The 71226-nt window shown below is 51.7% G+C and overlaps 2 long non-coding RNA genes across 4 annotated transcripts; one reads left to right on the forward strand and one right to left on the reverse strand.

Moving 5' to 3' along the window:
• Positions 1-1109: 1109 nt before the first annotated feature.
• LOC125132221 (uncharacterized) lies at positions 1110-3974 on the forward strand. The gene is made up of 3 exons (XR_007136173.1): positions 1110-1301; positions 3011-3316; positions 3796-3974. It is a non-coding gene; the product is annotated as an uncharacterized LOC125132221 (long non-coding RNA).
• A 118-nt stretch (positions 3975-4092) lies between these two features.
• LOC125132220 (uncharacterized) lies at positions 4093-27870 on the reverse strand. 3 transcript variants are annotated; one of them, XR_007136169.1, is made up of 7 exons: positions 27819-27870; positions 18525-18626; positions 9663-9736; positions 9266-9398; positions 6863-7153; positions 4854-5136; positions 4093-4150 (listed from the first exon to the last, which is right to left on the reverse strand). It is a non-coding gene; the product is annotated as an uncharacterized LOC125132220 (long non-coding RNA). The 3 variants fall into 3 exon arrangements; XR_007136170.1 differs by lacking the exons at positions 18525-18626; positions 27819-27870 and adding an exon at positions 11014-11494; XR_007136172.1 differs by lacking the exons at positions 18525-18626; positions 27819-27870 and adding an exon at positions 9909-10687.
• Positions 27871-71226: the final 43356 nt, after the last annotated feature.

Below are 71226 nucleotides of genomic sequence, written 5' to 3' on the forward strand. Positions count from 1 at the left end.
CAGCAGTTTAGGAAGACTCTACGGGGCTAGAAACAAGACTTTGGGCTTGACCCAGGGCCGTGCCAGGAGCGATGGGGAGACGTGGGTGGATGCGAGAGACACTGAGGCGATACAGCAAGACTCCTCATAAAGCATGTACTTTCTAGAGGAGAAAAGACAGATGGAGACGGAGTGGACATGGAAAGCAGCAGACACTTTAGATGATTTTAAACCTGATTGACTAAAGCACGAACAGCCCCCTTTAACGCAAAGGACTGTAGCTGAGGGGTTTTCAGCAGAGAAGAGTACTCAGAACAGAGGGGGCTTTGCCAGGCCCGGCCCCTCCCCGCCAGCTGCTGCCCCCACCACAAAGGCCTCACCACATCCCATCCCCATAAGCCTGCCCACCCTCCTCTCCACCCCAGGGAGGAAGGCAAGGCCACTCCAGGCAAGGAGGCCCAGGGGACAGGATGGAGGCGAACCCCCAGCCCCCGTGGCAGGGAGGGGGAGACAAATCATACGGCAGGGGCCCCACTTTCCTCCAATTTTATCTCCTTCTCCCTTTCTTCCTGTCTGCCCTGGCTCCATGCCCAGGGCTGCCCCCAGCCTCTTTACCACGGGCCTTGGAGCCAGTCCCTCCCCTCTCTGACCCACAGTCTCCTCCTCTAGAAAAGGGGGGGTCATAGCGCTTAGCAAGCAAGGCTGCTGAAATTGCTGGCAGGTGCCAGGCCCAAAGGGGCTGCTCCAAGGGCCTCAGCTCCTTCCTCAACAAACGATTCCATTTCTTTCCCACGCGCCCTTTCCAGTCTACAAACGTCTTGTATTCGTTTCAGCGCAACACCACGGGGAGAGGAGGGTTATGGGGCACAAGGCGCACCCACTGACCGGCCGGGGCAATCGAGATGTCAGCCCGGGCCCCCAGGACTCGCCAGCCTACCTCTCCCGGAATCGGCCTCCTTCTGCCGCAGCCCGCCGCCGCTGCCTCCGCCTTCCCGGGCTTCCGCCCGGCCCCCAGCCCCACGGGCCCGTCCCCCCCCCCACCCCCACCCCCCCGTCCCTCCACCGCCTCCCCCTCCCCTCCCCTCCCCTCCCTCCTCGGCGCCGCCCCCTCCTCCTCGTCGTCCTCGGAGCCCAAATACGCGACACCTGGAGCAGTCGCGGCCGCCCCGCGGCCTGGGCCTCATTACGGGGCCGGCCCTTATCGCGGCGTGCATCACATTATTTCATTTCAAAGAATCCGCAGAGAAGCCCGGCCCGGCCGACAACAGAAAGTAAAAACACAGCTGACTCCCATTAGGGCCCTCTCACAGGCTCCGCGTGAGGTAATGAAATATGGAAGCGGTGAGATATGTAATGCTTTATTAAGCGGTCTCAGCTACAACGGCGTGCATGCCAATTACGCCTGCAGGCTACCGCCCGCCCCCGGCCGCCGGACCACCCAGCGCGCGCCCGGCCCGCGCCCCGGCCGCCCGCTCGCGGGGAGGGAGGGAGGGAGGGAGGGATGGAGGGAGGGGGGGAAACGAGGGGGGGGAGGGGAGAAGAGAAGAGGGCTACCCGGGCAGGGGAGGCCCAGCGGCCGGTGCCCTGCGCCATCCCTGGGCAGCGGCGAGGAGCAGAGCATCGGTGGGGCCCCTGAGAGAGCCAGGCCTCTGCCCACCACCGGACCAGCCCGGCCCTGGGAATCTCGCGGGCACCTCCGCAAAGGGCCGGGACTCAGATGCCTAGACGCCTGGAAAAGGAAGGGCCAAAACGAAAGCTGCCAGCGGGAAAGACCCTCCAGGGGGTCACCGAGATGAATCCGGGGCAAGCAAGATGGGAAGGCAGCCAGCCCTCCTGTTTCCTAAACCAGATAGGTTCCATGTCTACCAAACTGCTTTTTCTTTCCCTCTAATGAGGTCTAAATGGCAAAGTTCCGGCATCTTTGTCTGGATGAGAAACATGTTCTTTTTTTTACCTCTGACTCTAACATCCCTGAAATCCTCTGCCCTTTCTAATTGGCCCCATATTTACCAACCTTTGCACCGTGGTCTGACCCTGCCACTACTGTAAATAGGCTCTCTAGCCTCCCTGAGACTCAGTTTCCTCATCTGTGTAATGGGGACAACAGTCCCCATCCCCTTAGGCTGTGGCACAGATGAAACAAGAAAATGCACAGTGTCTGTCGCCCAGTCTGCAGTGACACCTGCAGTACCCAGGACTGCAATGAATGTGGCCTGTCAGTCATCCAGCAGATGGTTCCCGGGGACGCACCTAGTGCCGGGGAATGTATGCACTGAAGTGCTTGCATGGAAAAGGCAAGCAAGGTGATGGGACCCCCTTCGGGAAGCCCTGGTAAAGGTTCAGCTGCAGAGACGGAAGTGAAAATTACGGGGTCATAGGGAATTGGGGATTATCTGGGGATTTGCATTATCCATTCCAGGAGTTCTCAGCTTTTTTCTACCTCAGTACAAACAAAGCAATGGTTCACCGCCTCAGGAGGGTCCAGAGTGAGGGGCTACAGCAGGTATAACCCAGGCTGCAGGGCGTGGTGCACACTGGGGGCCCCACGTCTGTTCCTGAAGCCCAAGCAATTATTGCAAAAGGCATGGAGCTGCAGAGCAGTATTTTGGAGAGGTGACCTGGAATTCCTCCTGAGTTTCTTAAAAAGGAATATCATTGGCAAACATAGGTTCTCTCATTGGTTCTTAGCAGCAAATTCCCTGTGAATCCAGCAAGCAGATTCCCAAGTTAAGATCTGATGGACGGAGTTTGCTCTCATTTGGCCCCACCCTCTGCAAAACCGCCCCCCCCATCTTAGCTGCCTGGTGCTCCCCTGCCACCTGTCTTGCAGGAGAGAGAGAAGGGGGGGGAGACACAGATGGGGAGAGGGAGAGAGAGAACACTGACAAATGTGTATGCAGGATTACCTCATGCCAGACACTAGCCTAAGTTTTTTGTATACACATAGTATAATGCATACTGTAGATTTATAGATAATAGTGAAATCTTAGAAATATGATAAAATAAAATAATGTTTATTTAATCTTTACAGAAACTCCTTAAGGTCAGCATTAGCATTTTTCAGATGAGAAAACTGCACCCCAGAGACGTGAACCCATTTGTTGAGAAGGTCAACAGCTAGGAAGTGGCACCAGGCAACCTGGACTCCACAGGGAGACGGCGGAGATGCGGGCACCTTACAGGGTGTGATTAATGGCGCTAATATTTCTACAAAAGCCTAGGCGCTGCTGTTGCACACTCACTTCTTTCACCACTATTGTAAGGTTTCGTTGCCTCATTTTACAGCTGAGGAACCTGAACCCAGAGGCAAAGGCTCTTGTCCACGTCTACTCAGCAGGTCAGTACAGTACAGAGCTGTAGTTAGAACCTGGGGCTAACCACCAACTCGGTGTTCCCTCACTGTTCCAAACCACCTCCTAGACTCCTCACCCCCAGAAAAGAGCATTTTAAGATGACCAAAAGAAGGGGAGTTCCCCTTGTGGCTCGGCAGGTTAAGGACCCGACGCTGTCTCTGTGAGGATGCGGGTTCGATCCCTGGCCTCGCTCAGTAGGTTAAGGATCTGACGTTGCCTCAAGCTGCAGCACAGGTCACAGACGCAGCTCGGATTCTGTGATGCTGTGGCTGTGGCGGAGGCCCGCAGCTGCAGCTTCCTTTCAACCCCTAGCCTGGGAACTTCCATATGCCGCAAGGTCGGCCCTACAAAGAAAAAAAAAATCAAAAGAAGGTATAATAATGCCTAAATGGCAAAGCTCAGACATTACTGTGCAGATGAGAAACGTTCTCTTGTTTACGTCTGACTTTCTAACATCCCTTAGGTGTACCCCGACAACTGACCCCGCAGAGGTAAGGGAATATAAGCGGATGCGGAGGAAACGCAAGTAAAATACTCATGGTCCCTGCCCTGGAAGCGCTCACGGTCTGGCAGGAAAAGGGCACCTGAACCAATAATAAGAGTGTAGAGCCGCGATGGACGTGCCTGGTACCCACAGAGAATCACGGAGACCTGCCCAGAGAGTCAGGATGGATCTCACCCAACCTGATGTTTGCGCAGTCTTCGAGGTGAGGAAAAGGAGGTACGTTGGCGAGAAAGAACAGAGAATCCTGCCCACGAACAGCAGGGAGCACTGGGCAGCCAGAGCTTCAGGGCCCACGGAGCAGGACAGGCGTTCCCTAGAGTGATAGGAGAGCAGCGGAAGTCTTGGTAAGCTAAATTATCTAAATTGGTGGGAAGGCAGGGTACTCCTTCATCCCTTGGTAACTGTTTTTCTTTTAAATCTTGTTCCCAATCCAGTTTCTCCCCGTTATTTATACTCTCAGAACAGAAAGGTCCAGACCTCTGTTTTCATCTTACGTCACCCCCCCCCCCCCCCCGTATAGCTGAGGCTCTGAGAAATCCTTTATATCAGATGGAAAAAAATAGGACTTGTATTTATTGAGCACTTAGTACGTGCCAGGTCCTGTACTAAGCACTTCATGTACTTTTGTCGTGCTTGAGCCTCAGAAATGTCCCACAAGGAGTTCCTGTCGTGGCTCAATGGTTAATGAACCTGACTAGCATCCATGAGGACGCGGGTTCAATCCCTGGCCTTCCTCAGGGGGTTAAGGATCCTGCATTGCTGTGAGCTGTCGTGTAGTTCACTGATGTGGCTCAGATTCCGAGTTGCTGTGGCTGTGGTAGAGGCCAGCAGCTGCAGCTCTAATTCAACCCCTAACCTGGGAAGCTCCATATGCCATGGGTGTGGCCCTAAAAAAAAAAAAAAAAGAAAAAAAAAATGCCCCAAGAAATAATTTCCTAAAACGTTCTGAGTTCTTTCACATTTCATGTTTTTGGATATGCTGTTTCTTCTGTCCCGTAATAGTCCTCTGTTTTTACCTGATGCTCTCTGTAGGCTTCAGACTAAATCAAAGGCTCTAGGGAAGACAGCCCACAAGACAGTGGTTCAAACAGAACAGAAGTTCGTGTCTCTTCGGGCAATGGTTTGGAGATAGGCATGTGACCCCGGGTGAACGGGACAGCTGTGCTCTCCAAGGTCATCCAGGGACCCGGGTTCCTTCTGTTTTGTTGCTCCGCCATCCCTCCACGGCCAGAACTCGTCTGCGCATACCACGTCCTCATCCCAGCCATGGGAAGCGACTTCCCTGGGAGGGGTACGTCTCTTATTAAAAGGAAGAGGGGGAAAAACAGAATTGGGAAAACAAGCAACACACTCTGCAGTCCCTCCTTGCCCTTTATCATCCAGCTTGTGTGTTGCCTCCTCTGTGAAGCCTTCCTGGATCCGTTCCCAAGAAGAATTAATTGCCCCCCAACCCTGATGCTTCTACAGCCCCTTCTTCTTTGCTTTTTTTTTTTTTTTGGTCTTTTTGCCTTTTCTTGAGCCACTCCCGCAGCATATGGAGGTTCCCAGGCCAGGGGTCCAACCGGAGCTGTAGCCACCGGCCTACACCAGAGTCACAGCAACTTGAGATCCGAGCCACGTCTGCAACCTACACCACAGTTCACGGCAATGCCAGATCTTTAACCCACTGAGCAAGGCCAGGGATCGAACCCGCAACCACATGTTTCCAAGTCTGATTTGTTAACCACTGCGCCACGACGGGAACTCCTTCTTTGCTGTTTTATACTTCTCAGTTCACAGGCCTGACCCCTTCCCCATAAATAATAAGCACTGTGAACACAGCCCTTGCTATGTCCTAGGCACTGTGCCAGCAAGTTTTAAGCATTAAGTCATTTAATCTTCCCACAGCCCTGGGGATTCCCTCCTCTGTGGAATGGGCACAATAATGCTACTGACCACACGGGGGTTGCTGTGAGGATGAAAAGAACTTGCTTTGAGATGGGTACTGAGTACATGCTCAATAAACAGTAGCCTCGACTGCTGTGTAAGTCCAGATTGATACCTGCGCCAAGGTAAGGGCTTAGCCCAGGTATCAGTTACGCTCCCTGCCCTGGGCAGCTCACAGCTGAGCTGTGAACATTAACCACATGGCAGGGTGTGTGGGCAGCTGGAGGTACACGGTCCGAGGGGTCTTGGTAAGTTGAGAAGCGTTCTAAAAAATAAAATGCCTAAAAGTCCTGAAAGACACTACTTTATCCCCTTCCCCTCAAGTGAGAAAGCTAACTTGCCCAAGGCCACACAGCTACTAAGTGCCAGAACCAGGATTCAAACCAGATTTATTTTATTGGGTGAGGGAGGCAGGGATGGACCAGTTAAGTGCATGAACCATTGACACTTGATAGACCCCATGGGGAAAGTTCAGATACTCAGGCCGTTCAAGACACTACCGCTCCCTGGTGGCAGAAGTGAGTATTGCAGGCATAGCATCTCATTCCTTCAAATGAGGCAAAAGCATCCCAAGCAGCAATTTTGAATTGTTTTAATATACTAGATATAACCAGGACTTTTTAAAGACATTCTTTTTTTCTCTCTTATCAATAAGTGATCTCAGGTCATTTCCATTGTTCTTATCCACCAGCATTTCCTAGATTTGTTCTTCTTTACACTTTATAATTTCTGAAATCAGAATGTGTGTTATCATCGTGGGTCCACTTCCAAGAGGAGGAGCACGTTGTCAGGTCATTGTCATGTTTATGCGGTGTCACTTCAGTGTGTGATTTACAATGACAAAAACAGCGTTATTATAAACTAAATGTGGATCCCTAGTTACTGCTTTAAATGTCTTCAAAACAATTTCATGGTGATACGGAAAAAAAAAAGTTACTGTTTATGCAAGAAATGGCCTGCCACCCACCAGCCAGTGAAGTTACTGGCAGCAAAAAATTGCCCAGTCTTCACAAATAAATCAGAGAATTTTCTGAGTGGTGTGAGGTGGGTCTGACAAATTGATCCATCAAGGCTCATAATGGAGACACTAAACACCTACCTGTCAAAAGCTTCCAGCGAACTTTCAAGAAAAGCTGTTTAACTTCCAGCAATATGCAGTGCAGTTCACGGAGAGCGGAGGGGCACTGCGTGTTTATCCAAAGCAGAAATCCACCTAAAACACCGTTAGTCTTCAGTATGTCTTGAGATCACACTGTCAGTCTTAAAAAACTTAAGTTCACTGACATGAGATGTGTAAAAGCAGCATCACCACGACGTTCTGATCAGTTGATGACCTACAGCATATCATGTAGACGGTTGTCCACTGTGCACTCAAACACTGACTGTGATCCTAAAAAACAAAGAGAGCAGTTGCAGGAGCAATTGTGTGCTCTGAGTTATTTCTCTTGATTATGTATCTGTGATACAGCCACTCTCCCCCACCCCGAGTAGACTAATCGGGCATCTTACATGGAACAGTGCCTTGGTATCAAGACGCTCCTTACAGAAGAGGCATGAAGCATCTCGCCTGTTCCGACATTCTCTTCCAGCATTACCTTCTCCCACCATGACTCAAGAGTAATACTGTCAGCACTAGCAATGACACATGCTTTAGCATTTCCAGAGTCCTCCGTGTATTTGCTCAAGTCATCCTCATGCCTGCTCCATAAGGCAGTTCTTCTTTATTGATGGGCGATGGAGCTCAGAGAGCCCACCTGCCCTAGCGAGGGCACACAGCACAACTAACCTCTCCTCCCGCCTCCTTCAGCCACCGCTCTGCCCGCTTCCTGCCTCTCTCCCTTCAGCCCTTCTCTGTCTCATCTCTCTCCAAGCTTCTCTGTCTCCCTGTCTCTGTTTCTCTCCACCCCCGTCTTAGTTGATTTTCCCATCGGTCCCTCTCTTTTTTCTCTTTATTCCCATCTCCCTCTGTCTTACGCCTCAATATCTCTCCAATTGTCTTTTTATCATTTTCCTTCTATTTTTACCTTACTGCCTCTCTCTTCTCCCTCCTCTCTTTCCCCTTCCTTCTCTTTCCTCACCTCCCCTGGTTTCTTAGAGCCTGCAGATGACAGCTCTCTCCCGATGGCCAGCATCTCCCTCCTCTAAGGAAGAAGGGGACGGAGCAGAGGGTAGCAATGAGAAGGCACCTTGGCCTTTGTCGCCCCCTAGAGTCTGTTCATTTTGCCCAAACTTCCTGCCCCAGACACACAGACTGATTCCCTCCAGCCCCAACCAGCGGTCCCAGAACAGGGGTGCCTGGGGAGAACCCAGCCAGGACCCGTCTCCACATATTCTGCCTGTGTGTGTGTCTGAAAAGACCGAGGTAAATGGAAAGTTCTGGGCATCTTGACAGCAAAAGTAAAACCAATGCCAAGCTTGGAATTCCTCAACCTGGGCTGGATCCTGGCCCTACCAGTTACCGGCTTTATGACTCAGGCCACCACCTTGTCTTTCTGAACCTGCATTCCTCGCCCACAAGGCCATGGTGGTGAAAACACCTGCCCCATCACGGGCGCTCAGTGGCTGTTGGCAAAGATGATGCAAGCAGAGGCTTACAAAGCACTTACACATTGGGGCTTGGCCCATCTTGCTGCACTGGGAAGCCTGAGACGGCCCCCATATGAAGACTCCCAGGCCGTCAGCCAGCCCCCCACCCACCATCTCCGCCACATGATCAAATGAGTGGTTCCGTTATTCACTGCTGCATAACAAGCTACCCCCAAAGAAGCTTAAAGTCATCTTATCTTGCTCCACTTCTGAGGGTCAGGAGCCTGGGGGCAGCACCGCTGGAATGGGAATCTGGGGGCTGGCAAGCAGGGAAACCGAGTCAACACCAGCCACACCCTGCCTCCTGCAGAGCCCCGTGGTGCAGCTCCAGCTCCATGGGCACACAGGTGAGCCTGCTTCCCTTCAGAAAACCGAGCATCAGAAACCAGAGAGTCCTCAGCCATGACTAAACAGGTGGGGAAGATGACCCAACGTCACACCACAAACCTGCAGCAGCCACAGATTTCAAGCTGCCCCTCCTGCTCCCTGCCCTGGGCTTGTTTTGTTACAATCTATAACGTGCACATTGGTGACACTTCTGTTCCAAACTGAATGTATTTTAAAATACTGCCCTTTGGGGACTCTGAGATCAGCCCAGGGCAATAAGAAAAAACCAGCAAGAAGAGGAACAAGAGAGGTGACTTTATTAAGCTGATTACTTCTCCCTAGCGCCCTCCCCTCCGGCCCCTTGTCCCCACCCTGCGCAACCCAGGATTCCTGCCTCCCCAGTGACCAGAACTCACTGAGGCGCCCCAACGCTGCTCCCAAGAGGCATGCATCGGTCAGAGAAAATCCAAATCGGAACCTAGACTCTTAGCATCTCAGGACTGGAAGGAAACTTCCCCTGGACTGCGCTCTGTCCTGTATAAGTGGCTGTTCAACCTCTGCTTCCCTGCTTTCAGAAACCGGAACTTACCGCGTCCTGAACTGGTTGGAAAGAATTGGTTGAAAAGCGCTTTGGAGACAGGTCTGCCTCTACTCAAGTCTCTGCGATAGACAGCTCCGCCACCTTTGATAAGTCATTGGACTTCTCTCCTCCTTGAACTTCTCTGCCAAATGAGAATAAAGCCTCCTGAGCAGGGTTGTTGTGAGAAGTGAGTTTACCCAGAAAATAATGAGTTCATGACAATTTTTATTACAGGCAGCAGGTGAGAACGGGATGGAACCTGGGGGTCCTGCCTCCGACAGTCACTGCTTCCCTCCTGAGCCCCTCCTATCCCCACACCCCCAACAGTCAGGGATGCAAGCGGTTAGGGTCTCCTGAGGTTCCCCCCACCCCACCCCCGCCAACCAAGGAAGTCAGATTCCCTCACCTCAGGGATGCAGGAAGGCACCGGGCCACGGGGTGTCAGAAAGTGAGGGGGACTCTCCGATGGATGTGCGGGGCCTGAAATACCCAAGGATGAAGGAAGAAAAAAGAGGATGAGGAGTGCAAAGGGGAGGAGAGGAGAGAGAGAGCAGATGTGCGCGTGGAGGTGATGGGGAAGGGTCCGCACGGAGTCGGTCCTGTTGGCGTGGCTGAGACGCCCCGGTGCAGGGGAAGGGGAGTGAGGAGCTACCTCCTCTACTCTGGGGGTTCTTTCTCCAGCATCCAGTTACGCTGCATCTCTGGAGGGTGGAGGACGGACAGGCGGGCGGCAGAAGCTGGCAAGGCTGAGCTTGTGAAAGCAGACCAGGAGGCAGGGGAGCCCTGCTCCTCCTGCTCATCACCTGCCACGAAGCAAAACCAATTTGCAAGCAAATCCCTGAGGGAGACGAGTGGCCAGGGAGCAAGGGACAGGAAATGGGACCCCATTCCACCCTCCCCCGTCGTGGATGTCCTACAATATACATACAAATGGCCATAAGAGCGTTTTGACTGGGTCGCTGCTTCTGCAGTTTCTTTTAGTGTCTTTCTAAACAGCTTGGACCTTGCCCTGGGCTTTCTAGAAGCTCACAGTCTCCCAGTGGTCCTCCACACCCTCCCTCCGGGCCCATCCTGAGCCCCGCGGGAGCCCCCCAGCCTTGGCCTCGAGGAGAGGGAACCTTGGCTGGAGTTATCAGCCCCAGGCCACTGCTGGTGGCTTTTCCCAATCCCTACACACACCTTTGTAAACAGTCCCTTTGAAGAACTCACTTTCTAACCGAGGATAGGCAAATGCATAGAGACCGAAACTGGACCGGGAGTTGCCAGGGGCTGGGGGAGGGGGGATGGACGGGGCTTCCGTGTTTACCGGGTGCAGAGATGCAGTTGGGAAGATGAAAAAGTTCTGGAGATGGATGGATGGTGAGGGGTGCACAACAGTGTGAATTTACTAAATGTCATTGAACTGGATGCTTTAAAATGGTGCAAATGCTAAATTTTATATATATTTTAGCACAGTTTAAAAAAAAAATCCCTCGCCCCCGTACACCAGCCCGAGGGGGCACCTCTTGCCTCTGAACACCTGCCCGCACCCAGCGCTGTTTTCTCCAGCGGGTCCAAAGCTCCGGACCCTGGACTTCTCCTCCCACAGGGGTTCCTGGAGGCCGACCCTCAAGGTGGCGCAGGGGGCTGAGTCCCCCGTGAGGCCCTCACTGCATGCCGTCCGAGACCACTTTAACTGAGCCGAGGAACACGGAGGGTGCGTGCTTCTGGGGGCCCCCACACCCGGCCAAGGCTCCGCCCGGACCCCAGCTGCACACCTGCTGCTGAACCAGTGTCTCTTGTTCTCAGCTGTTTCACAGACTGGCTCCGGCTCCTCACACAATCAGCAGCCAAGCGACAGGTCCTCACTCTGCAAACTGTGTGACCTTAGGCCAGTCTGGCCCCTCTCTGGGCCGCGGTCTCCCTTGCAGACAAGAAGGGAGATAACCAGTCGTGTTCGGATTTTCCTGTTAACCCTCAGAATCCTGTCTTCAAATAAAACCTTAGAAAGGAGCCCAACATAAAAGTAAAATAAGATCAGGGCTGACTGGGCTGAGGGGGGCGTGAGAGCCCATCCTGCTCGCCCATATTCTGAGGAACCCCGGGGTTCCACGGAGCACAGTTTGACGACCACCGTTCTAGCTGGTCCTCTGGCCGTGCATGCGGGGGCAGGGCTGGTGGGGGGGACTGCCAAAAGAATGACAGGATCACCGGGGACAATACACACCCCCTTCTCTCTCCCCCTTGGCCTCGGTTCTCTTCCCCCCCCCCCCACCCCAAGGAGTAGAGGGAGCCCAGACCCAGGCCTGCAGGTCCCAACTGTGCAAGACTCACCCCCTCCTCACGGTGCCAGAAATGCTCTAAAGGGCAAGAAATTGCTGAGCCTTTGTGCCCCACAGCCCCTTGATGGGAAGCTTGCTGTTCCCTGGCCAGCCAGCCTGTTGCCTCTGAGCACAAGCAGAGGGCCTGAGCTGGAGCCAAGAATAATATTGTGTCAGTGAGTCTATTATGAAAATAATGGAATAAAAGAAGCCACCCTCCATAAGGGATGTGCAGCTTCCCTCGGATCTGCCACGGCCTGACAGGGGCTGAGGTGGCCCTTCCAGGACCGGCATTCAGCCAAGAGCTTTCACTAGTCATTAGAAACAGGCTTTATCACTGGGCATCGGTTGGCACAGCCTGGCTTCTCCTCCGCCCACCCCACTCAGCTCAGGCATGTGGGGCGATGGCCACGGCCCCCCTTGCTCCTCCTGTGGCCCCTGAGCTGAGGGCAAACGCAAATCCTGGTCTCAGCGAATGTTTTCTGGGTGTCTAAGAGTATCGCCTCGTTTGACCCTCTTGGCGACACAGTGAGCTAGGTACCCGAGGGTTGTGCCCATTTTAACAACCGAGGTGCAGAGACACACTGGCTCGCCATGAGGAGCAGGGAGTGGACATTTGTGCGCTTGGCTCCCAAGTGTCTGAACCGGTACGGGGTCAGCTCCCGGAAACGGGGAGCAGGTCCTCCCCCTGCCTCTGTCTTTGCCTCGAGATTCCCGTCACCACCCTCCTTGGTGCCCTGTCTCGTCCATTCAAAGGGAACCCCTTTAAGCCTCCCTCAGCCCCCATCCCATTTATCATGTACCCCCTGCGTGGGGGACACATCAGCGACCCCACTTAGCCCAGATCTCGGGCACGAGACCTCACCTGAGGACTCCTGCCTGGGTCTCTGCTGAGGCAGGGGCCAGAGCAAGTCCTTAGGCCTCCGAAGAGTGGAGGATCGAGCTAAGGACCACTGACGCCAGTGTCCCTGATGCCATGGGGCTCTCCAAGCAGCTGGAGGTGACCATGCGTTTCTGCTTGGCCCTGGGTCCCCTCCCACGGGTACAGGGCAAAGAGGCCTGGCTGGGAGTCAGGACAAGGGAGTTCTGGTCCCAGCTCTGCCCTGGGCATGCTCGTGCCCATGACCTTGGCAAGTCACTCCCCGTCCCTTGGCCTCAGTTCCACCTTCTGACAAATGATTGTAAAAATCCCGTTTTACCCTCCAAGGCTTTTAAGGAGGCTGGAGTCAAGCAGTGTCATGGGTGGGCCCTTCTGTTTGCTCCTGTACCTCCTGGTGCAGATGGACAGACAGTCCTGTGTCCCCCAGACACTGACCTGCTCCCTCGGAGGTTGGAGGGAAGATGTGAGGCTTGAGTGGGTGATGCCTGGTCCAGCAGCCCCTCTCATCCAGAAGCTCATTCTATGTCTTCATTATCCAATGTCAAGGGGACTTCCCGTGTGACTCACAACGTTATCCAATGCCAAGGGCTTTGCTTGTATTATCTCAATAAATCCTCAAAACTAGCTGTGAGGTCTGTATCGCTAATACCCCATTCTATAGCTGGAGAAACTAGGGTTAGAGAGGATTAACTAACTTGGCCAGTCATTCCTCCTCTGTTCGGTCGACCATCCATTCACCCACCTACCGTCCTACTCATCTCCGTCATTCATTCATAATCTCACGTATCCATTGAGTTGGTCAGCAGACATTCTCGGGTGCATGATTCTGTGCGGGGCCCCCCGAGTTGGGTCAGCAAGCCTCCAGTCTCAGGGAGCTCACAGTCCAGTGAAACACGCACTTAAACTTGAAACCCCAGCTCTGAGCCGCAGAGTCCCGTGGTCAAAGCCCTGGGTCACCGTCCCGACTCCACCCTTAGATACCGTCTCTGGGTGCCCCCATCCCCTTTTCTCATTTCCTCCGTACAGGCCAGTTTCTGCCGCCAGGTCCAGAGACTCTAAAGGACACGGGGACTGAGGCTGCTTCTCCTCCCGCTCCATCATCACCACCATCACCTCCTTCCTTCTTCATCACTGTCACATCCGAAGCCACGAAGCCCAGACTCCACGGGAGCTCTTGTGAAGTACTGTCCACGCTCGGCTACCCACTTAACGTGGCGCAGTGGACTGAACTGTGTCGCCCCCACCCCCACCCTCCAGCCCCGCCACCAAACTCGTATGTTGAAGCCCTAACTCCCAGTGCGATTATATTTGGAGATGGGACTTTGAAGGAGGCAATGAAGGGTACATGATGTCGGAAGGGCAGCGCTCGAATCTGATAAAACTGATGCTCTAAGGAAAGGCCGTGGGAGGACGCAGCAAGCAGAGGCCCATCTTCAAGCCAAGGGAAGAGGTCTCACCACACACCAACCCTGTTGACCCCTTGCTCTCAGACCTCCAGCCTCTAGAGCTGCGAAAACACATTTCTGGTGTTTAAGTCACCCGGTATGTGGCATTTTATTATAACCCAAGCAGACTAGCACATGGATTATCCCCATTCATCTTCACAGCCATCCCTTTTTACGGAGGCGGAATGTAAAGGTCAGAGAGGGTAGACCAGTTGCCGAGGCTACAGTTAGAAAGTGGCAGAATCAGGACTCATACTGTGGCCAGACAAACACCAAAACTGCTACTATGAGCTATGGTGTCCCATCTCCCTCAGTGTTCTAGCACCAGCAAAGGGCCTGGCAGCGTAGGAGCTTCATGGATGGGTGGATGGATGGATGGATGGATGGACTGATTAATGCATGGATGGATGGTTGGCCATCATCCTGACACTTGAAAATGTCCTTTCTGGGAGTTGACCTTTTTTTTTTTTTTGCTTTTTAGGGCCACACCCATGACATATGGAAGTTCGCAGGCTAGGAGTCGAATTGGAGCTACAGATGCTGGCCCCGCCCATGCCACAGCCACAGCCACATCAGATCTGAGCTGTGTCAGCCACCTACACCACAGCTCATGACAACAATGGATCCTTAACCCACTGATCGAGGCTAGGGATCAAACCCATGTCCTCATGGATACCAGTCAGGTTCGTTACTGCTGAGCCACAATGGGAACTCCCTCTGGGAGGTCTCTTGTGGTGCAGCAGGTTAAGGATCCAGCACTGTCACTGCAGCAGCTCCGGTCACTGCTGTGGCATGGGTTCAGTCCCTAGCCCAGGAACATTCACATGCCTGGGCACAGCCAAAAAAACAAAGCTGTCTTTTCTCTCCCAGGCCCTTTAAAGATATTGGCCCAATACCCACCATGTAGTCTTGGGGAAGGGCCATAGTGCTCAGCCCTTCAGGACCTCAGGAGGTAACAGCCAAACCAAAAAGAGAAGTTAGGGGAAGCTGAGTGGAGAGGGAGGGGAGGGTGTTCCAGGCAGAGCGTGAGTGGGAGCAAGGCTGGGAGGCAAGAGAGGAAGGAGAGCCCCCAGCCAGGGGCAGAGATGGGAGGAGCTGGCAGAGGGTGGAGAGGAAATCAGGGACCTGCAAAACTGGAGTCACGGAGCCAGAGACTCGAACAACTTTGAGAGCTGGCCCAGGCTGCTGGTCCCAAATTCTGACCGGAAGGCAGCTGACAGCCCATCTGTGGCTCTGGAGAGATGAGAGGCACATGGGCTGTAATGAGAACTGTAAAAGGACCTATAATCCCGGTGGACAGACAGGTACCTAAGGATGGGATGAGGAAGAGGTAGCCTCACAGAAATGGCCACCATCTTCCAACCACTCCTGTGGGCCAACTATTCCACACCCCTGAGAAACAGGGGACTTCGTGCCTACTTTACACACAGGGAAATTGGAAACTGAGGTTTGGAGGGATTAACCCACATATAAAACACCTGGCTGGTAGGTGGTGAGCCTGAGAGTTGGCCCCAACCCACGTGACCTCAAAGCTTGGGCTCTTATGCATACGTCATGCACATTTGAATGAGCTTGGAAACTGTAACTCAGCTTCCCACTATTGGTCAGAAGACAGGGCAACTGGGGACCCATGCCCACTACACATGGTGCCCCGTTGGTCGGCACTGGAGGAAGAAATGGCCTCTCGATGGCATCCCTGGCCCTGCCACAACTCCCGTCTATTCCTGTCATCTCCAGAGGCCTCTACCTTGGGAATTCTTCCAGGAGACACCACAGGATCCTCCTCCAGAGAGGTGGCGAGGGCTCGTCCCTGAAAGCAGAGGCAAGTGCCTTGGCAGAAGCTTGGAGACACGACTAGTGGAGTTTCTTCCTGAGCTGCCCTGGGAATCTCATTCACTCTGCCACCCAGGGACCCACCCCCAATGCCCAGCCTCCCTTGCCAGCTGTGGCTTATGGCTTTTCCAGCTGTGGCCCATAGCCCCCAATTTTTAGCATCCAGGGCCTCCACTCCAGCTGGAGAGGCCTCTCTATGGCTCCTGTAGGGTCCCTCCTCCCACCTGGCGCTGCCTCTGACTTCTCCTCTTAACCCATTTTCAAGGGAGAGCCAAACCATCTCTCAGGAAGCTGTCCTGATGGATCAGAAACAAGAGACCAGAAACACCCTGGACGCTCAACATATGAGCCCATCAGATGTTGGGATCCTTGAATTATTCTATCTTAATGGCCTCAAATTATTCTCCCTTAGTGGCCTCATAGTCCCTCAATTAACCCAACTTTCCCTGGGCGCTTTCTTTGGGGGACAGCTCAGGAAAAAGGGCAGGAGTCTTGCCTTTGAACAGCGGCCAGACAGTTGGGGCAGAGGTAGAGGTCAAAAACTAAAAGGCAGCGTGAGCAATAGCCAGGTCTTTGAAGGTGAGTGACCTTTAGGAAACAGTATCAGTGTGGGTGGTGACGTCAGTCAGACGCAGGTGTAAATCTCTTCTCTAGAACCTTCTGGGTACGTGACCTCAGGCTAACTTTACCTCGCAGCGCAGCGTCTCAATTTCCTTATCTATCCAAAAGGAATATTGTGAGAATGAAGTAAGAGACTGCTGGTGTGTAGTGTGGTGATTACAATTAATAATACTATGTTGTATATTGGAAAGTGGCTGAGAGAACAGATCTTAAAAAGTTCTCATCACCGAAAAAAGAAAGTTTATAACTGTGTGTGTGTCACTGCGTGGTGATCCTGGTTATCTAGACTCATTATGGGGATGATTTTGCAATATATACATTTATCAAATAATTATGTTGTACACACAAAATTACTATAAAGGCATACATCAATTATATCTCAGTAAAAAAAGGGAAAAAAGGAAATTAGCAGTGAAAGGAATTATAGTTAACTATGATGTAAACATTAAAAGATAAGAGGATATTATGACACATTTTTAGACAAAAAGATAAAGATGTGGATGAAAGGAGCAAATCACCGTTTGCCAAACTGGACTCAGAAAAACCTGTCGAGGTAACTCTATAGTCATGACATGTTTTAAATCTGTAATTTCAAAATTCTCTTTCGCGAGAAGAACATCCAGACCCAGAGTTTTTAACTGAAAGAAAAAGTAATTCCAGTCTTACCCAGCTGTTTCAAAATAGAGAGAAAGAGAGACTCTTCCCAGCTTATCCCATGAGGCTCTCTTTATAAACCTGATATCGAAACCTGAAAAGAACAGCATGAGAAAAAGGATAATTACAGGCCAATGTAACACACAGGCAAAAATTCTAAACAATATTTAAAAGTGGAATGCAGAAAATGCATAAAAAGGATAATCCATTATGAGCAAGTTGGATCTATCTTAGTTATGCCAAGATGACCTGACATACAAAAATACTTAATGTAATTTGCCATATGAACTGATTAAAGGAGGAAAATGGCAAGCTCATCTCATTAGCTGCAGCAAAGGTATCTGATAAAAGTTAACATCCATTCCTGATTGAAAAGCGCAAAGCTTGTTAGCACATTAGGAACAAAAGAGAACTTCCTCAACCTGAAAAAGATGACCTGTCATTCTCTTAAGACTGTGAGCCGTTCTATTCATAAGCGCTAATTGGTTTACTTTTTCTCCCTCAACTGATATACTTAACTAGAACCTCCTGGAAGCAGTGACTTAATCCAGAGGAGTGAGGCTAACCGTAGGAACGTCTAGGACTACTGTCTTGAGGCAGATGAAATATTTTTGGCAAGCCTTGCAGCGCTCTTCAAATCTCCTTAATATGCATAGGCTATTGCTTATGAATTTTATTCATCCAGTGAATACTTATTAAATACAAAAATGTCAAAGACATTGTACACGGGTGCCTGATCTACGATGCTCAAAATAATGATAAATTGTTTATCCTTGCATTAGGAAAAAAAAAAATCTAAAGGGTGAATGCTAAGTGATAGGATTATAGGCAAATTTTATTTTCTTATTACACCTGCTCCTTCATTTAATAAATATGTATTGAACCACATACCTATTAGGTACGAGACAATGTGCCAGGTCCTGGGATGAAAAGGAAATACAGAAAATGGTTAGGAGTGTGGGCGATGGCCCCAGACTGCTTTTGTAGCTAGGCTCTGCTACCCATTAGCTGTGCAACCTTGAGTAGGTTGCTTAACTTCTCTGCTCCTCAGGTTGCCCATCGGCAAAATAAGAATTTTTAAAAAAAGAAAGAAAAAAAAAGAAAGAAAAGGAGTTGCCATTGTGGTTCAGTGGGTCAAGAATCTGACGTAGTGTCCATGAGGATGCAAGTTTGATCTCTGGTCTTGCTCAGTAGGTTAAGGATCCAGCGTTGCTGCAAAAAAAGAGAAGGAAAGGAAAGAAAAGAAGGAAGGGAAGGAAATAAGATGCATGTAAATTTCCTGGACTATATATCTGAAGAAAATAGCAACTACTATGTTGGGAAAAGGGACGTGTAGCAAAAAGGTGGCGGGGGGGGCAGCTAAAATGCTCTCAGTGCTCAGAAAAGGGGGTGAGAGGACATCTGAGAAGGATGAAGGAAGGCTTCCTGGAGGAGGCAGGTTCAGAGCCATGCCTTGAAAGCTAAGTATTTCAGCAGGCAAAGAAGAGGGGGAAGACATCCCAGGAAGAGTGCAGAGCACGGGTTAAAGGCTTTACCTGGTCTGGTGTAGCCGAAGCACGGGGTCCATCGCAGAGGCTTTGCTGCGCTCCACGCGAAACGTTGTGTGGCCACTGCTCCCTTCCCCTCGGTTTCACCATCTGTACAATGAAGCGGCTGGAGTCAGCCCCCAGCGCCTCCAGGACGTTTCATCCTACAGGGTCCCAGACTCCTAAACGCTTCCACATGTCAACCCTGACCTGGCTCCTTATCTCTGCCTGCAGAACGCAGCCAGCCAGCCCCGCTTCCGGGCCTTGGACGGCCTCCCAGGGTCCCGGAGCAGACAGCTATTCTCGGGCCACCAGTCATGTGGCCCCGGCTCCAAGAGAAACACAACGCCCAGGGTGGTGGGCCCTAGACAAACATTTGCCTCCCTTCCCTCCCTGGGCCTCGGCAGTGCCCGAGGAAGATGTGGGCTTCTTTGGGGTCTGCGGGATGCAGAGAATGTTAGCATTCTCAGGGAACTCCGAGTCCCGTTCCAGCTGCTTGTTCTGGCCCTTGTCCGTGGATGCTGCAGGCACCATCCGCTGTCCGGCAAGGGGGTCTCCCTGCGGCTCTCTTACCACCCAAGGCTCCACGTTCCAAGAGAGGTTTCAGGTTTCAGAGAAATAAGCAAGTGCCTAAGGGGCAGGAGTGTCATTCATTGCTGCAGCAGAGGGCTCAGTGGGGCTGAAGGTCCAAGCTGTGTCATCCCCCCGACGGCCCCCACTCTCAGCCCCCGCCCCCTCGCAGATGCCAGGCATCTGCTTTTTCAACCTGAGATCTGAGAATTCTAAGATCTTCACGCTAGTGGAATTTAGGGCTACCGGGACTTTAAGAGTTGTGGAATTTTAGTCGTCCTAGAACAGTGAAATTTTATAATCTCAGAGTCAGAATCTTTGGGTCCAGGGAAAAGATAGGTTCCACCAGTTGCTGGCTGTGTGACTTCGGGCAAGTGACTTCACATCTCTGTGCCTCCGTGTCCTCATCTATAAGGTGGAGTCATAATGGTGTCTACTTCCCAGGGCTATTGTGTTGAATTTACATGTTCATATGTCTAAAGCATCACAGATGCGATGGCCCCCGTTCTAGGATCACACGGCAGGGCAGCTGTTAGTGCCACGGTCCAGATCCCTGGGCTTCCCGTCTAGAATTTTCCCCATTCAGCCACACCACCTTCTCGCGATAACCAGGAGAAGACCAACCTTGAAACCAGATACATCTGCTCATGATGGCACCGCCACCCACACAATCGACACTCTGCCGTGGCCTGTCTCCACACAATGTCCACCCGAGAGCCAACCTTCCCATAAGCCAACGATGTCAGGGGCAGAAGCCTGTTTCCTCCCACAAGAAGGAGGATTTGGCAGGTGGCATCGGTGAGCGCCTCCAGCTTGACTGGGCTCTGCGGCTTGACTGGGCTCTGCGGGGAGGGTCTCCTGCCCCACATGATGTGTCCGCGGGCGCTCAGGGGGCTGGAGCATCTGCTTGTAAGTCTGGCGTTCTGGCAAGGGTGGCTGGAAGGCTGCACTCAGCTGGGACTCTAGGGCATCCGGGCCTCTCCCTCCCTCTGTGGCTTCAGGCCCTCTCCCTCCCCAGGCAGCTTCCCCATACAGGGTCTCTCTCAGGGTAGCCAGACTTCTTCCATCACAGCTCAGGGTTCTCAAAAGCACGAGACTGGACGTTGTCAAGCCTTCTTGAAGCTCAGTCCCATGGGGGGGGGGGGATTGTAACATGGCCCCTGAGATTCCCACCCACGCTGGGTGACCTTCTTCCTCTGAGGGGGAGTGGGGCCTGAAAATACAGGGGGAAAGTCGCCGCCATGATCAGGTTACAAGACATGGCACGTCCTCCTATGGACGATGCTGCCATGCAAACTGAAGAGGGAGTCTCCTGCTGGCTCAGAAGCAGGAAGCTGCCCCGTTGAGAGAGGCCCGTGCTGCTAGCACTTGAGAGAAGCCTCCAGGAGCTCAGACAGACCCCTGGCCAAGAGCCAGCGAGAAAACGAGCATCTCAGTCCGACAGCCATGAAGACCCAAAGGCTGGCGAGAGAACCCAGGCAGAGGGCTGGCCCTAAGCCTCGGGATGAGATCACAGCCCCAACCAGCACCCCGATCTCAGCCAGGTGAGACCCTGCGCAGCGACCCCGGCCATGCCATGCCTGGACCTATACGCAGAACGAGGAGCTGGTGAATGTGTGTTATCTCGAGCCTCCAAGTTTGCGGGAGCATCACCCAGAAATAGAAGACCTTCCAGCCAGCACTGGTGTGGCATCACTTCTGGCACATTCTACCGGTTAAAGGTGTCACGGGGCCAGCCCCGCTCATTGTGAACACCAGGCAGCGTGGCTCACAGGGCCCATCTTTGGATATAAATGATTACAGGTGTAATCAATTCCCTGAGGCCTAGATCTGCCCCCGCCCCCCGGGTGGAGACAGACCCCCGTGGCCACCAGGTTTTAGAAGGCAAAGTGTCCTCCCGTGGTAAGTAAACCATTTTCAGTGGAAGTTGCCTTTTCTGTCTTACCTGCCTCCCTCTTGCCAAAATTCGGCCTATTTCGCATCAAAGCAAATCGAGCACGCCCTAACGAGAAGTGTTCGTACAAGCCAGCCGGTTTAAACCCCTCTGTTTACAGTGAGGGTCTCAAGAGAGGAGAAGGGATTTTCCCAGGTTGCACAGCAAACCGGGGACTAAGGTGAGAGAACAGGTGTCTTATCTCCCAGCCTCCCTTCGGCTCTCGTGCTGAGGCCGAGCACATCACTCTCGCCTCTCTCCCCAAAGGAAAGGCACGTGGTTTGCCTTGGCCCTCCCCGCTTCTAGGCCGCACCCTGTCCTGGCCCCCTGGGGGTTCGGAGACTCATCTTTTTTCTAAATTTTTTTTAGGGAGTTCCCGTCGTGGCTCAGTGTGTTAACGAATCTGACTAGGAACCATGAGGTTGCCAGTTCGAGCCCTGGCCTTGCTCAGTGGGTTAGGGATCCGGCGTTGCCGTGTGCTGTGGTGTAGTTCGCAGATGCGGCTCGGATCCCGCGTTGCTGTGGCTGTGGTGTAGGCGGCGGCGACCCCTAGCCTGGGAACCTCCATATGCCATGGGAGCAGCTCAAGAAAAGACAAAAAAAATTAAAAATAAAATAATTTTTTTAGTCAAAGTATAGTTGATTTACATGAAATACTGTGTCAATTTCTGCTGTACAGCAAAGTGACCCAGTCTCATATCTCATACACACACACACACACACACATATATATACACACATTCTTTTTCTTATATTATCTTCCATCATGGTCTATCCCAAGAGACTGGATATATTTCCCTGTGCTGTACAGCAGGACCCCATTGTTTATCCATTCAAAATGTAAACGTTTGCATCTACTAACCCCCAACTCCCCAACCATCCCCCACCCTCCCCTCCCTCTCGGCAACCACCAGTCTGTCGTCTGTGTCTATGAGGGAGACGCATCTTGTTTTCTCCCCTGGATCTGAGACTTTCCAGCATCTCCAGGAAGTGGCCCCCACCATGCCCTCGCCTCCAGAAGGGGACCAATGGGGGAGGGGGCCTCCCCACAGAGCCCACCCCAAACTCTGCGCTTTAGAGGGCGGGCTGTGCCCTTTGAGGATCTAAAAGGGATAACTTCCTGGGCAGAGCTTTCCCAACGGAAAACTCAACCCTGCTGCTTTTTCTTTTTACTTTTTTGGCCACACGTGAGGTGCACTGAAGTTCCCAGGCCAGGGCTCGAACCTGAGCCACGCTTGCGACCTACACCCACAGCGAAGGCAACGCTGGATCCTTAACCCACTGCACTGGGCTGGGACTGAACCCACGCCACCTCCGAGACAAGGCCAGATTCTTAACCTGCGGTGCCACAGCAGGAACCCCTAGCTCTGCTTCTTGATGAACCATCCTTCTTTCTCCAGCTAGAAGCCCAAACCTCCCATGATTCCCATCCTCAGCCCACATCCTTGAGTTTCTCCAGTGGAAACAGGAAGCCAAGGGCCAGGGCCTCCATCCTTAGGAATCCCCAAGAATTCCTATCCTTACCCAAATGCTACCTCCTCAGAGAAGTCTTCCCAATCTTCCTGTCTAAAATAGCATCTTTGGAGTTCCCCTCATGGCTCAGTGGTAATGAACCCAAATAGTATCCATGAGGATACAGGTTCAATCCCTGGCCTTGCTCAGTGGGTTAAGGATCCAATGTTGCTGTGAGCTGCAGACAAGGCTCAGATCTGGCATTGCTGTGGCTGTGGTTTAGGCTGGCAGCTGTACCTCCCAATCGACCCCTAGCCTAGGAATTTCCAAATGCTGCAGGTGCTGCCTCCCCCCCCCAAAAAAAAGCAAAAAAATAAAATAAAATAGCATCTTCCTTCCTGTTCTGTCCTCTTCCCCTACTCTTTTTTTAATGGCACTTATTACTATCTGAAATTGTATTAGGCATTTATTTGTTTATCATCTGTTTCCTACAATAAATGATAGACAAGGTTCTATTATTCAGCACCATATCTGAAGAGATACACAGATAAAAATCCTTGAAAATTCTTGAACCAATGAATGAATGGAATTCATTCAGTGTTGGTTCAGTGGGAGGGTCAAGTCTGAGAAACCAGTTCGTAAAGTGAAGAAGATAATATACAGAAAGCCTAATCTGGCACAGTGGTTAACGAATCTGACTAGGAACCATGAGGTTGCGGGTTTGATCCCTGGCCTTGCTCAGTGGGTTAAGGATCTGGCATTGCCGTGAGCTGTGGTGTGGGTCGCAGACGCAGCTCAGATCCTGAGTTGCTGTGGTGGTGGCGTAGGCCGGCAGCAACAGCTCTGATTGGAGCCCTAGCCTGGGACCCTCCATAACCCTGGTTTCATTTAGAGCCTGACCACCTTGCCCAGCACCCATGCGCAAACTGCTGCACCAGTGCCTACATTGTTGATGTCTTGAAATGAGTAAACTTTATAGATATGTCTAATCTCTCTCTCGAGCTTATTGAGAGTGAATTCATCTCTGTGTCCCTTCCCAGAGCACCATTTGGCCGACTCTCCCTCAATGAATGAATGAATGAATGAATGAATGCATGAATAAGTGAATGAGTAGAGTAAATGGGTGGATGAATGGATGAGTTATGGATGGCTATTAGAGTGGTGGTGGATGGATGGACAGATGAAGACATAGAAAAAAAGGAGGGAAGAGTGGATGTTCTGACGGATGATGAGTGGAAAGTGGGTAAATGAATAGATGGATGATGAAGAAATAGATGGATGGAAGGTTGTATGATTAACGGATGACGGGGGGATGAAAGGATGGATAAATAGACAATGTGACTTACTGTGTCTCAAAATCTCCAAAGTCATGGAGCAGAGGAAGCAAATTTGCTTGTGGCCCTATAAAACAGAGTTAGGATCCCAAAGCAAAAGCCGCAGGAAAACAGGTTTCAGCTCATTCTGCGGTAGAAGCTTCCTGTCCTAGAGAAACACAAATAGAAAAGAGGCACCCCAGCCCCATCTAGATCCTAGTTGGAAGGTTGGGCTAGCGACTCTTCCCTTCAGATGCAAAAACTATATGATTGTAGAGAAATGAGAAGTGAACGCCTCCATCATCTGGATTTGGTGAAGGCTGGGCCTCCTCCACCCTGAATCCTGGGGATTCTGTACCTTGATGCCTCTCCTAGGGCGGAGGACAGAGTCCATGACAACCGAGCTAAGGCCAGGGGCATTTGTAAGGCACACTCCTAATAACCTCTGAGGTTGGAATCGCTGCTCACCCCGTATCTGTCTGCTCTTCCCACGTGTTTTGACAGCCCTATAGGGAGGAATACCAAAATCCCAGGATCTCAGAAAACAGGGACCACCTGTGCAGCCTCAAACACGTTATTATCCTCTCTGATCTTCAATGGTATCTTGTGGAAAATGGAGACAACCATGCCTTCCTATAGAGCTGCCGGGGAAAGCAAATGAAAGAATTATGTAACGTGCCTAGTGCAGTGCTGGGCACATCGAAAGCCCTTGATAAATGATAACATTGGAACTGGTATTGGTCTTAGCATCGGTGTTGGTATTCAAATGCACCCTGACACTCGTATTCACATCTATGAGAACTTTCAGCATCGTGTACCACAGTATTACATGTATCACTTCTTATTGCCATAGACTCATAACTCTAGGACCACAGACTGAACTAACCGATTATTAGAAACGGACCATCTCAGAAGGTTAGAACTTTAGAATTACCTAACCTCAGAGCCACGGACCATTCATTTCAGCAACTCTCAGAAGAGGCAGGACCTCTGAGGTCACGAGTCCGGCCACCCCATCTAGTCTCTACTCAGAGCAGACGCCTCTGTCTGGCGGTCTCCACCCCACATCTCCAAGCCACACCTTCTGAGCCCACCTTGGGGTGTCTGGCTGGACCCTGCGGCCCTGGACTCCTATTCTCAGACAACTCAGCATCCCAGGAATTTGCAGCTACGGTGAGCAGGGGCCCGGGATTGGACCCGGGGGATGATGAAATATGGAAGCTCCCAGCTTTGGGCCTGGCGGGGAAGGCCACATTTCTGTGTCATGTTCTATTGCACGCCAATCAATTACAGTGTGCCCTATATAAACACATCATGAGGGCTTTGACAGGGGGCCGGGGTGAAGTTGGGTGTCAGGGTAAAACAGGGGATAATAAAATCACTGGAGATTTATTTCTCTAAATTGGAAACTTCATGCTTACACCTGACTAAATCATCAGGCTGAAATTGGAGCCGACTCCCACGGAAAACACATGTAACCTTATCCCATCTTTGTTTAACGGCGACCCATCAAGCCGCCTGATGGATTCTGCAGATGCGGCCAGCGTCCTCCTCTGGCTCCTTGAGTTCTGGGGTCCCAATCAGACCTATCTTCTCTGTGCCCACCCTGCTCTCTCTGCTTGCTCTTCCGGAGCTGGCCGAGGTAGCCTCGCCTACAGGCAGGTGTCCACGTGGGACTTCTTTGCTCCCATGAGTCCCCACTGGGTCCCAAAGATCCCTCCACCCAAGCTGCTCCTTTTCCCTGAAGCCATCCTCCCGAAGGAGAGAAGCAATGTTGAATAATAGGAGAGGCAGCTGTGACATCAAGGAAAGAGCTCTAGGCTAGAAGTTGCGCGCCCAGGGTTCAAATTATGGTCCTCTGATCAAATCCCTTTATCTGTCTGGGTCAAATGACTTTGCAACTTCCTTTTCTCCTGTCTCTCCTCTCACAGAACTTTTATGAGGATCTGATGAGCTAATGGGTTAAAAGTGTTTCACGCATTATAAATGGTCTGTTGTATGTAATTTCTTCCCGTGAATCACGCAGCACAGCACACAGCACTGGGAGGCGTGTGAGTCACCCCCCCCGCTGTGTTAAGGAGTTTCCCCTTTACCAGGAGTGATCAGCCAGGGCTGGGAGGAAGAATTCAGGAAGGAATCGAATCACAGAGCCCCCACCCTGGGCTGGACACTAAGTTAGCGCTGCTCATGCAATACTTCACGGGATCCCCACATCCTGGGTCAGAGTTAAACCCACCCCAAAGATGATGAATCAGGGATCAGAGAGGTTAGCTAACTTGACCAAATCACACAGCAGGGATAATAACCAGGATGTCAGTTTGTCTGACTCCAGAGTTCAGCCAAATGAACTTGTCATAGCAAGTGCTCTGTGAGGCCTGAGGGGGAATAGGTGGGCAGTTATGTTTCAGGGCTCAGTGTGGGCCCTCCCTTCCCAGCCCCTCCCTTCCAGTCCATAAATTCTTACACACACACACTGGCCCGAGTGCACACTGCAGGTGGTCAGTGGCTGGGAGGCTGAGGGCTGGGGCTCCCTGCTCAGAACAGGACTCCAGGCTCACACCTCCAGCATGGCCCTTTTGGTGGCGGAGGGGCGGGGAGCAGGAGGAGCCCCTGTGTGTCATTTTCAGCAGCAGTCAGCAGAGCCTTGCAAAGTGCAAGATGGCTTTTTTAGCCTAGCATAAGGATCTAGTTAAAAACCAATAAATCAGCAGTGAAATGTGCATAGCAGCCTTCTCCGTAAAATCAACATGGCTTGCTCCTCTGCAGGGAGCCCTCTGACCGCCAGGGCTGAAGCCGCTGGCTCAGGCAGGGCCCTCCTCCTCCGTCCCACGGGGCTCTTTGGGGAGAGGGGTCTCCACCGTCCCCTGAGAAGCTGGGAGCGGGCAACCTGGACCCTGTCTGGGGGGCGCCTCCAGTGGAGACACCCGCTTTCTGGGTGCAGAGACCTCGAAAGCGTGGGCAGGACCCAGACGGCCCTGCGCCGCCTCCGCACGGCTCTGGCCCTGACACAGAAAATCGAATTACGAGATGAATGGGCTGGGGAGTGGATGAGCAGGGAGAGCCCCAGGCGTCTCCCCAGCACAAAGCACAGAAAGCCATCTGCAGAGGGGGGCTCAGGACGCCTCGGGAAGCCACCCCGGTGACCTCTGCCAGGACGCCCAGGCCAGCCCCCGGGCGGGACGTGGGGATGGCGGGAGGCCCCAGATCTGTAAAACTGCCACTCGGGCAGCCAAGGTAAACAGCGTCCCTGGCAGTTCAAAGGTGAGCGAGTTTAAATGTTTCCCCTTCGCCTGAAAGGAATCTGTGCCCGGCCTGCGTCAGGGGCGCCCCCGCCCCGGGGGGCCCGGCCCCCCGCGCCGCCAGCCCGCGGCATCTGCGCGCACAGAGGCGCGTCTCCCACGCAAATACTCAAAATTTCTCATTAAAACTTACGACTGTGTCAACAGCACGGACTGGGCCCCTAATCTGGAAAAGACATTTCGCCACCCGGCCGCTCCGCCGGCCGCCGCCCGCTCGGCTCCGTCTCCCTGCGCCCAGGGAGGACACCCTGGCGCGGCTTCCGACTCGGGGCCCAGTGCGGGCCCCGCGCTTCTGCTCGCCTGGGTCTCCGAATGTGCTGCCTCCCCCTGGACCTTCGCTTCTTCCTCTGAGTTGGTGAAGGAACCCCGCCCCCAGCTGCCCCCTCCACCCCATCCCTCAAGCCAACCCGTTCCCAGGGCCTGGGACCGCGGCAGAGCTGGCACACCTGAGACGCGAACACGGGGACCTCGAGGCCCTTGGCCAGGAAGGTGGGAAGCACGTGACCAGGGGTGCAGGATGGATGAACTCACTCCCGGGCCATTCTAGACGTGCACACTCCAGGCGAAGAGGGAAATCAGAGAAACACTTGCCAGTAGAAGACGTCCACCCTGGGTTCAAATCCCAGCTCTGACACTTAGGATACTTCCAGCCCCTCCTCTGTAAAATGCCCTCAGGAATAGAAAGTTAATACCTGTACCCACCTGTACACAGTAGTCGTTCATTCAGGCAACTTACCTTTGTCAAGGGCCTCCTATGAGCAGTCACGAACAAAACAGCTGGCAGCCTGGGAAAACGGACAAGCAGTTAGGACAAAGGAGTCTCGCGCATTAGGAAAGGGGACAGAGATGGTGCCAAGTGGGTGCTTGAGGCAGGGGTCCCAGAGGAAGGGATAGATAACACTGTGGCCGAAAGGTGAGAAGAGGCGAAGGCCGCGGTGGAAGATATTCCAGAAGAAACAGCCTGTGCAAAGGCCGGGAGGCAAAGGAGAGCATGTGATCCCTGGTCAAGGCACAGAGACCCAGGCATTCTGCTTGCTCCACTTTGGGGAAACAAAAAAAGAAAACCACGGCAAGATTTTCCTCCAGAAAACTGACAGTCAGGCACCCACCTCCAACCCCACAGTCCTACAAGTCAGGCTCGTGCAGACATTGCTGTGTGGAGAGCAGGAATAACTCAGCACCGAGAGTGGGAACCGTTGCCCCAAGCCATCTCGGCTGCTGAGCTGATGCGCTGTGTGACCTGGGACAAGTCACTTTGCCTCTCTGAGCTAGTGAAAATGAAGACCATGCTTCCTGACTCCTTCTTAGGCTGAACACAAACAGGAATGTAGCAAAATGATGACCATCCCTCCAAATTTTTCACTGGACTGAGATAGCCACCAAGAAAGGAAGGAAAGAAGGAAAAAAGGACGGGAGGGAGGGCGCAGTCATCAGAGAAAAACCTCATGAAGTCCAAAGGGTCCAATGCACAATTTGCTTCCAGAAAATGTCGCCTCTGCATTCACCTCCTGGAACAGTACCTGGCACATAGTGGGCACTTACCACATGTTTGCTGAATTGATCATCATTGAGCTATTTGCTTAGTCATTCATTCAGCAAAGAATTCCTAGCCCTTGTTCCATAGCAGGACTTACCTGTCCCCAAACAAAGCAGGAACTCTCCTGCACAGGCTTCACTAAAATTCCAGGAAATCCACTTTAAATCCATCTCCATCAAGCCACCTAGGCCCTGCTCCTTCTGCTCCCACAATGGCTGTTCGAATCGTCCCCTTTCTTCCCAGAACCTCCAAACTTTCTCTTCCATCCCTGCCCTTTTGACAGGTGACCTTCCCGGAGAAAACAAGAACCATCAACTTTCAACCACAAAACCGCCTATGTACCTGTGCCTCTTCCAAGTCTCACCTCCTTCCCTCCTACTGAAGTGACAGATGGAGTCCCTCCCCAGGGAACGCCACCAGAGAGATCGCCTCTCCCCTCTGCTCTGTCCACAGCTCCCACCTCAGCGTTTCTCAAACTGACCACGGCGGACCGTTCGAGGGTCACACGTTCAATGGCAGGTGCTGTGACCAGCAGTTTTAAAAAGTGAAATAGGAGCAGAAATATCAGCCTGTCACACCCAGCAAGGGTGAGCACCTGTTGTGAATCTGTTTCTGGGGTGTGTCTGTGTGCAGGTGTCCCAAGTCTGAAAGGTGATGCTGTCTCACAGTTGGGAAAGACTGAAAGGTGTCCTTCTGCCCCCCTTTTCCTACTGCCTCCTTTCCAACAGCAGTTAAACATCCTCAAGACTTTTGCAGGTGATCCCACCGTGGCGCAGAGGAAACAAATCCGACTAGGAACCATGAGGCTGCAGATTCGATCCCCAGCATCACTCAGTGGGTTAAGGATCCAGCGTTGCTACAGACATGGCTTGGATCCTGCATTGCTGTGGCTGTGGCATAGGCCAGCAGCTGCAGCTCCAATTCAACCCCTAACCTGGCAACCTCCATATGCTGCGAGTGTGGCCCTAAAAAGCAAAAAAAAAAAAAAAAAGAGGGAGAATTTTGCAAAGTCTCCCCTTGAAGGTCCCATTCTCCTCCACTGCCCACCCCTTTTCTGCCTGACCACACCCCACACCCCCAACCTCTTCACAGCCTGCTCTACACTCAGTAGCTCCATTTCCGCCCCCCAACTCCTTGGCACATCGACCCCCGCTCCAAGACCAACGTGAGCTGCTGCTCAGTCCGAGGAAGGCTCTGCCTGGGGGACCCTCAGAGTGAGGTTTTCTCAGCTCCCACGACCTCGCCTCCTCTGGCTTTCCTCCTACCTGTGTGGCCCGCCGTCTCCTCTGTGGACTCCTCTGCCCCTACCCAGCTCTTCCTGTTGGCGTTCCTGGGGGCTCCCACCTAGACCTCTTTTCTCATCGCCCTCCCCTCAGTCACAGTTTCAAGGCCCGTAGGCTGACGATGCCCATCTTGGTCTCCGTATCCCAGCTCTCTTCGCAGATCCCTGGCTCACAGCCACCTTCCAGCATCTCTGCCGGGTGCCGCCCAGGCCCCTCCTACTCAGCACACCCACAGCCCCGCTTTTTTCCTGCACCCTGATGGTCTCATCCTTGCATCAGCCCCTCCACCCACCGCATCACCCAAACCAGAAAGCTGACCTCCTTCTGGACCCTGCCATGACCCAGCTGTCCCATCACTACCTCCTGGCAGCTCAGTGGTATCCTCTCACTCCTCGCCACCCGGCCACCCCTCTCAGAGTCAGCGCAGTCATCATTCTGTCTGAATTGCTTCCAGAGTCTTCTAACGAAGGGGTCTCCAGCCCATCTTTCTATTAGAACCATGTTGCTCTCTTTTGAAAACCCTCAGTGTCTCCTCTCAGCTGCTGGACTGAAGCCCAGACTCCTCATGCACAGAACATGGGATCACTCTGACCCTCCATCTCCAGCGCTCTTGTTTTCTGTTCTCACTCGTACTGCTGCTCCTTGGGCTGGGGGCCCACGACGGGCTGGCCCCTCAACGTGCCCGGCCTCCCTAGATGCCCTCACTCTCAGGTTCCTCCGGCCGAGGCTGGGCTGACCCAGGGCACCCCAAGCTCACGTTCAAAGACTCGGGCCGGGCCCAGCTGCTCGGCCCCATAAATGGGGATTAGGTGGCCCCCTTTGAGGCGGGCGGGTGGGCTGTGAGAAGAGGTGGTTTTGTATAGATTTTATGGCAGGATCACATTTCGTCATCAGACCGCCCTCTGAAGCTGGCCAAGGGCAGGTCAGGGGCAGGGGAGTGGGAACCCGAGCTGCTCCATCAGCCCAGAGCACCGAGCTGCTAGCACAGGAGGGGGCCGTGGCTGGAATCAGGGGCCCTGAGTTCTAGCCTCCCCTACCCGCTACCCCCCACTGCACCTCCTCCCGTTCTCCGGGCAGTAGATGGGCTCTCAGGCCACTTCCGTTTCCAGGCCCCCAGGCCCCCTCTCAGTCTAAGCCATAACAAAAGCAGTACCTCTCCCAGAAGGTTTCAGAACGAGTATATGCTTACAAACGCATGGAGTAGGGTTGCCAGATAAAATAAGATATCCAGTTAAACTTGAGTTTCAGAAAAACAACAAATAATTTTCTATATAAGGATGTCCCAAATACTGCATGGCCATATATTAAAAACTATTCATTGTTTACCTGCAACGTAATTTGACTGGGTCTCCTGTATTCTCATTTGCTGAATCTGGCACCCCCTACCTTTAAGGGCCATGACCTCCCAGTCCATCTAACCAAAACAGGTTGGGTTTTGACAGGTTCAGTGGTCTTGGGGAAATCATCAAAGTTGGGCAGAGATCTGTGGTCAAGAGCCTGTAGGGATTTCACGAAAGAGTGCTCCAGGCCAGGGAACGGCATAGGCAGAGACCTAGAGTGGGATGGTATTGGGTATGTTCCAGAAAAGGCCGATAGGAACTGTGGTGTGGGATGTAGGCGGTAGGCGGCAGAGATGCACGGAAAGATCCGCCAGAGTCGCATCACATGGTAGCCAATCTGCACTCCCGCGGATATTAGGGGAGGGGCCCCACGGGAGGCCTGAGCTGAAGCAGGATCACGGCCAGACATTGAGGTACAGCGAGCAGGATCCATCTGCGCAGAGATTGGGGGAAGGAAAACTGGCCTAGGAGGAGGGACCTCCAGGGTACAGTCAGGGAATTTCAAATCCGTTCAAATCTGTTCTCTGTACAAAATAAGTCATAAATAGCAGCCAGTAAACGGTAGCTGTTGAGTTGTCATTATTACCATATTATCATACTATGTGTCATATTATGCGTTTTGGTACCAGCTGGCCTCGCCCCCCAGACTGTCCCCATGGAACCAGGACCATTTTTTACCCACTGGGAGCCCAGATGATGGGACAGTGGCAGCTAGAAGATTCCTGCCCTCTCCCCTATACCATCCCTCCCTCTCTCCTTTGTCCAATCGGTGAGAGGTAAGCCATCAGGGAGAATACTATGGATGCAAGGATGTTTCGGGGACCCAATGAAAGTTATCTAAAGAAAGGGGCTGCTTTGTTAGAGACCCCACAAGATCCACTTACACAATCTCTCATGACATTTTCACAGCAACGCTAAGAAGCGAGTACTAAGCCCCCTTTTAAAGATGAAAACCAAGATCCAGAAATGGAAAGTCTCTTCCCCGAGATCTTTAACTAAAAGTAGGGAGAGGCCAGGTTTAAAATGCAAAAGCTCTTTTCTTTACATAAGACAGATCCTGTGGGTCAAAGCCACAGAATCTGAGACCAGTGGCCATGGAGCCTGTGTAGACACCGTCACCCCTGATGGGCGCATTCAGCTCAAGAGACACCAAACCTCCCACCCCCTGGACAATGAGGCCTTGGAACCCGTCCGTCTTGCCTCCATGTCACATGTGGGCTTCTTTCCTTGGTGCTGTGAGCAGCCTGAGGAATTCAGAAACCTCGAATCCAGTCTCAGACTCCCCAGTTCTGAGCTACCTGGTTTCAACGTTCTGAGTTTCCACTTCCTCATCTGGAAAGGGGGTCACAGTTCCTCCCAGGGAGGGAGTAAAGAGCCAGTGTGATAACACAGAGGAAAGTGCTTTCAGAACTGGAAAGGATGGGGCAGACTTGTTTCAGTGCCCCAGTCACAGACAAACAACATCACCCTGCAAACTGAAAAGCTCTTCTAGCTCAGATCTCCAGATTCAGGAGGAGGTTTTTGCTCTAACAAGTAAATCTAGCTCAGAGTTGATCTGCAAGGCAGGGGTGGCTGATGACACCTCCTTTATTACCTTTCTAACATTTGCTCTCCTCCTCTGTCGCAGGCCCTGTACGGGGCACTGATGAATAGAGACATGGTACTGGCTCTTGGGACAGGTGGGCAGTGGGAGAGAGAGCGACAAACAATAATGCTACGATCAAAACCAGTGACAAAGCGGAGTTCCCATCGTGGCACAGTGGTTAACGAATCCGACTAGGAACCATGGGGTTGCGGGTTCGATCCCTGGCCTTGCTCAGTGGGTTAAGGATCCGGCATTGCCATGAGCTATGGCGTAGGTCACAGACGCGGCTCAGATCCCGTGTGGCTGTGGCTGTGGCTGTGGCATAGGCCAGCGGCTACAGCTCCAATTAGACCCCTAGCCTGGGAACCTCCATATGCCTATGCCATGGGGAAAGACCTAGGAAAGACAAAAAAAAACAGTGACAAAATATAAGCAAGTATAAAAACATTATAAGCAAGTGAGGTAAACTGTCTGAGAATTGGAGAAGGCTGTGCAGTAAGACTTCTGGAATGGAGCTATTTGCACAAGGTCCTAAATAATGTATTTACTCTTTCATTTAACAGATAATTTTTAAGTCTCCTTTAAAGGGTTGGGCTATATCAGTGAATAAATAGTGCCTGCCTTGAAGGAGCTTAGTAGAGAAGCCAGGTCATTAAAGTAGGAATAAATAAATTATTAAACCATATCATATATTGTATGTCTGTGTAATAGAACATGTAGATATACTGTAATATGCCAGGTGTTATTAAAAAATAATGCAGGGTAAGGAATAAAGATTGGTAGGGGTGAAGGGCTATTTTATATGGACTGATCATGAAAAGACTCTGAGAAACTGACCTGAATGGAGAGAGAGCATGAACACTGAATGATAGTAAAAATACAACATAAAAATTACAGAATGTAGTTAAAGCAGGGCTCAGAGAAAAATAACTTTAAGCATCATTTTAAAAGAAGAATGATTGAAAATTGATGATCTAAGTTTCTATCTTGAGACTCTAGAAAAAAAAAAAGAACAAAGTAAACAGAGGAAAGAAATATTAAAGATGAGAATGGAATACACTGAAATAGAAAACAAACAAGACAGAAAAACCAGTGACATCAAATCTGGCTCTTTGAAGGATTAATAAAATTAATGAGCCTCTAGATAGAGAGACAGGAAGAGAAGAAGACACAAACTCACAACTAAAAGACATCACAACAGATCCTATAGACATGAAAATGATATGAGGGACTATTAGGAACAACTTAATGCTAATGAATCCAACAGTTTAGATGAAATGAACAAATTCCTTAAAAGTCACAAACTTCCAAGAGTGACAAGAGAAAAAATAGAAAATCTTAATAGCCTTATAGCTTTAAAGAAACTGAACCCATAATTTTTAAAAATGCACACAAATAAAGCTTCGGATGTCTCCAATGGTGAATTCTCCTAAACATTTAATGAATGACTATACGAAACACTTCTAGCAAACACAGGAGGGAACTGCTCCAACTCATCATATGAAATTAATGTTATTCTGATACCAAAACCAGACAAGGCCATTATAAGAAAAGAAAATTACAGAGCAATATCCTTCACAAAAATCCTCAACAAATTATTGTCTAATTAAATTCATCAATCTATCTATCAGTATGTATGTTGGTTTATAGGATTCTCTGCATTAAGGCAATAAAGCAGAAAATCATCTCAATAAATGCTAGAAAACCATTTGATGAAATCCCATTCCCACTCATAATAAAAATTCTCAGAAATCTAGGAACAGAAGAAAACTCTCTCAATCAGGTAAAAAGACATCTGTGAAAAACCTACAACTCACAATATTCTTAATACTAAAATAGTGTCTTTTTCCCCCTGAGATCAAGAACAAGACGAGGATGCCACTGTCAGCACTTCTCTTCAACATCGTACAGGTGGTCTTAGCGCAGTAAAGCAGGAAAAAGAAACAAAAGACATAAATATTGTGAAGGCGGAAGTATGATTGTCTTTATTCAGACATAACAGTATTTCTACACATCGAAAATCCTAAAGACTCTACTAAAATGCATTAGAACTAATAAATGACTTTAGTAAGAATGCAAAATACAAGATAAAGATTAAAAATCGATTATACATGGTAAGAATCCAACCAGTATCCATGAGGATGTGAGTTCAGTCCCTAGCCTCACTCAGTAGGTTAAAGGATCCGGCGTTGCCACAAGCAGCAGTGTAGATCACAGATGAGGCGCAGCGGCTTGGATCCCACATTGCTGTGGCTGTGGTGTAGCCCTCAGCTGCAGCTCCAATTTGACCCCTAGCCCAGGAATGTCCATGTGCCTCATGTGCAGCTGTTAAAAAAAAAAAAAAAAAAAAAACGATAAAATGAAAAAAGACTGATAATTGCAAATGTTGACAAGAATATGGAGCAACCGTAGCATCACTAATTATTAGAGAAATGCAAATCAACACTACAATGAGGTATCACCTCACACCAGTCAGAATGGCCATCATCAAAAAGCATACAAGTGATAGGAGTTGCTGTTGTGGCTTACTGTGTTACGAACCTGAGTAGTATCCACAAAGATGCAGGTTCGATCCCTGGCCTCACGCAGTGGGTTAAGGCTCCAGCATTGCCGTGAGCTGTGGCGTGGGTCACAGAAGTAGCTGGGATCCCGAGTCGCTGTGGCTGCAGCTTCAATTCGACCCCTAGCCTGGGAACTTCCATATGCCACAGATTCAGCCTCAAAAATCAAAAAAAAAAAAAAAAGTACACAAATAACAAAGGCTGGAGAGGGTGTGGAGAAAAGGGAACCCTCCCACACTGTTTCGTAGGAATGTAAATTGGTGCAGCCACAATGAAAACAATACGAAATTAGAGCTGCCATGAGATCCAGCAATCCCGCTCCTGGGCATAAATCCAGACAACACTGTAATTCAAAATGATACATCCACCTCTATGTTCACAGCAGCACTATTTACAATAGCCAAGACACGGAAACAGTAATTTCCATCAACAGATGAATGGATAAAGATGTGGTATATATGTGCAGTGGAATACTACTCAGCCATCAAAAGAATGAAACGATGCCTTTTGCGGCAACATGGACGGACCTAGAGATTATCACGCTGAGTGAAGTTAAGTCAGAAAAAGAAAGACATGTACCGCATGCTATCACTTATATGTGAAATCTAAAATAGGACACACATGAATTTATCTGTGAAACACATTCTCAGACATAGAGAATAGACTTGGTTGCCAGGGAGGAGCGAGGAGGAGGGCGAGATGGAGTGGAGGTTTGGGATGAGCAGATGCCAACTATTATACAGAGAATGGATAAACAGCGAGGTCCCACTGTATAACACAGGGAATTATCTTCTATATCCTATAAGAAGCCATAATGGAAAAGGAAGACAAAGATGCCCATACATCGCTGAAAGGGCTATAAAATGGTACAAACACATGGCAAAACTCTTTGGCAGGTTCATACACAGTTAAAAAGGTATCTACTTGATGACCAACAATTTCCCTCTTAGGGATGTCCCCCCGGAGAAGTGAAGACATGTGCCCATTTCTCTTATACAAGAGATGTTTATGGCAATTTTATTTAAAAGGGCCCCAAACCATAACATATGCAAATAAATGAACAAACAAAAAGTGGTATCTCCATACAATGGAATACAACTCAGCAGGCACAAAGAACAGACCTCTAACCCACCAAGGACATGGAGAGAGCTCACAAACACGCTGAGCAAGAGAAACCGGACGTATAAGAAATACATACGGTTTGGAGTTCCCGTTGTAGCTCAGTGGTTAACGAATCCGACTAGGAACCATGAGGTTGCAGGTTTGATCCCTGGCCTCGCTCAGTGGGTTAAGGACCTGGTGTTGCCGTGAGCTGTGGTGTAGGTCAAAGACGTGGCTCAGATCCCTCGTTGCCATGGCTGTGGTGTAGGCCGGCAGCTACAGCCCCAATTAGACCCCTAGTCTGGGACCCTCCATATGCTGCGGGTGCGGCCCTAGAAAATACAAAAAAAAAAAAAAAAGAACCAAAAAAAAAAAGAAAGAAATACATACGGTTTGACTCCATTTATATGACATTCAGGGAAAAACTTAACAAGAGTGTTAGAAATTCAGAACATCCTTTGCGCCTGGAGAGTGGATTGGTTGGGAAGAGGCATGAGGGAGCTTTCTAGGGGGATGGAAATATTCTATGTCTGGATCTGAGTGGTGGTCACAGAGCTATATACATACTCATCCCATCACGCTTAAGATCTGCACCTTTCGGAGTTCCCATCGTGGCGCAGCGGAAACGAGTCCGTCTAGGAACCATGAGGTTGCAGGTTCGAACCCAGTCTCGCCCAGTGGGTTGGGGATCCTACATTGCTGTGACTGTGGTGTAGGCCAGCAGCCATAGCTCTGATTCAAGCCCTAGCCTGGGAACCTCCATATGCCAAGGGTGCCAGCCCTGAAAAGCAAAAAAAAAAAAAGATCTTTCACTGTATGTAAAATAAGCTTCAATTTTAAAACTCGCGATGAGATCTTTGAAAAAGAGGCCAAAGGAACACCACAGAGGTCTAAGGAAAGGTGTGACCAGGGGAGGCTTTAAGGAAGAGTTAGCATTTGCACTGAATCTTGAACACTCTGGAGAGAGGTGTTGTGAGAACCAGACGAGATGCCAGATGCAAACGAACACATCTTTAGGGAATTTAGGGAATTGCTAAATGCGAGGGATTCCTCTGCTCAACCACTGATGCCTCCTCGAAGCAAAAGAAGAAAGACCAGAATAAGCATCTTGCGGGGGAGGGGGGCCGTGGCGACCACAAATCCTGGAGACGGGGTAAGTGTATCCGGGGTGGGGGGTGTCCAGCCATGTGCCGGGGCAGACTCGGCACCTGGTCCATGGCTGGACCCGCGGAAAGTCCTCAAAAAATGCTTTTCAAATGAATGAAAAGTACATAAAGGCTCTGCTGATAGATCTGAGCTCGAACAATAGCTGGGAGCCCCAGAGAGGACCAGGGGCTGGCTCGGGTTCACCCTGCAGGGAAGGCAGGCACCGTCCTGGAGCGCTGAACTTGGACACATTCTATCACGCAGCTCAAGCCGCCCTGGGGGCGCCGTATAACTTTATTGTAAGCTCGTGCAATAACACAGGCAAATAGAATAACAATGTAAAGTTGGCTTTAATTAAAACGAAGGGTGTTTGCCTCTCCCTCCTTTTCGTACTAAGCCAGGGCAGCCTGCTGAGCTGTGCAGAGCAATCAGAGGAATGTCTCCAAAGCGGGAGGCAGCCCCCCACACCCCCCTTTCGAGGTTCACCCACATTCAAGGGGGCCCTTCCCCCTCCCCCAAGCCCCCCCCCCAACTCCCTTCTTATATGATCCACATGGCGAAAGAGCACGAAGGAAAACAGGAGTGGTGATGCTTTTCGAAGGGCGATGCCTCTCCAGGAAGGGAGAGAGAATGCTGTCAAGCAACGTGGGGAAGAGAATCCCGTCCACGTAGCCGTCCCACAAGGGTCTCCTGCACCACCTCGTGCCAGACCTTGTGCTGGGTGCTAGAGCCATCTTCAGAGGGCTCACTGTCTGGCAGGAGCTCGTCAGTACAGAAGAGGCGTCCACCCAGAGACACATGAGAAAGCCATGAACCCGGGGCTCATCTACGTGTCCCAACGTCTGGAAAATCAAGCTGATGCAAAGAATCTGCTAAGCAGGGAGAAGAACCACACGCAGAAGGACCAGCAGAGACAGCACCATGCTGGGCACTCCGAGTGTCCTAGCCTGCACTGGGCTGATGAACATTAACCACGAGAAGCTGCTCTTTCTAGGGAAAAGGGAATCCTGATTTGCAGCCTTGGCCAATATCGGTGGTGTAAATTCTCCCACACCGGTGGATTTTGAGCTACTAGCTCATCAAATTCCTAAAAAGTTAACAATCAGCTAGTCCAGTTGGATTCCAGCATCCTGCTGGTCCTACCTGTTCAAAGGACTCTGGGATGCTGAGAGGAATTCTAAATCGCATTCAGCCCAGGTTTGCATTCTACGGACTTTTTTTTTCAAGTAATAGGTTTTGTTTTGATTTGGTTTGGGGCCATGGCATGAAGTGGGATCTCAGTTCCCAGACAAGGGACTGAACCCAGGCCACAGCAATGAAAGCGCTGAGTCGTAACTACCAGACCACCAAGGAACTCCCCCTCAACAGACGTCTAAAGAGTATCTTCTCCTTGCTAGGCTTTGTGCCAAGAGGTCTCAAACCACTAATAATAACGTAATAATAATTCCAGCCAGTACCCATTAAGAGTTTACTATATGCAAAGTTCTCCTCTAAGAGCTTTTTCACAAATAAGTGCATTTAATCCTCGCAACAACCCTATGGCATTGATATGACTATTATCCCCCTTTTGCAGATGACCAAACTGAGTCTCAGAGAGAACAGGGGACTTGCCTGAGATCACGTAGCTAGTAAGACGCAGGAGCAAACAGCTGCTGTCACTGAGAGCCCGTCCTACATGTTGGTTATTTCCTGCATGCTGAGCCCAACATCGCTGGGGTAGGAGCCAGGAAGGCCTCATCCGCAGCCCCCGCTGTGGCTCAGATGCAGACATGTGACCCATGAATTCATGTGAAACCTGAAGTCAGAAGAAGGCGGCCATCTGAAAGACTCAATCTCATAGCCAGGCCAGGGGCAGGGGCAACCAGTTCTTTGGGGACAGCAGGGATGGCGCCTCTGGCATCCAGCCCAGAATGCCACAGGGACTGAGTGACAGGGAAGGGATGTTTTCACTAAAAATGCCCCTGTGGTTTAGTCGGGCCCCATTCCTGGGGCCCTCCTGAGATTCTGCAAGCTGGCCAATACACTATAACACATTTCTCTCTGCTTAAACTAGCTCTAATGAACTCTGTTGTTTGTAGTTAGGCACCCAATAAGATGGTGGAGCCAGGGTTCAAAGTTGGCTCCAGAACTCAAGCTTTTACCCACGATGTCACGCTTCACTTTCTCCTCGGCCTACTCTATGAAGAAGGCTCTACACCCATTTCACAGATGAAGAAACTAAGTCTAAAAGCGATCAGACCGACGGCCTGAGCATACATCTTAAATTGGACCACATGAAACTGTTGCTATTCAATAGTTAAGGGCCACGAAATGGCCACAGCATGTGGTTTAACCTGGCAGAAATCGGATTTTAGTCTAGATGTATCTGCCTCCCAAACCTTTGCTCTTTTCACTGCCTGTGCTTCCTCACAGACTCGCTCATCCGAACTCGCAAGTGAGAAGCTACCCCTAGGTGGTATGAGCAGAGCTGGTGGGGGCTGGGGTGTCTCCCAGGAGAAGCTGAAAGACCAGGAGAGATGGAAGCGTCTGGTTGGGGCTTCATCTGGCTCGATCCACCTCTGCGGGCATCTCTTGTGCCCAACCCTGAGCGGATCACTTCTGGGGAGAGCCCTGAAAAAGAAGACAGGTCGCTTCCTGCATGAAGTCGAGGGCAAGGATTCTCACGCGGGTACTCTTGGAGGTGCTCCCATGAATAGCAAGAAAAAGGACCGCTCTGCCACCTGTTAGCGTGCAGAAGGAAACCCTCCTGGCAACTCGACGGGAGCCCCGAGGGACTGCCAGGCTGTGAGGAGAAGCGGGGGGGCATCTGGCTGGAGGAGCAGCAAGAGCAGAGGCACAGAGGCTGCAGAGTGTGGCTACGTGAAGGGGAAGAAGGGAGGCAGCTGAGGTGAAGCCCGACTCGTGCCCAGGGGAACAACGAGGGACAACTTGGAAACGAAGGTCGAGAATGTCATTCGCTTGTTCTCAGCATTTACCGTGTCAGACGCTGTGCTGGGGATACAGCTGGGAACCATGCAGGCCCCGGGCCTTCTGAGTGGGAAACCACATGCTCAGCAAGTAAGGACTCTAATCGCAGTTCTATCTGGATGTTGTCAGCATGCAGGTCAAGGTGCCGTGAGAGCATCTAACAGTGTGACAGGACCCGATAAAGAACTCAGAGAAAGGAGTTCCCATCGTGGCGCAGCAGAAATGGATCCGACTAGGAACCATGAGGTTTCGGGTTCAATCCCTGGCCTCCCTCAGTGGGTTAAGGGTCTGGCATTGCCGTGAGCTATGGTGTAGGTCACAGAAGCGGCTCTGATCCTATGTGGCTGTGGCTGTGGTGGAGGCCAGCAGCTATAGCTCTGATTAGACCCCTATCCTGGGAACCTCCGTATGTTGAGGGTGCGGCCCTAAAAAGACAAAAAAAAAAAAAAGACATCAAAGAAGGCCTCCTGTTGCAGCAGACATTGAACCGAAACCTGAAGACAGGAAGCCCACAATGAGAGAGCACACGAGTGAAGGACCCTGAGTGGGAAGAGGGGTCACATTTAAGGAATGAGGAGCAAACTGTGGGGCTGGTGTGAGGGGCGTAAGCACTGGAGGACAGGTCGGGGGGGTAGCCAGGAACCGTGTAGGATGTGGTCTGGCAGGTACCGGGAGGCGTTTGGGTTTTCTCCAAGAACGGTGGAAAGGGACATCATCAGCTCTGTATTTTCTTGATCATCGCTCAGGCTGCCCTGGGGAGAAAGGGAGGGAGAGAAGGACAGTGGGGACCAGTGAGGATACAGTTGGTATGACCGGTACAAGCAGGGATGGGGCCACAGCCTGGACAGGGTCAGAGCAGGGGAGACGGAGGAGTGTGGAGGCCCCAGGTGGGTTCTGGATGTGGAGTTGACTTCGTAAAGTAGTTTAGCATGAGTGTCGTGTGATGTAAACTTCCCCTCCCTCAGTTCTCTCGTCTGTGAAATGGGGCTGTAACTGGACCTGTTGAACGTACGTAAGGGAGTGGATACACCGTGAAGTAGGTGGAATAGTGAAAGGCAGCTGTGGTTGACGAGTAGATTTGGGGGAAGATGGGGGTCCCTTTGGGGGCGTTCAGTTCAAGAGGTTTATGGGACATCCTGGTGGGGACGTCAGGCCAACGGCTGGCCATCAGGAGAGCAGCCTGCAGGAAACTGGGGAACTGCTGGAGCGCAGGTGGCATCCACAGCCATGGAGAAGGAGGGATGGTGCCAGGGAAGGAGCAGGGCGAGCCAGAGAGCACCCAGCTGAGCCCCGAGGCCAGGCTATGGCATCAGGCTGCTCCTGGATCCTGGCAAGAACATTGCAAGGGACAGTGGCTTCGGCAATGCCCCTTGAAGACCCCAAATGATTCCTCTGACTCTGCCCCAGGGGGTCTCTGCTGGTGGCCTTTCCTTGATTCCTGGGTATGGGGGTGGGGGGCAGCGCCTGAGTCAGCTCCTCCAGGCCCTGAAGCTGTCTGAGCCTTCAGACCCGCGGCTTAGGCCGCTAAGCCCCAGCTCGTGCTGACAAATCCTTCCTAATGGGGAGATCAACCTTTCAATACGGCTGCTGCTCAAGAGACACATCCCCGGGCAGCGGGTGAGCGGGCATCCCAGCACTGCCTCTCTACCCACCCGCCCCAGCCGCTGCAGGGGCTCCCGCTGCCCTGGTGTAAAGACACATGCTGGGAGCCCCGAGCAGAGATGGAGAGAGCAGAGGAACAAAGAATCCTGTCCCCGCAGGGCTGAGAAGACCAGGCTCACATCACAGGGCCTCTAGAGGCCCTGGAAGCAGGGGGGCTCCAGCGCACTCGCACCGCCGAGCGTTTGCTCTTCCCTCTGCCTGGACCGTTCTTCCTCCAGAAATCTGCACGGCTGGCTCCATCGCCTCCCTCAGGTCTTTAGACAGAAGTCGCCTCCAAAGGGAGACCGTCTCTAACCACTCCACTCCCCACTGCGAACACAACGCCCCCAGTGCCCCTGTCCCCCTCCCCTCCTCAGCTTTAGTTTGTCCAGAAGACTCTTCACCTTCTGCACAATATGTTGTCCTGTGGCCGTGATACACTACCCGCTCTATTTGTAATTGCCTGTCTCCCCCCATTAAAGAGAAAGCTCCACGAGGGCAGAGACTCATCTCTGCTGGTCACTGATGCACCCCCCAAGCTTAGACCAGAGCCTGGCACACAATAGACAGTGACTAAGTATTCGCGGATTGATTGACTAAAAGGCCTTCGGCAAGTCACTGGGCCCAGGAGTCTGAGTTATGTTCTTGGTCAAACACTCCCTCTCTCAAAGCTTTCATCTTGGCCTCCACGTCCATGAAACGGGGCTTAGGATGCCTGCTCAGCTCCCATATAAAAAGAGGCTTTGAAAGCCTCGTTCATATATTAAATGATCATTATGTTATTATATATTACATTATGATTTAAATAACGTTAGTAAATATATAAAAGTGGAACAGAGAGGGAGCGAAGGTGGCAGGAGCTGGGGGGCCAGAGGATGTGGGGTCAGAGTGCAAAGGTGATGGGTACTCAGTGGCCAGCACTGTCAGCTCAGGAAGTCAACTGGCCTGAGGCTAAATTGGGGAGGGCTTGGCAGGAACTCCCAGAGGACCACCAGCTTCATCCCTGAGGCCCCAGCGTTCGGGCCCAGTCCCATAGCTGGTGATGTGATGGTCTGATTGGTCAGCGCTTATGCCCACTGCCAAGTATTTTTAATGTCACTCACTCGTGCACCTAGAATCACATCTAGGCCATAGAAAGCGCTGAACCGGTACTTGTGGATGGAAGAAATAGAGGAAGAAATTCTGGCTCTCACACCATTTATCTATGCGTATTTGGAGTGACTCATTCTTATGACTCTTACTCCAGGGTGGTCCATGGATCTACAGCATGGGTGTCACCTGAGGGTTAGAAATGCAGGATCTCAGGCCAACCCCGGAGTGATTGCATTAGAAGCTGCATCTTAACCAATCCCCCCGGGGATCCCTGTGCACGTTAATGTTTGGAAAAAAAGCGGTTCTAAGCTACAGGAAGGTAAGGTCAGCCCTGTTGACCTCCCAGAAGAGCTGAGTGTCAAATGGGATGACTAAATGTGAAAATGTCTTGAATATTGGAACATGCTGAGCAAACGAAATAGACTGCTATGATTATTCTTATGATTAATAATAGTCCTTGCAGAAAAACCACTTTATAGCTCTGTCTTAAAACCTCATTAAATTCTGTTCAAATGTGCTATTAAAAGTTATGTTCTAGTCCACTTAGTTTTGTAAACCCCAAACCTTTTAAAACAGAATGGAGTCTGGGCTCCAGGACAGCAACGCGCGGGCCCTGCTTCTGATGGTTGCCATGGGCATGATTGAATGCAAATTTACTTCCCACAACACCCTGCCAACTGATTGATCCCGGGGAAGGAGAAGATGTTGGGAACCCAGTCCCTCAGAGAAAGGAAAAACTAAGTAGAGGCAGAGGGTGGAAAAAGACAACCACGGGGTTTCACGCTGGTTTGTGGGGATGCAGTGCATGCCTATAATCTTCTGCCTTTCAGCCTCTGCCAAACCACGTGGAAGGAAAAGAAGGTTGCCGAGGAGAAGGGAGCGGACTCTGGTGGGGAGTTAGCTCCGCCGCAGGCTGGGGCATCCAGTTCCCCGGAGAGACCCCTTCAGGCTGATCCGGCCAGGGCCGCAGCTGCAAGTCGCTACAGGGGCTTTTGATGCGAGACTGGCCAAGGCCCAAGGCCCTGTCAACAGCCAGGAAGACAGCCCTGGCCCCGAGACAAAGGCTACCTGCCGAAGATGCATCTCAGACTAAGGTTTGGGTGGGGGCACAAGAGAACCGTAATTATGCTGGATGGAGATTGATAACCAGTCGGGCCGGTGAGCAAAGCAATAACGACCGGTCAGCCCTCTGCCTGCTCCCAGTCACCACGCCACGCTCTGCCTTGGCTGGCCACCCCAGGCCCGGCCCCTCCTTTGGGAGAAAGCCCCAAAGTAGCGGGAATTTTCCAACTGGGTCTCATGGCTCTGCCTGTGAGCTCTGATCTAGCTCGACCGTCTCCTTCCGGCCTTCTCTCCTCTCTTCCCAGTTATAAACCTCCCCACCCTCTGCCAGGCACACACTCTGCCCCCTGCCAGCGTGACCTCTCCACCCTTCAGAACCACCACCCTGATTCTCTCCATCGGCCATCAAACATGCCCAGGAATTTTTTTTCTTCTTCTTCTTCTTCTTTTTGTCTTTTTAGGGCCATACCTGCAGCATATGGAGGGAGGTTCCCAGGCTAGGGGTCGAGTCGGAGCTGGGGCCGCCGGCCTGTGCCAGAGCCACAGCAACGCAGGATCCGAACCACATCTGCGACCTACACCACAGCTCACAGCAATGCCGGATTCTTAACCCAGTGAGTGAGGCCGGGGAGTGAACCCACCACCTCATGATTCCTCGTCGGATGTGTTTCCGCTGTGCCACGACAGGAGCTCCGATTCCCAGGAACTTTCATCGGACCAAGCCCTGTTCCAAACACCAGAGACGAGGAAACAAATTAGAGCTGGAGGTGATCCCCAGGGACTACACAGTCTGGTGGGGGAGACGGATAATTACCACGCATCAGGACAAGTTCTACTGCAGTGAGCGGAGGTGGGGAGCTTTAAGGAAACAAAGGAGAAGCAGGAAATGTAGTCAGGTGGGTGCCGTCAAGGAAGGCTTCCCAGAGGGGTGCACTTGCCCTGAGACCGGAAGGGCCCGCCGGACTTGGCCCAGGTAAAGGAGTGGGGGGAATAGCCAAGGGCGGCTGGTGTGAGGGTGACCTAATCAGAGGGATGCAAATCGAAACTGTGAGATACATTTTACACCCATCGATTGTAACTGTGACAGCTGGGTGATAGCCAATGCTTGGGCCCTAAGACAATCCGGCAAAACTTGGGGAAACTAAATCCAGGTCTGAGCCCTGGAGCAGCGCTCCTCCTGGGTGCTCACCACAAAGAAACTGGCCCTGTCCCTGCAGGGAAAGGAACATTCATCAGAGTACTGTTGGTGGTGCCCAGGAGCAAGGGGCCACAGGGTCTAAGTAAGAAGGATGCAGCGCAGGCGCACAGCACAGAGGCCGTTAGATGCAGTGAACTAGGCTCTAGGGGGACATGCAGGGATGTGGACAGATCTTCAAAACATTGTTAAGTCGAAAAAAATAAGAAACAGAAGGCTCTCTAAAGCAAAATACCATTTATATAAATGAAAAACATACACAAAGAAAATAACACCATATATTTTTTCAAAGAAACGTGCATTTCCAAGCTCATGCACCAAACACATGAGAGTGGGGACCTCTCAGGAAGAGGGAAGTGGAAGAAGAATTGGGGATGAAGGAGCAGGAAAACCATGAATACACCAAACAAGAACAGGGCCTTGCAGCACATATGAGAATGATGCTTTGCCGCACGGAGAGGGATCATCAACTAAACGTGCGGTACCTACCTGAAATTTTAAAAAGAAAAAAAGAAAGGGGGGGTTCTCGTCGTGGCTCAGCAGTTAGTGAACCTGACTAGCATCCACGAGGACGCTGGTTTGATCCCTGGCCTCCATCAGTGGGTTAAGGATCCAGTGTTGCTGTGAGCTGCGGTGTGGGTCTAAGACATGGCTCGATTCCAAGTTGCTGTGGCTGTAGTGTAGGCGGGCAGCTGCAGCTCCAATTCTTCGACCCCTAGCCTGGGAACCTCCATGTGCTGCAGGTGTGGCCCTGAAAAAAAAAGACGAAAAAGACCCAAAAAAAAATAATAATAAAGAAAGAAAAAGAACAAAAAGAAACGGCTGGAAGAAATTGGAGTTGGGCAGAGAGAACCACCGTGCAGAGACCCAGAGACGGAAGAAAAGGCCTGAGGAAGGACCCACAGGAGAGTAAGAGGCAGGGCCTGGGGAGGTCGGGGGTTGCGGGGGAGCTTCGGTGGGTGGGGGGTAGAAGGCGAGGACCTTGAACTTTGTCTCACAGCCACTGGGCATCCCTGGAAAGTTTTTAAACTTTGGAGGGACCTGCTCAGATTTGGGTCTTGGCTACTCACAGAAGGACAGATTTGTGGATGTCATAAAGAGAAGGGACCTGAGTGGCTCACGCATCTCCAGGGTCAGGAAGGTCAGCCTCGCACTTGATGGTCTGCAAAACACTTTCACACTCACAACCTCATTCATCCCACGGTACCGACAGAAGAGGCAAGGCAGATGTTACTGTCCCCTTTAGCAGATGAGACCACGGAGGCTTAGAAAAATTAGGAGACTCTTATACTCTTCAGATTCTAGAATTGCAGCCTGCTTTTCCAGAGGTTGCAAGGTCCAAAAAGGTCCTGTCAACATCCAACTGAATTAAAGAGCCCTGAATTTAATATGCTAATTAGAGGGTTCCTGCTGTTGTGGCTCAGTGGAAACGAACTGTCTAGTATCCATGAGGATGCAGGTTGGATCCCTGGCCTCGCTCGGTGGGTAGGAGATCTGGTGTGGCCATGGACTGCAGTGTAGGTTGCAGGTGCGTCTCAGATCATAGCTGTGGCTGTGGTGTAGGCCTACAGCTGTAGCTCTGATTCCACCCCTAGCCTGGGAAATTCCAAATGCCAAGGGTGCAGCCCTAAAAAGCAAAAACAAACAAACAAAAATTAACTCATGCTAATTAGGATTGAATCAATTTACACCACGCTCGGTCGAATCCATTCATTGACCATTTTGTTTTTCACGTTGGCACGTGTGCCACAGAAGCAGAGAAGGCGGCCACGTGCCAGACAGTCCCAATCCTCTCAAAGCTAACAGACTAGCCGGAGAGGAGGCCCTTGGATCTCCCACTGCTCTGGCTCTACTGGCCTTCCTGTCCCTTGAACAAACCTAGCTCATTTCTGCCGCAGGGCCTTTGCACTTCCTACATCCTGTTCCTGGAAACCACTTGCCCCAGATAACCAAAGAGCTCGCTCTTGTGTTCAGGTCTCTGGTCAAACATCACCTCCCAGAGAAGTGTCCTATGACCACCGTGTTTCTTCATAGCATAATGACTGCTGCCCCACCCCCACACCTGCACCCCTGTACCCCAGCACCCCCACGCTGCTCCAGCCCTTTTTCCTCGGCCGTATTTGTCTTCACTAGGTAACATGATACCATACACATACCCATGCATGCGTGTTCATGTATTTTTATTTTATTCTTGTCACCCACACCCCAATATAAGCTCAAGGAAAGACTTTGTCAGCCTTTTTACGACAATACTCACAGCCCTGGAACCCTTCCCGGCACGTTACTGAACACATAAATGAAATTTTTACAAGTTAGATAGTTGATATAAAGGGCAGTAGAATCCCATTCAAATTACAACTGAAAAGTGGCGGTAAATGGAGTTGGTTTATGTTGGGCCAGGAAGGGTTCCTGCAGCGGTTCACTTTACAAAGATTTATTGAGCATTTACTATGTATAAGGCCCTATTCTAGGCCTTTGGGATTCCTGAGTGACCAAAGCATATAAAACCTCTGCCCTCAGAGGTCAGGTTCTAAGGCGTTCCTGAAGGGGGGAGAGAAACGAAATCAAATCTAGAAAACTTTCACTGCTCCTAATTGAATCGGATCGGATTGATTCCAGTTGGACTGAGTTGTTTGGGACTGGCTTGGGATAACAAGTCAGTGAAGGCTGGTCTTGGCCCGGCTGACTTGGACTGGGCTGGATAAAACCGAGCCAGCTGGGCTAAGGGAAACTGAGTAAGTCAGGCTGAGCTGAGGGGAGAAGGCGTGAGTCGAGTCTCTTCTCTCTGCATCCCCAACCCGCACACATCCTCAGGCCCCGCTCAGATGTCACCTTCCCCCAAACGCGCAACGCGTTCCCTGACTCTCCTCCACCATCCCTTGTCGTCTCAGAGCACTCCTCTCCTCTGCGCATTTGTCACCGTTCTAACTACCTATTGGGGTACCTCTCCCATTGGAATGTAGCTTCTCCAAGGCCTGGTTCCTTGTCTTCATTGCCCACCACCCAGCGCACAGGGGGTGCTCAGCTGATATTGACCAATTAGTAAATGAATCCAATACATACACAAACATGCACACCCAACGTGCAGATGAGGAAAGCCCTCTGGGAGCCAGGGTAGGCAGTCGAGCCAGGACTAGAACTCAGACCCCCCAGCTGCTGAGCCAGGGGACCCATTTCCCCCCACCCCCACCCCCACCCCCACCCCGCATCTGGACAAGCTGGCGTGACCTCCAAGCACAGGGTGGGATAAACGCCAAGCAGAGGCTGACGCAAATTAGGGCCCCCCGCCTCCCCGCTCCCACCCTCAGCTCTGAAAATCTCTTCTCCCCACAGTCACTGCCAAGGGCTGGGTCTGGAAACGCCTCCCAGCCCTAATCCATGCATCCACCATCAACGCCCCACTTGACTACCCACCGCAGAACAGCAGGCTTGCGGGGGAAAGCCGAGAGCCCTCCGTGTATCAGAAACAACTGTTCTGACAATTAGTTCCTGGGCCTCAACCTGCTGGGTAGGGGTTCAGTATCCCCCCTCCCTGCTCTCCTCACTCCACTAGGAGGCACCCACCTCGTCTGTGCCAGGCCCACAAGGCCATTAACTGCAGAGTTAGAGCCTGTTATTATTATCGCATTATACAGGTGAGGAAGCCAAGGGTTCAGGAGGTTAAGAAACTTGCCCAGGACCACAGAACCACAGAGCCAGAAGGAAACTGGGTAGAGACTGGAAGGCAGACCTGCATGACTCCAAAGCCAGTGGCTACACCACCTGCAATCCCTCCTCCCTGGCCAAGCACCAGGCTCAATACACAGTAAATCTCATGGATGTTGGTGGGATTTAGAGTCTTTGGATCAGTGGGGCCCCCAGGACTTTAAGAAAATTTCGGGGGCGGGGGGGGGGGACTCTGGAGCAGAGAAGAAAACCGAGTGGCTGGAGCTTCAGATCCCAAACCCAAGAACACAGTTTTGCGTGCACACAGGCACGTACACACCAATGAGCATATATACACGTCTCCTGCGGTAGGAGCAGGGCCAGCGCTTTTCCACGTATCATGTGTCTGAACGGAAGATTCTGCTGCTAAAAACCACATCGGGAGGAAACCCTCACCTCCTGAGCCTCTCCAGGGGCAGGGCCCCGATTCCCTCCTGTCTTCCCAGTGGGCAGGGCAGCGTGGCTGCTTCCCACCCTCCCACTCCAGTTCCTCGGTGCCAGGGCAGGTCTTCTCGCTGACCTGGCAGGTGGGGCTGGGGTTGGGGCTGGGCAGGGGTGGAGAAGCACTGGCAAGATTTGGCGAGGAGGAGGTCGAGGGCAAGGCCAGGGGCAGCAGCGTGGGTGGGGTGATCCAGAGGGAGAGAGAGAAAGAGACGGGGGATGGGAGCGGAGTCCTCCCGCCAAGAACGGTTAACCTCAGACGAACCCAAGTCAGGAGATGTTTCGCTCAACAGCAGATCTGGACGCCTCAAAAATGTCAGTGTCATGAAAGATGACCCAAAAGGCTGGGAAACGACTCCGGATTCAGGAGGCTGAAGAGACATGACAAGGAAAATAAACTGTGCCAGAGGACATCATTTAGAAAAAATGGGAAAACGCGAACATGCGAGAAAATCAGAGAGTATCAAAGGTAAACCCTTGGGGCAAGAGTTGTACTGCAGTTATAGAGGAGAATGTCCTTTTTAAGGGGTACATACTAAAGTTTGAGGGGTGAGATCACTTATTCGCTCACAAATGGCGGGAGAGAAAGGGAGGGGGACGCAGGGTCAGGGAGGGAGGAGGGGACAATGTGTCACACAGGTGAATCTAGGGAAAGGGTACGGCAGTATTCGTTGTATGATTCTGAAAATGCCTCTGTTCCTCAAATGTTTGCAAAATAAAAAGAGAGGTGGCTAGGTTGAGAAAGAGCAGAAGGCGTCCCAAGAGCAGAGGTGGGCGGGAGACACCCCCCCCCAGCGCCCCCCCCCCAGAGCCCCCCCCACTCACCTTCATTCAGAGAGAAGGGGAGTGAGTGGGGGTGGCTTTGTGAGCCCCATGCCCTGGGGCTTTGCTCTTCCCCAGGAGGGAATCCAGTCCTGGGCCCATGGAGCTCCGGGTGAAGAGAGGAGGGAGGCGTAGGTCTAAGGGCGATGCACTGGGCAGCGGGTAGGGTGGACAGAGAAACAGACAGACAGACACAGAGACAGAGGGAGAGGCGGAAGCAGGAGGAGCTGAAAGAAGGGCCTGGCCAAGCGCCATGGGGCAGATAGACCAAGATGAATGTGAGAGCTGGTGACAGGGCCGTCCTGGTGACAGGTGGGAGGTGAGGGGTAGTGGAGGCTCCCCCACCACTGGCCTCCCATGGCACACGCCAGCACTCAGGGTGGGTGCAGCCTGGCGAGGCGGCCGGGACCCATCCCTACGCCCAGGACCCAGCCCGACACCCGGGACCCATCCCTATGCCCCGTGGTGCCTGGCTTCCCTCTTCCACAAAAGCGGGCGATCACCATGCCCACCTTCTGGGCTGACCCGCAGGGCACATAATAAACATTGGCCATCACGCTAACAACTCACACACTCTCCATTTACCAGGTGGGGATTCGCACCCTCACCCCAGACGGCAGCCCCTTGGCTGTGGGAAGGCGCTGGGGCAGGTGCGAGTGAAACACACAGAAAGCCCTGCCCTCAGCAGAGTCGGGAGAGACACACAATCACCGCTTACAACGCCCAGCGTGTTTGACGTCGTCGGAAGGGCTGTGGAGGAGGATAAAGCAGAAGGGGACCCGCAGTGCTGGGTCACGGGGGTGCCGTCCAGGAAAGGGCACACGGAGAAGGTGGCATCTGAGCAAAAACAACCCGGAAGTGGGGGAGAGGGAGGCCGGTCCAGACAGAAGGAACGTTTCTCAGGCCAAGGCCCAACAAGGAGGCTGGTGGGGCTGGAGCAGGGCGGCCCAGAGGGAGATTGGACGGGAGGAAGGCAGGGGGCAGATCACCGAGGATTTTAAGTCACTGGAAGCATTTCACTTTTCCTGTGAGGGGCTGGGAGGGCCCTGCAGGGCTGGGGGCACGGGGGTGGCAGGACCTCACGGCCACACAACAGACCACTCTGGTTCCCACGTTGAGACCATCCTGAAGGGAGCAGGGCCCGGAGCAGAGAGACCAGCGAGGAGATTAAGTGACTCATCCAGGAGCGAGACAATGGTGCTCTGATGCAGGTGGCAGCAGGGAGGCTGAGCAGTGGCCGGATTAGGGGCAGGATTTTGAAGGTGAAATCAGCAGGCTGTTTTGACAGAGGATCCCGCTTGGAGTTGGGAAGCCAGGCGGTGTAGGGAGGCTCTCCAGGTTGATGTCATGCTGCCACGGGCCTGGGCCACAGCTATTAGGGACCAGGGACTGGCGGGAAGGCGCCTGCTCGTTTCCATTAAAAGCCTCTCTATTGCAGCCCAGCCAGAAAGGGTGTCCTGGGGCCGGCGAGCCCCTCCCCACCACTCCCTCCAGGACAGGACCGCAGAGGCCACAGGTTACGGAGAGGGAGCTCGCACCCCGGCAAAGATTGATGCCTTTTAAACAGACCCAGAGTGAGAAGGACAGAGAAAGTCAATATTTGTCCGAGCAAGCCAAACAGGCAGGCTCGCCCAGGAATGCGAGGGAGGGAGGGAGGCCCAGCGCCCAGAGAACATTATTTCAACAGGCAGATATTTGGAAACCGTCGCTGTCCTGGTGTGGGGGGGGCGGGGGGCGGTTCGTTTCTGCTCAGGGACGGATGGGACTAGGCCAGGCAACCAGGGGACCGGCCAGCTCGCCCAGGCACCGCACAGGAGCTGACCTACCATCTCCCTTGATGGGAAATCAAGGTTCCAAGCGCGGAAGGGCTTGGGCCCAGGACGTCCAGATCACACAACCACCCCCTCCCCCGCCCCGGTTCTTTACATCTTTCAGGTGGAATCGCAGGCATCGCAGCTACTGTATGCGGCTCTCCCGGCTCCCGACCCTGCCAACCTGCTCCCTCTCTCCCAGCCCACCCTGCGGCCATTCTGAGCCATTTATGGCCCCCAAACCCACCAATGCCGAGCTGATTTGCAGCACTTCTGCTTTTGCCCACACCATCCCTCTACCTGCCACACCTTTTGTTAACTCCAATTCATTCTTCCAAACCTGGTTCAAGGTTCACCTCCAGCAGCAGACTTCTTGTTTTAAGGTTCAGAGCTTGAGGCCAGGGAGGGCTGGATTTGCCAGTTCCTGGCTACATGACTCAGGAAATTCCTTCACCTTCCTAAGCCCTCGTTTTCTCATCCGTGAGATGGTGGAGTGGGCTGAATGAGAGCCCCTCCCAAAGATGTCCACAGCCTAATCTCTGAAATCTGTGAATATGTTACCTTATGTTGTAAAAGGGACTTGCAGATGTGATTAAGTTAAGGGTTTTAAGACAGGGAGATGATCCTGGATTACCTGGGTTGGTCCGGTGTGATCACAGGGTCCCAGAAAGAGGGAGGCAGAGAGGCAGAGTGAGAGTGGGGGACACGATGACAGGAGGGGAGACTGGAATGATGCAAGGGCCACCAACAGAGACACGCAGGCAGCCTCTAGAGGCTCGAAAGGCAGGGAAATGGATTTTGCTTTGTTGCCACCAGAAAACACCAGCCCTGCCAACACCTTGATTTTAGTCCAGTGACACTGGTTCTGGACGTCTGACGCCAGAACTGTAAGGTAATAGTTTTGTAATGTTGCTTTTGGGGTTGTTTGTTGGTTGGTTTGCTTTGCATTTTTGGCCCCAAGGCATACGGAATTCCCGGGCCAGGGATCAGATCCAAGCCACAGCTGTGACCTAAGCCTAAGGCGGCTTTAGGCAGGGGTCATGGTGATGGCAAAGTAGACAGTCTCCATTTAATGGCTTTTACTATGTGCCAGACACACTGTAAAACATGCGATGTCATTATGTCATCTCATACTCAAGTATCTATTATTATTCCCCTTTACTGGGTAGAAATTGAAGTTCAGAGAGGTCACACGACTTGCCCAAAGTCACACAGCTCACAAGTAGCTGGCCAAGACTCAACCCCAGTCTGCTGGTCTCGAGCGCCTGTTCTATACCCACCAGCCTCCGCTGCCTAGCAGGCTGCAGGGCTCTCAGATTGTGTTGTCGCCTTTGTAGAAGCTGAGGGGACCTCGGGGCAGTTGGCTTGGTGTACTTGTCTGCTCCCCCTCCCTCTAGATGTGAGCAACAAACATTTGTCAAAACTCCCCTGGGTCCAGACATGCACTGGGGACAGAGAGGCGACCGGGCCAGCGGGAACAATCACACCTCGGTGGGAAGTGCTAGGATAATGGGACCCAAGAGGCCATGAGGACCCAGACATGGGCATCAAAATCCGATGGGCGTCAGAAATAAAGCTTCCTTCACAACAGCCAAACACAGGGAGAGCAGTGGACGGCACATCCTTTGAAGGGGAAACTCCAAGCCGAGGAAACCGCATATGCAAAGGCCCTGAGGCAAGAGTATGGAACTTTCAGGAAAACCCAGGTCATTGGGGGTGACTGCAGGGGAACAGTTCAGGGAGTGACAAAGCTGGAGCATGAGCCAGGGCCACGTGTATACCACGGCACTGAGAACACCCTGAGGCCTGAAGGCAGTGGGACACTCTGGAAAGAGTTTAAGCAAGAGAAAGACTTGGCCACATTTTATTATCTTTCTAAAATAATCAAATAGCAACAACATCTCTCACTCTTCTGGTACCTACTCCCTCGGTCACTCTTCTCATCCTGCAGGGATTAATTCACCGAATCCTCCCTACAGCAGCCTCATCCACATGCAACATCCCAGTCTATGGATGAGTGAACTGCAGCACAGAGAGGTTGAGTGATTTGCCCAAGGTCTCACAGCTAGTAAGTGGCAAAAATTAGATTTCAACCCAGGTGCTCACTCTACTGAACCCCTGGGAAGCAGGGTTTAGACGTGTCTGGATGACACCAGGATCCAACCTAGAGCAAAGCAAAGAGGAGGTGCCCAGGAATTCTCTGCTGGGCTGTCCAGCAAGCGGGCCTGGCTCGGGAAATGGACTCGGCTCTCTGAGCCGCTCCGGGCCCACGGCAGTCGGTGGATCACACACATCCCCGCCTCCTTGGACTCACTGCTCGGCACCTGCCCGCAGGGCAGTGAGTTCTCAGGGCAGCGCCTTATCTTTCAGATTTTCTGGGGTTTCTCCCAGCTCCGCTTTTCTGGAAGGCCTTTCCGCTTTGCTTCAGATCCTATCTCCCCGCATGTTTCCCATTAGCAAAGCGATTAGCACTCATCCATTTGCATAAGCACAGGGGGCCCCAGACCCAAGTGAGCCGTGGCCTCAGCTTGGCTGGAAAGGGGTTCCTTCAGCAAAACCCGCCCAGTGCCTTGTCAGAAGCCACTTTTCTCAAGGTGCCTCAGTTTCCTCATCTTTAAAGTGGGGATAACGACATCACATCCTTCATGGGGCTGTTGGGAGGAATACGTGTGATGCTGTATATAAAGGATGCGTGATCAATAAACAACTATATATGAGGCGGGGGGACTATTACTGTTATCGATGCTATTATCACTCCATTCAAATAAAATGTGCAGTTAAAGAGACCTCTTAGGGTGAAAATTCCTTTCTGTTGTAGCCATTCTGAGCCGCAAAAAGGAACAAACATTAATTAGTGGCAGGTTACTGCCTGGGTGAGCCGGGAGGTTTCATGCATTCTCTCATCTCATTCTCACAATTTCTCTGTGAAATACGAATTGTCCTCATTTTACAGATGGGAGAGCTGAGGTGCAGAGACGTGAGGTCCCACGCCTTGCAAGTGGCTTTGGACCAGGTCTCCCTGGATGCATGAGCCTGCACTTGCGCTATTGACCGTGCTGCCCCCAGACCAGGTCTCCTGTGCAAGGCAGAGAAAGCAGTGAGCGTCTATGGATGTTCTTAGTCCTGAGACTCATAAGACAGACAGACCGGAAGTGTTGCTGTGCAAAATAATTCACATGACCCTTACTAGATGCTAATATTCCCAAAGTCCATCTCACGACAACCCTATAAGGTAGGTTATCCCCCCCCCCATTTTCTCGATGAGGAAACTGGGGCACAGAGAAGTGACGTGACTTGTCCAAAGTCATCCAACTCATAGGTGGCAGAGCCAGGATTTGAACCTGAGCACTCTGGCTCCAGACCTTGTTCCTCTAACCTTAACCTCTATACACTATACTGGAGATGCTGAGAGGTCACACACACACACACACACACACACACACACACACACACACACAGCATTCCCAATGACCCAGGCCACTATACCCCCTATGGCCCAGCCCCATCTTCCGCTGTAGTGTACCTGGAATGTCCCTGGATGAGAATACGTGGGCAGAGGCAAATGCCCGGGTCCAAGACACCAGGTCCCCAAGGCCCATTGGGGAAGTCGTCCTGGCACACGGGCAGCGTTGGGGCCCCACTTTCCCATCAGGCTCTGCTGCCCATCAAATATTATGGGCCTCAGACTATGACATGAAGATTGCCGCGGCTCTCTGGAGCCCTCACTGTGGTCCAGCCGTTACCCTTTAGAAGGGAGTCAGTGGTTCTGCGGGGGAAGCAGATCTGTGGGGCCATAACTGCCCCCTGCACACAGCAGGCATGCAGCCCCGGCTTTCAGGTACCTCTGCAGAGAGCAAAGCGTTCCCTATCTCTAAGCCTCTGCTTTTCCCCGTGGATCCTGGGTGTCTGGGTCCTGCTCCTCTTCTTCAGGGACAATCTGGAAACCCAGCAGGCTTGAGAGATGCCAAGCACTCCATCCATCCAGTGCCCACACCATCCATCCAGTGCCCACACCATCCATCCAGTGCCCACAGTGCCATCCACTCCATCCTCAGCGTCCCAGGACCCAGGATCCTCCCAGACGCAGGGGGTCACGCGGGAACCCCAACACAGCAGCTCCAGCCCTAGTGACTTTGGTAGATGACAAATAATTCCCAGGACTCTGCTTCCAGGAGCCTGACCAATCGGTAGGACCAAACAACAGACAGAGGTTCTGTCCACAGAAGCAGTCCAGTTTGAAAAAAAAAGAGGGAGGGGGGAAAAGTATTCTGCATGTGCGAACACAACCGCTGAGAAAATAGCCTAAGTGCTGAGCCCAGAAGCCCAGGCCTTCGTCATCTCAGGTATTCATGTGTTGCTCAGATCAACGCCCACTGAAGTAAACTCAGCACAGGCTGAGAATTCCAGCATCTGAGTTCTGTCGCTACCTTTCTATGTGACCTTAAGAAGAGGCTTCCACTGCCAGGCCCCCATCAAATGAAGGACTGGCCTCTCACGCTCCCAGAACTGGAAGATACAGACGTCAAGGGCTCTGGTCCAGCAAGCCTCTGTTCTTACCAGTTCCAGATTCTTGGAGAAGCGCTTCTTAACGTCCAGACGGGATCACAGAAGGTGGCTCCTCCCCCACCTCTCGTTCCAATTTGCCCACATCTTGTCTCTTCAGCAAGAAACAGGAAAGAAGCCCAGCTCCGAGACAGGCTGAGAGAAGATTCACGGGACGGGGAGGGTCTGCCAGGGAGGGGACCTCCCATCCTTGAGCCAAGCAATCGTCCCCTTAATCAAAGACATGCCCTGGATCACGGACTGACTCATTCGCACCAGGACCAAGAGCCAGGCCCAGCTAAGGAGCCTGCGCGGTGGCTCAGGGGAGGAGGTGGACCTGTTTGTGGAAATGACTTGAGCTTTTCTCCCCTCGGGAAAAACGACTTTTTTCTTTTGGAGGGAGGAAACAAACCAGGATTCTGCCCGACTCCAAAGCAAGACATCGAGTCTCGTTCCGCCTCCTCCCCTGGGTTTCCCTCCGCTGTGGGAGGGCGGGCTTTGGGGACATGGGTATAAAGGGACAGAATTCCTCAGGGAAGCCTGAGACAGCCATGGAGAAGGCTCTCTCCCCATATACACCCTCTCGGGGTCGAGCAAGCGCGGAGACGAGCTGACCTCAGCATCCCTGCCCCCCCCCCCACCCCGCCTTCCCTCAGGGAGGCCCTCAGTCTGACAGGAGGACACAAGCCAGCCCACCTCTTCTCAGGTAGAAAGCCTGGCCCCACGCACTCGCAACAGAAGCGCTGGCTGGAGCTGCAGACACAGACAGAGAGGATGGGCCTTGAGGGAGGAGGGAAGGGGAATAAGGGGTGGGGGGAGAGCCCCTGTTCATCCTGTTCCCAGTGACCCAGGCAAGAGGCTTGCCAAGGGCCCCCTCCCACCGAAAGAAGCAATCAGGAGAACCACATGTATATTTGCATACTATTTGCATTCAATTTGCCTCTGATTTGCATACGTCCCTAAGCCTGGGCCCAGCCTCTAGGCCAGTTCTCTTGGTGAGCATGTCCCTCCCGTCCTGGAAAGGGCCGGCCTTGTCTCAGCACTTCCGAAGGCTCCTCTCTGAACCTGTGTAGGTCTGAGGTCCCCTGGGACAGGGGGTGGGGTGAGGGGAAGCTGGGTTCCCAAGGATTACGGCCGGGGCCTATACAAGGGCCCTCGGCTGAGACAGAGCCCAGAGGGGTGGGAGGCCAGGAGAAGCTCCCTTGGACTTCACCTGCTACCTCAGCCCACTCCACTCTCCATCTGCCCTTCACCAAAGCCACTGGGCCAATTAGCAGAGGGAGTGGCAAGTCTGACTTGGGTGGTGAAATCAAGGAAGATTTCATGAAGCAAGCACTTGAGCAAAGCTTTCAAGGAAGAGAAGGATGTACCTAGGTAAATGGAGACCGTGGCAGAGAAGGATAGAGGTCATTTACCACAGCATAAGCTAGTTATCCATTCCAAGGATGGACGGATGGACGGACGGATGGATGGACGGACGGACGGACAGACGGACAGATAGATAGATAGATGGATAGATAGATAGGGAAATAGACAGACACTACTACTAGCCCAGCTCTGCGCCAGGTAACAGAAGTGCAGTAACGGGTTAAGCATGTTCCCTCCAGCCAGTGAGACAGACAAGCAAGCAATTAATTACAATTCAGAGTGGTGAGTGCTATGCTAGAGACATACAAATTGTTGAGGGAGCACCAGAGGAGAGTGTTAATTCAGCTGGAAAAGGTGACAAGGAAAGAGGTGAAAGACAGTGTCACAAAAGAGTGACATTTGAACTGAATGTCCTGGAGGACACATAGAAAGCCATCAACAGGAAAGGGTGTCGGGAAGAGCATTCCAGGCAGAGGAAATGAGCTGAGGCGAGGCATGAAAGTCTGGATAAAATACAAGAAGGCCAGGCAGGGGGGAGGGATTCAAGAAGGGGACAATACGACTAAAATTCTGGAAGGCAACCCAGGCCAAAGAGGCCCCTGGAAAAACCCCTCTGAGCTAAAAAGGTGGTAGTTACAGATACTCTGTAGAAGGTACCTAGGATTTCAGGGGGACATTTATAAATTGGAAGGCTGGGGGCCTAGGGAGGCCACTCAGAGTACTGAGGAGGTGGAGATAAAGAAATGAGACATGTGTAAAGAAAATGGTGAAGGATTAATGGGTAGATGGGTGGATGGACAGATGGATGGACAGATGAATGGAAAAGTAAATCCACTATGAGTATACTATCTTTGTAATAGTGGGTGAATTAAGAGGTCTTAGAGATGATTTTTTAAATCTGACACCACAAGCAAAAGCAACGAAAGCAAAAATAAATAAACAAACATAAATATCAAACTAAAAGCTTCTGCATAGCAAAGGAAACCATCAACAAAACGCAGAGTCAACCTGCCCTTCCAAACGGGAGAAAATATTTGCAAATCAGAGACTATGTGCAAGTCTGATAAGGGGTTAATATCCAAAATATATAAAACACACTCAGTAACAAACAAACAAAATCTGATTAAAATAAGTGCAGAAGGCATTTCTTCGTAGCTCAGCAGGCTAAGAATTTGGCAATGTCACTGCCGTGGCTCTAGGTCCAGCTGCAGCTCCAGTTAGATCCCTGGCCCAGGACCTTCTGCATGCTGCAAGCACAGCCAAAAGGAGAAAAAAAAAAAAGTACAGAAAAAAAAAGAAACTGGGCAGAAGATCTGACGAGATCAGGTACATTCAGGGTGGTATGGCCATAGACTGGGCAGAAGATCTGCATAGATATTTTTCCAAAGAAGACAGAGGACCAACGGGTACATAAATAGGTGCTCTGCATGACTGGGCAAATACAGGTCAGGACCGCCATGGGCTGTCACCCCTACCTGTCACCACGCTCTTATCAAAAAGACGAGGAACAGCAAGTGTTAGTGAGCACGCGGAGAAAAGGGAACACGCATGCACGGTTGATGGGAGTGTAAACGGGGGCCGCCACTACGGAGAACAGTACGCGGAGTTCCTCCTGCAGCTCAGCGGTTAACGAGCCCGACTCGTATCCCCGAGAACATGGTTTCAATCCCTGGCCTCGCTCAGTGGGTTCAGGATCCAGCACTGCCACGAGCTATGGTGTAGGTCACAGATGCGGCTCGGATCTGACGTGGCTGGGGTGTAGGCCAGAACTTCCATATGCCCCGGGGGTGGCCCTAACAAGGAAAAAAAAAGTACAGAGATTCCTCAAAGAAATTAAAAAATAAAATCACCAAGGAGAGAGGGAGGGAGTGGGACAGATTGAGAGCTTGGAGTTATCGGATGCAAACTATTGTTTTTGGAATGGATTTACAATGAGATCCTGCTGTGTAGCATTGAGAACTATGTCTAGATACTCACATAGCAACACAACAATGGGAGGAAAAAATATGTATACATGTATGTGTAACTTGGTCCCCATGCTGTACAGTGGGAAAAAAAATAAAAATAAATAAATACATACATACATACATACATAAAATAAAAATAAATAAAATCACCATATGATGCTGCAATTTCACTTCTGGGTATTTACCAGAAGAAAACGGAGAAATTCGAAAAGATAACTGCATCCCCAGGTTCACTGAAGCGTTATTTACATCAGCCAAGATACAGAAACCACCCAAGTGTCCATCAGTGGATGAATGGATAAAGAAACTGTGGAATACATTACGTAAACTTTGAAGGTCCTATTTCTCAGCCATAGAAAAGAATGACACCTTGCCGTTGGCAGCAACATGAACAGCCCTCAAGGGCAATATGCTTAGTGAGATAAGTCCAACGACAACAACAAAAAACCAAAATACCGTATCATCTCTCTTATGATGTGGCATACAAGCAAATAAGTAAGTAAATAAATAAATATCCGGCTGATAGATACGGAGAATAGATTGGTGGTTGCAGGGTGGGGTGGGAGGTAGGAGAAATAGACGAACCGTTTTTTTTTGGGGGGGGGGGTTAAATAAGTTGAAAAAAATGGTGACCGGGAGGTTGCTGCTGGATGCATTGGCATCTATGATAGAGAAAGGAGAGAAGGAAAAAGGAAGGAAAGGAGGGAGGGAGGGAGGAGGGGAGGGAGGGGGGGGATTGCACCCACATCAGTTGAATGTGGATGAATGGATGAGCCAGGTCGGGGAGAGGCGTCTACCTGTGTATGAGGAGATCCAGGAAAAGTGACGATTGATGGAGACGGTCATTTCTCACCTTGAGGGAGATAGAGAGGCCCCATTAAAAACAGGCACAGGGATGATGAAAGTTTATCTTTCCAGACAACACTCAAAGTTGCAAAGAATGCCCACATGTTTGTTTTGTTTCATAAAATTTCAAAGCTTTGAAGCCCAGGTTTGACACCCCATGACTCCCTCAGCTGAGGTTGTCAGCAACAGGATTTTCGGAACTGGAATTCTGCACACCTGGCCACTCCAGCCTCTAGGGAACAGAGGGACAACAGAATGGAATGTGTGACATGGGTATCATCCTGGAGAGTCGGGGGCGGTGGCGGCTCAGTGTGGCTCCGGTCCGCAAGTGACAGTGACAGCAGAGGTCTGACCCCCAGGCACCCTCTGTGTCTGGAGGTGGGTGGGGGGAGGAAGGAGGGTAATGAGTGATGAGGGGACATGAAAGGACAAGTGGGGGCACACACACCCCTAGAACAAGGCCCCCTCAGAGATGCCAGTTCAGGTAAGTTTGACAAAAGGAGAGTTTGGCAAAGTGAACTGGGGAGGCTTCCTGGAGGAGGTTGCACCTAAACTGAGGGGAAAGATGATGCTTTTTGAAAGGGACACCGGAGGAGGAGCAGTCTGGTGAACGGGAGAGGGGACATGAAGTTGGGAGATTACAAATTCACTTAGGGACCAGTTGATCCCAAAGTCTTTCTGGCCGCCCTTTTGCTTGTGTAGATCTCATTACCTAAGGGACGCCACCCTGTCCCCTTCTTTCCATCTCCTCCATCGACCGAAAAATCCTCCCAACTCTGGTGCGTTCCCAGGCTGAGAATGAACCGGTGCGGGCTGAGCAGGGCTCACGCACGCCCTGGAACAGCAAGTCCCCAGCAGGAGAGGGCAGGCTCCGCCCACACCATAGCTCCGCCCACACCACGGCTCCGCCCACATCACAGCTCCTGCCCAGCTCCCCACTCTTTCTGCACGTCTGGGGTCACCTCAGACCGCCTTCCCTTTTCCTCCTCCCCAGGCTTCCCAGTCAGCAAGCCTGGCGGCCTGCATCCCCCAGTTCTCCTGGCCTAGTTGGAAAGGATTCCTGTCTCCTCCCTCCAGAAAATCATAGGTTAGCTGTGTGGCTTTAATCAAGTCGGGACCCTCTCTGGGCCTCCATTCCTTTGTCTGTAAAATAAACTGAATAATCCCAGCCCTACTTGCACCCCTAGGACTCTTATAAGAATGAAGTGAAATGCAAACAGCCACCTAGGGCGTACCTGTTCAAGGTAAACAGATTTGCAGTGTTTCGCTAGAAACCAGACACAACAGAATTACATTAAGCTGATTTCTCATTTACTTCTCTTTGCTTGTGGTAGTTTTTAATGTTGTCAACAGTGAACAAGAATTATTTATTTAAATCCACAAATAACAAGTGCTGGAGGGGCTGTGGAGAAAAGGGAACCCTCCTGCACTGTTGGTGGGAGTGTAAACTGGTACAGCCACTATGGAGAACAGTTTGGAGATACCTTAGAAATCTATACATAGAACTTCCATATGACCCAGCAATCCCACTCTTGGGCATCTATCCGGACAAAACTCTACTTAAAAGAGACACGTGCACCCGCATGTTCATTGCAGCACTATTCACCAGAGCCAGGACATGGAAACAACCTACATGCCCATTGACAGATGGTTGGATTAGGAAGATGTGGTATGCATACACAGTGGAATACTACTCAGCCATAAAAAAGAATGACAAAATGCCATTTGCAGCAACATGGATGGAACTAGAGACTCTCATCCTGAGTGAAATAAGTCAGAAAGACAAAGACAAATACCATATGATATCACTTATAACTGGAATCTAATATACAGCACAAATGAACCTTTCCACAGAAAAGAAAATCGTGGACTTGGAGAATAGACTTGTGGCTGCCTGGGGGGAGAGGGAGGGAGTGGGAGGGATCGGGAGCTTGGGGTTAACGGATGCAAACTATTGCTCTTGGAATGGATTTACAATGAGATCCTGCTGTGTAGCACTGAGAACTACGTCTAGATACTCACATCACAACACAACAATGGGAGGAAAAAGTATATATACATGTATGTCCAACTTGGTCCCCATACTATCCAGCAGAAAAAAAAAAAAAAGAATGGGAATTAAAAAAAAAAAGAATGACTTATTTAATAATGTGGGAAAACTAACATTTGAAAAAATAAATTCTACTTCGGCATGGAGAACAGTTCAGCATTTTGAAATTACTCAGGGGCATTTCCTGTTTTGCCATCTCATGTGGGGATTTCTTTTATAGGTATATTGTTATTGTTGCCGCCGTCACCACTGATGATGAATTCTTTTTTTTTTTTTTTTTGGCCAAGGATGGAACCCAAGCCACATCAGGGACCCAAGCGGTCGCAGTGACAACACTAGATCCTTAACCCACTGCACCACAGGGGAGCTCCCTATTTTTATCCTCATCTGTAAGATGAGGAAACACAGTGTCAGGAAGACTGTCTTCGGTCTCCAAGTCTAGGGGGTCTTTACATCACAGCACAAAACCCTTTTGTATGACTCCTTCCCAACGTTGACAGAACTTACATTCAATTTTTCATTTTCATGTGTGTCCAACTGCCACACATATCGAATAGACATAGTGAAACTTCAGCTCTCTAGACCCTTCAATTAATGCGTTATTCCAGATACCTGAGCTTTTGGACAGCTACAGATTTAAGCATCGACTTTGTTTATTAACTTTAATCATACTTAGAAATTGTCCTTTAAAAACAGGTACTCTTGAATTTCTCTGGTGGCTCGGTAGGTTAAGGATGCAGCATTGTCACTGCTCAGTAGCTCAGGTCGCTGGTGTGGTACAGTCCACCCCTGGTCCAGGAACTTCCATATGCCAAAGGGTGCAGCCAAAAAAAAAAAAAAAAAAGTGCTCTTTCCTGGACTTCTTGCTTTTAATCAGCATGTACAGAAAGTAACGTCACCTTTCTGAAAGCCTAAAGATAACCATTCTCACCCCAGCTGAGGCTGGAGCACTGGGGTTCAGTGGCAGAAGTCGCTTATCCCAGCCGGACCTGAGTGTCTGTAACCTTTACCGTGTCTGTTCCTTCTCGACCTCCACTTTCTCAATAACAACAACGAACATTTATTGAGCATTTACCACATGCCTTGTTCTAAGCAAATATTAACTCACATAATTATCCTAACCCTGGAAGGTGGAAGTTGTGATTCCTGTTTTATAGACAAAGAAGGGGAGGCACCAAGAGGTTAGGTAACTTGCTCAAGGTCACAGAGCTGGCAGGCCAGTGGCGTTAGGATGTGAACCCAGGCAGCGAGGCCCTGGCGATGAGACCAGGTGCCTCCAGCCCTGGGACGTAGGCCTTGTCTTCCACGCCCACAGCAGTATTTGGGGGGCACAGATGCCAACCCTCAGGAGAGCCCGGGCTCCAGAGCGAGGACACACCCCCTCCCAAAACTCCACGCAGTCTTCCACCGCAGAGGCTTCATGGAAATTCTTCTTTCTTTTCTCCCCAGCTCCCAACTGTTGCTGCAGCTTATGAAACTCAAAAATCCTCAGCCCTTCTTCTGTCGGCCCTGCGGCCCTGCCAGTTCTAAACTTTATACCTTCAGCCTTTTTCTGGCTCTTGACAAATGGAAAAAAAAAAAAATCATTCTCAGGATTGATGTGTGTGTGTCTGTGTGTCTGCCCGCAGAGAAAAAAAATGACAGTTTTGGCCCTTCCCTCAACTCCCAGTTGCATAACACCGGAAGAGCCAAGGGGCTGGACAGAAACGCAAGGAGGTGGCCGCAGCCGCCTGCCCATCCGCCCCCATCCCACCGTGGGCCACCCAGCAAAGCCCTGTGCCGCCTGGTCTTTCCCCTGCCCTTCTGCAGGGAATTACTGCTGTGGCCTCAGACCCAACCTGGAAAATGCAGCGTTCCTGCCCACCTTCCAACCTCATCGCCCACAACTCCCCGGCACACACTCTTTTTTCCAGACAAACCAGGCTCCTCATTGATCTGCACACATGTTTCATGCTTTCCTACCTCAGTGCCCTCGCCCGCACCACTTCCCCTCCAGGAATGCCCTCCCTTCTCCTCGCCCTACTGCCAAACCTCCCGTCCTTCTAGGCCCTGCTGGAGGCCAGCACCTAACGAGCACCCGCCATGTGCTGCGGATGCTGGGGATACAGCCGTGAATAAAGGACCCAGGGTCCCTCCTCTGAAAAGAGTCACCGGAAAGCGATGGTGCCTCTGCAGATGGAGAAAAGCCTTTGCTGGTTCGCCTGGGCTCACACCCCCTCTGCCTGGGGGTAACGTCAGTCTCTCCTGCCGCCACCATCTCCACTTAGAGATTCTCTTAGATCTTTAAGGCCTTTGACCAAAACCCACATCCTCCAGGGAATCTTCCAGAACGCTGCTCTTCAGCTGTAATCATTCTTCCTCTGAACTCGCCCCCCACTGATTTCAGTGGCCCCTCTTTGAAACTGTGGGCAGCTCTGCTGACTCTCATGGCTGTATTGACACAGTGCGTGGAATCGCTGATCCGCGCAGCCCTGGGGGCTCTGACCACAACCCCCTCCCACTTCGCCCACAAAGACCAGGACTTCCTCCGGGTGCGTGTTGGGCAAGGTGTGGACCGCGCAGCAGCGAGGCCAGGAGGTTTATGGGGCCTGCCTGATGTTGTCACGTGCTGCCGGTCAAGCCTGAACAGATCTAGAAGTCTATGCCAGGCAGTGTCGTTCTTATGGTTAATGTCAATTTTTTTTTGTCTTTTTGCCTTTTCTAGGGCCGCTCCCACAGCATATGGAGGTTCCCAGACCAGGCGTCTAATCGGAGCTGTAGACGCCAGCCTACACCACAGCCACAGCAACTTGGCATCCAAGCCGCATCTGCAACCTGCACCACAGCTCACGGCCACACCGGATCCTTAACCCACTGAGCAAGGCCAGGGATCGAACCCGAAACCTCATGGTTCCTAGTCGGATTCGTTAACCACTGAGCCACGATGGGAACTCCAATTTCAATTTTTTTTTTCCTCAAAACTATTATCTTGGAGAGTGTTTTGAAACCTCTTCAAGAGTTTGTCGGGGGCGCTGCTCGACAGACAAAACCCAGCGTGGCCAACAGACACAGCTTCAAGGAGCCAGAAATCATCTTGCCATTAACCAGCCCCAAAGTTGTTCAGGAACAGGAACAAGGAAGTTTTCTGGAGGGACTGCTGTTCGTAGACGATTTGGTAGGACAGGTAAGGTCAGGGGGGGAAAGGCCAAATCAGGGGAAGGCCGTGGTCACTGCGGCGCAGATTTAAACGGAGATGGGGGCTGTGCACCGGCGGCCACCTGCCACGCTGAGAAGGTCTGCTCTACCAGGCCAGTGGCTTCACAAGCCACTGTCGCAGCTGGCATCAGAAAGGCATGTCTCCCAGTCCACGTATCGGAGTAACCTGTGCTTGGAACACTGGAGCACTCCACACCCATACCTCCGTGCAGCAAGTGCCCGAGACTCGTCCAGCAGACCTAGGGCCAAAGGTCCAGCTGTTGCAGAGGGGCAGAACACACCTGGAAGCCAGGTTTCCTCTAAGATGCAAGAGCTCCCTCCTGCTGCTTCCAGCACCCACCGGAGACCCCGTCCCCAGGCAGGACTTCTCCTGGGTGAATTCAGCACACAAAAGCCCACCATTGGGAGAGAAGCGGCCCCACTGACGAGAGCGTTAAGAAAGGTCCTCCTGGAGGATGGAAAGCTGTAGAAAGTCACGGTCATGGCTATGCCCTGTTATCACGGGCACTAACCTGGAGGAGGAGGAGCAGGGATTCGCTGCATCCTTACAAAAGAAAGCAGGTAGTCCGGTGACCACCAACGGACTGGAGCAATGGGCTGCCGGAGAAACTGGTCCCTTCCACAGCTGTGGGAACCTCCTCCCTTGAGGAAGGACTGAGCAGGAAGCAGTCGACATGGTGCCAGAGGAAGCCAGCAATAAAAGCAATGCAACCACAAGACCTAGAAGGATCTGTGATCCCTTTCATATACATGCAGGAAGAGACACTTGCTCACGATATATGATAATACATCAAGCTGCTCTGAATAGAAACAAAAAACCTCCAAGGGTGTACACAGTTCAGGGCATGCTCAGAACACCAGGGCAGCTGATGTAATAATTCCTGTCTCCCCAAATTCAGACAGGATCCCCCAAAAAGTAGAGGCTAGATGAAGCCAAGTCTGGATAATGGTTGAACCTAAGTGGTGGGCGATTCACTGTACTATTCTACTTCTGCACATCTGTCTGAAAATATTCATAAAATGGTTTTAAGAGGAATTGTCAAAAATTCAGAGGGCTGGGACCACGTTGGCCCCACTTTTTAAACACTGTTGAAGTCTGTGGTTTAGGTGACTGTGGATTCTTAGAACTACCCTCTCTCTACTACATGCAAAATAAAGATGCTTGTGTGATTGCAGAAAGAGAGAAGGAAGAGAGGGAGGGAAAGAAGGGGGAGGGAGAGGAGGGAAAGGGAGGGTAGGACGAAGCCAGGGAGGGCATGGCAGAGACAGCGTGAGCTTCCACCACAGGAGCTGGCCCGAGTTCCCACTGCGGCTCCGCCACCCTTTAGCTGTGTAACCATGGGTAGGTGTGTGGTATTCCTGAGCAGCTATTTCTTCTTCCAAAAAATTAAGATACCGTCCTCCACAGTCTTGTTGTGAGGCTGTAATTAAATAATACTATTGAATACTTGACACATAGTAGGAACTCAAGACTATTCAGCACATAGTAGGCACTCAAGGAATCCCGGCTATTACTACTTTATAACTCTCTGTGCTTTACAAAATAGATACATTTAGAAGATGCTATGCTTTACAAAAGAATCCCCCCCCACCAGGGTCCCTTTAAGCTCTCGGTCCTGCTAGTGCATTTTAAACGGGATTGAGTTTGCAGAAACCCATTCACACAAGACTTTTTAAGAACACAGCAGCCAAGGCACTAATGAAGGCAGGCAGGTCTACGGAGAGCTCTCCCTGGGCAGACACTCTCAGATCCTGTCCAGCAGGGTTCTCTGAGAGCCTGGAAACTAAAACACATCTTCTCTGAAAACCCACAAAGACCCACTGGCTGCCCTCTGGGAAGCCTTTTTTCCATGCATATTCGGAGGGACTGTGGTACCTCCGGCTCCGGGTCCAGGCTTAGGAAGACAATAGCGTGAAGCTAACAGCACTGGTTAACATTTATTGAGAGCTTCTGATGGGAGAGGCACTGTGTTAATTCCCATATATTAGCCTGCACAAGGCGACACAAGCTAATATCTGTATAACCAGGACAAGTGCTTTCAGATAAAAGCAGATCCTGTAATTCCTCGTGAAGATCTCTGCCGGGGTGTGTTTTCTTTTTTTCAGATAGGGAACCGGGGGCACAGCGTAGGTAAGTCACGTGCCCAAGGTTACCCAGCAGTAAATGGCAGATGATCGATCGGAACCAGTCTAACTCGGAAGCCCACCCCGTTGCAGACCCACTGCTCCAAGGCCCTGTACCCCCTCTCCACCAGCACTGACCGGGCAGAGACAGGACTGTAGGACAGAGGGTCCCTGCAGGAGGCGGCGCCCCTCCCTCTGCCCCCTCCCCATCTCACTCAGCCCTCCACAAGCTGTTGTCAATTGCGCTGAAGTATTTACAGCAACCAGCGAAGGCCGACACCTCTGTCCACGTGGCCTCTAATTTGATGCTCAAGCTGTTGAACAGCCGCTTTTGAGCGCTGAGCTCTTCACACATGAGTGTCTCTCCCAAGAGCCAGGCTGGCTGCCTCTCGGCTTCTCCTGACGCTTGCACACCTCTCCTGCTGGCCCCAGGCGTGCACACACGTGCACGCATGCCACCTATGCCATCACACACAGCCACCTCCTCCCACACACAACTTCCATCACAAAATGACCCTCAAGGTTTGCTGTTCAGGACACGCCCCCAACACACAATCTGTAGCGCAGAGTCCCAGCCCACCCGGTTCAGCCCCTCTTGTCACCAACACACAAGACGCGCTACAAGGATCATGGCTGAGGGTATTCGGTGACGGCTAGCAATGCCATCCCATAACCACTTCCACAAAATATGCCCTCCCCCGGTTATTCTTCATGGGAAAATTATCCACACACCCAACTCCGCATGCATGTAACCAGAAAAATACTAAATGGATTTTTTCACTTATTTGTGCTACACTTGGGTGTCCACGTGGGTGTGCCTGTGGCTGCTCACTGTCGTATCTAAGGGATGAGCGCGTGGAGGGTGGAGGAGTTCACTGCCCTGTTCTCTGGGCTTCTGCGTGTGCTTGAGAACATTCATCCTGGTGTGCACACCAAAACCCCTGACTCGACCTCTGTGTGTCGGTGTGTGAGGGTGGGGCGGGTGGGGGGAGGGAGAGCATGTGCTCGCACACCCGGCACGTCTGCCTCTCGGTATTCGTGCAGCGCAGACCCAGCCCTGTGGCTCTGGTGCGGGCCCTCTCCCCAGGGAGTCTCTGCAGAGCAGGGCTGCCCTCGCATAACTATCCAAGAGCAAACACATCAGAAACCAGATCCCCTCCCCACCCCACTAATGGGGGGTGCGCTTTCTGAAAGAGGCACGGGAGCCCAGGGTAAGCGAGGGCAGAAGGAGGAACTGGGAGGAGAAGAGATTCAGGAACACGTGCTCCTCGGCCATCACCAAGGAGACGGTCCAGAGCCGGGGACACTGACCAGCTGAGGGTCTGAGCAGGATATGAGTTTCCAGCCCCTCAGGGGCCCACCCGGGTCACCAGATCTGCAAGGACAAGGATGAGTCTCTGCCCCCCTTCCCGGAGCTGCTGCCTAGGAGGCTCCAGGGGATGCAGGCTGAGTGAGCCTGAGCTGAGAAGCCTCGCAGAGCTGCCTCTGACAAAGGAGGGAGGGGACCCCGGGGAAGATGAGTTGGGAGAGAAAGAGAGGTGAGAATGAGGGAGGAGGAAAGGGGAGGGAGGAGGAATGCCTGAGGAGGATGGATGAGAAGACTGAAACCCCGAGGGGACCCAGGGCGGGGCCAAGAGAGCTGCATGCGGGACAGGAATTCTCTTGCAGCAGGAGCAGATGAAAGGACTCAGGACCTGGTGTCTCCAGCAGCCTTAGCGAGCGGGACCTGCCCTAGACGGCCAGGCTGCTGCGAGTCCTCAAGGAAACCTGCCCGGGTCCTAGACCATGTGAGGGGGTTAACGGGCCCTCCCTCCGCAGACCCCCGCTGCAGGGCCTAACTGGAGGCCCAGGGAGGAGCAGGAAGCCAGTGGGAGGGAAGAGAAAGAAACCCTAGGAGTGGGGGCCAGGGGGCAAAGGGACCCATGGAGTCAAAAGATCAGAGTTCAAGTCCTCATACTGCTATTTTCCAGTACAACTCGTCCGAGTCTCCTCTGGAAAAATAGGAGCTGTAGATGCCCATCTCAGGGCCCTGTATGGATTAAATAAGACAACAGAGATGAAAATACTTTCTTTTCTTTTTTCTTTTTTTTTTCTTTTTCTAGGGCCGTACCCACAGCACATGGAGGTTCCCAGGCAAGGGGTCTAATGCCATAGCCACAGCAACGCCAGATCCAAGCCGTGTCTGCAACCTACACCACAGCTCACAGCAATGCCAGATCCTTAACCCACTGAGCAAGGCCAGGGGTTGAACCCGCAACCTCATGGTTCCTAATCGGATTCATTTCCGCTGCGCCAAGACTGGAACTCCAAGGGTGGAAATACTTTGTAGGGAGGTCTGTGCACTCCTCATTGGTGGAGATCGCCAGCAGGGGAGACACCAGGAGATACAGGCTACACATGACAGTGATCAATTATCTGCCATCATGAAGCAGTTATTACTCATTCTTACGTGAGTTTCTATGTCCTGCCTCATCCCACAAAGGATTTGAGTTGGCTGAGAGGGGAAAGGCACTGACAGATGGACCAAAGGGCAGATAGGTGGACAGAGGAATGAAGACAGAGGTAACAAGAGGACAAGAGACCTCCAGGAAAAAGGCCATTCCTTCAGACATTCAAGGCAACCTTTACTTCCTAGGCATTTTTTTTTTTTTTTTGTCTTTTTAGGGCCGCTCCCACGGCATATGGAGATTCCCAGGCTAGGGGTCCAATCAGAGCTGCAGCCACCGGCCTACACCAGAGCCACAGCAACACAGGATCCGAGCC

Source organism: Phacochoerus africanus, chromosome 8 (genome assembly GCF_016906955.1).
Source record: "Phacochoerus africanus isolate WHEZ1 chromosome 8, ROS_Pafr_v1, whole genome shotgun sequence".
In the NCBI taxonomy this organism is placed as follows: Eukaryota; Metazoa; Chordata; class Mammalia; order Artiodactyla; family Suidae; genus Phacochoerus; species Phacochoerus africanus.